Raw genomic sequence first — 61,749 nt, forward strand, 5'->3', positions numbered from 1 at the left:
ATCCATCCATCAGCTCATCAGAGCCTTATGACAGCGCTAGGAAGGCATTTCACAGACAAGAGCACTGAGGATCAGAAAGGGTAAGCCCAGGCCTCCCAGCCAGGCCTCGGGGGCGTTTACAGTTGCCTGGAAGAGAGGAGCTGTGCACACGGCCAGCTGAAGACAGGGCGAGATGATGGGACTTAGTGCGGCTCTGCCAGGAGGTCTCCTGTCATCTCAGTTTTACAGGTGGGGAAACTGAGTCCCAGAGCTCTTCTTACTGTGTTAGGATTGCACTATCTGATGCACAAACTCATGCTCTTTCTGAGGCATAAGGAGCCCATTTTCAGGAAGGGGTGCAGAGATTCCAGCACAGTATGTGTTCTCTCTGGGTTGGGGTGAGAGGCTGGTGGCAAGTGGAGGCAGTTGGACCCAGGGCCAGGCTGCTGTTGGGGCCAAAGGGCTTCCTGAGGAGGAACCTCTGGGAGGGGTTTGAGCTGTAGAAGGAGCACGCGGCCTGAGCTGTGCAGGGCTGGGGTGCTGAGCCAAGGTGGTGGGGCTGAGGGGCCAGGCCAGACGCCTGTTGGCCCGCCAACCCGAGCTTCTGCTCACAGGGTTGGGAAATCTCCTGTGTTCTGATCCAAAAGGCATGCCAACAAAGAGGGGGAAAGTCCTGAAGTCTTGGCACGATGGGGTCTGTTTCTCACTCACCAGAGAGGAAACTGAAACCTAAGGAAATACAGGCACGACACACAGAGCAGAGCCTGCCTCTCTTCAGGCCTCAGTCTCCCAATCTAAAAAAAGGGATCTTTTTTTAAAAAAGGGAGTTTCAAGTTCCTTCCTGCTCTGACTTTCTGAATGTCATGTGTCATCCTTGGTCTCTTTAACTCAGATCCCAGTCTCTGCTGTACTTCTGACAGGTAGTCCCGGACAAGTCACATGCCCTCTATGATGGATTCCTCATGGGTGAAGTAACTATGACATTGCCTCAATGAGCCAAGCATGGGAGAACGTCTGTACAACTTGGGGTCTGAGCCCCAGGCAGCACTTGCGGTTGGGGAGGCTGAGGCTCTGAGCCTCTCGCTTGTCTGCCAGGATGAGGGCTCATTTATAGATATCCGCTCCCCGGCTGCCAGGCCAGGGGGAAGTGGGAGCAAAGGTGCTGAGGTGGCAGTCTGGAACCCTTCTCAGGAAGGAGCCTCTGGCCACTCTTCCTCCCCCGCCCCCAAACCCCTACCTCCCGGGCATCCTCACAGTGATCCTTATAACAGTCCAGAAGGTGGGTTGTTTGACGGCACAATGTCCATTAAACAGATAAGACTGAGACCCAGAGAGGACAAAGGACTTGCTCAAAGTCCCACTGCAAGGCAGTGACAGAGCTGGCACCAGAATTGAGGTCTCGTGTCTGGAGCCCAGGATTCTTCCCTTGTACCCAAACTTAGAGAGTTCTTTAAAATAAAGTCTCCTATTTTGCCTGGTGTGCAAAAAGGCATTTCCCTAAGTGGGTTCATGTGAAGAGGGGAAGGGCTTGAGCTTCGCAAACAAATAGCCTCAGGCTCGGCAGGAGGACACAGGACTGTGAGAACATCACGGGGCCCTGGAAGCTGCAAACTGCCACACTTTGCCAACAGCAACACATTAAAAAATGTCATCAAGTTTGCAAACTGGGGAGTACACAGATGGTATTGTGATCCACACACGTTGTGGGGCTCTGTGACGTGCACGAGGCTCAGCAAACACTATGCATGCTGGCACATGGCAAAGCTGGGGTGTAAACAGGTTGGTCAAACCTCAGCCTGGGCCAAAAACAGTGGCACCTCACTGCGGGATTAGCCCATGAGCCATCTAAAGGCCTGTTAGCTTTGCTCCCAGAGGCTCATGGGTACCCGATCCTTGCTCCAAATCCACAAGTGAGTTCAGGAATATTCTTGGACCAGCTGTGTCAGCCTGGGGAGGCTGAGGTGATAAATGAAGATAGTTCCTTTATTTTCCATGCCCTGCAGGGCGCTGTGCATCGAGGAGATGAACTTCGCAGGGCAAGCCAGTCTTGGCACATACCCAGACCAATACATGTGCATTGTTTCTTCATCCCCCAGGGCCAAGGTAGGGGCAACAGGACTTCCAGAAGTTTAAAAGGGAACTTCCCTCTTTCAACTGTTCACCTTCAATGTGGAATCAGGAAGGTCGTATCTCCGCCAGTCTCAGTGTGGACTCGCCGTGCTGACTTTGGTCTGAAAGATTTAAAGACATACCCAATTTGGTTTCCTCAGGGAGGGACAGGGTCTGGTCCTCCTATCAATCCAACTATTGCCCTTTTGCAGTGCAGTGGTCATGTGCTCACATTTCTGGTTTCCCAGTCTCATTCACACAAGTATCTATTGAGTGCCTACTGTGTGCCAGGCCAATCTGTGATTATTTCAAATACTCCTACTTCCTCCTAACATTCTCATACGGCCACAAAGAGCCAAGTGGCACTGATGATATTTCTTAATCATTGCACCCCAAAAGCTGGTCTCTAAACCCACATCCTTGTTTCATACAAAGACTTTATTCCTGGAACTGAGTCAGGTTCACTTACTAGCTTGGTGACCGGTGGACAGATCCGGGGACTCGGTGCCTCATCTATAACATGAGGGAATAAACTCCTGGCCAACAGTTCAATAGGAGGGTCCGTGGGGCTGCAAGTGTGGGTGTGCTGAGGAGGCAGGAATAGGCAGTGTGGGTTTGCTTCCCCTCTTGCCGCCTTGTTCTGAATTCCCTCTGCCGCTCCCTTCTCTGAGCTCCAGGCATTCAGACTTGGCTTATTTCTTGTTCACCAAACTTTCACGGCAGCCCTGAAAGTGAGGAATATTGTCCCTTCTTTACAGATGAGGGAACTGATGCTCAGAGAGTTGCAGAGACTTGCCTGAGGCCACTCAACCAGCAAATGACAGGGCTGAGATGGGACCCAGGTCTGTCTGGCTCCAAGGCCTCCATCCTTAGCTTCAGTCCAGGAAACTCTGGAGATTTCATATTTGCCCTTCTGCTCCACCCCTCCCGCCCCCCACCATTCCGCCCCATCTAGATGGCCACGCTTTAGGGAACTGCTACTGTGAGTCCCTACCTGGCGGGCTGGCAACTGTAACTCCTAGTAGACAGAATCTCTCCTTGCTCTAAATCTTTGGAGCTCAGAGAGGAGATGGGGGTTCAGTGAGAGGGAACCAGAGCTGGAGGAGGACAGGGTTCAGTGAAGGAGGACAGTAGGGCGACAGGGACTCTCTATGGGATTCTTGGGTAGTAATATAAGTTCAGTGAGGGAGACAAGAGCTTGGTGGATCTGGGCTCAGAGAAGAAAGGGGAACACAGTGAAGAGAGAAGAATCAGGACTGAATGACCCCAGGGCTTGGAGACATTCCCTTTAGCCCCACCTCTTCACTGCTAATTGAGGAGAACATCCTAGGGAAGTGTAAGGCCAGAGACTGGGAAGGAACTGGCCAGGGGGAGGTGAGGCAGCAGCCTCCTCCCATCAGCAGGGCTGGATCTATACAAACCCAGCCTCCTACACAACTGACTCTGAGTTGCTCCAGGCAGGGATTAGAGGAATTGAGAGAGAGAGACAGAAAGAGAGACAGAGATTTTGAGTTAGTAAACCAGGGCACAGATAGGGGACTAGGGCAGAGAAAGACAGAAGAAACAAATGATCAAGGTAGACAGGCACTTGGAGAGTGGGGGCAAGTTTGAACGAGACTTCCTAACACATACCTAGAAAAGCTGCTGTGTAGTGTGAAGAAACTTCAGCCCAGTACCTGGAGTCCTCTGGTGAGCGCATCCCCGCTGTGGCTTGAGTCTGCTGTCTCTGGGAATCCCTGATAAGGGCTCATTCCCTCTTTCTCCTAAACTCCGGTCCTGGGATTAAAATAGGGGTTGGAACTCTCTGCACTGCAGCAGTCATGGGACCCAGGATAGGTAAGTCTGGACAAAGTAAGTAGGGTCACTGGGAGGGAGTCTGGAGGCCACATTCTCAATGTGGAGTGTATGGTGTGTGGGCTGGGGGGGTCGGTGAGGTGAGGGTTTGCGGTTTCTTGCACAGAACGAGGAACATGGCTAGACCTAGTGTGTCAAAATAAATGAGTGAATTGCCAGAGGGGCAGGAAGGGATGCTGTTTACTCAGCTGGAGGCAGGGAACTCATCCAAACCTCCCTGAGGAGACCAAGACCCGGAGTGAGACCAGGAGCTATGAACAAGGCAATGAAAAGGCAGCCCCACTGAGCACTTTGCTGAACCCCGTTTCCCCTCTCTGAAGCAGACAAAGGTAGAGACAAACACAGCAGAGAAAAACAGAGAGAGGGAGAAGTGTAGTCAGAGATGGAGCAAGTCCAGAGATATGCACAGTCAGACCAAGGCCAAGACAGGAGGACAGAGACAGAGGGAAAAGAGGTAGATCAGCAGGTGTTTGCCGGAACAGGCAGAGACCAGCCCCTGGAGAGAGGGCTGCGGAAGAGACCAGGGGAAATAAAGGGAAGCCTAGACAGTGAGGAGAGAGAACCAGAAAGAGACAGATATGAAACCAGAGGCAACCAAGTCCGGGGCTGGTGCTGCCTGTCACTTCTCAGCCAAAAAGCAGAGGCAGGGATTGGATTATAACTGTGCTTTTATTAATATCAGAGGCCAGCAATCTGAGAAGGTGGAGAGTAACAGCCCTAACATCCACCTTCCCTTGAGCTTTCAGAAGCAAGTTTCTATAGGGGGAACCTGAGAATGCGGGAGGGGGCGGTTCCTAGGGGGGAGCGCAGACAGGCTGTTTCTCTTGCGAGTGAGGGGAGGGGCCGCTGAAAGGGGAGTCATGCAGCCTCTTCCCAAACTCTTCCCTTTGCTCTGGTGGTATCTCTCCATTTGCCTTAGCACTTCTCTCTTCCCAGGCACCTGTGGTTTATGGCCAGCAAAGCTCTGTATTCTCCCATTAGGGAGGGGAGCTATAAACCATTTGCTCTCAAGTGTCCTTGGTTAAGGGAGATAAGGTCTTGCTATTCACCAGCTGCCTGTAAGTTACTTAAACTGTTGGGCCTCATTTAATTTTCTTGTGTCCATTTCCCTATTCCACTTGCCCAGGAATGTTCCTAGCTTCTTCCTATCCCGTCTTATTCCCTGCTCAGAAACTTCTATCCCTAAAATATTTTAGGGGTGTTGAGGGAGGAGATTCTCTCTTTTTTTAGATTACTTATTTATTTATTTTTAGAGAGAGGGAAAGAGAGGGGAGAAACATCGATGTGTGAGAGAAACATTGATCGGTTGCCTCTTACACACCCCTAACCAGACACCTGATACGAAACCCAGGTGTGGACCCTGACTGGGAGTCAAACTGGAGATCTCTTGGTTTGCAGGACGACACCCAACCCACTGAGCAACACCAGTCAGGGTGAGGGATGAGATTCTATTATCAGTATCTGCTTCCTGCTGATGAGGGTCATCGTCCCTGCCTGCATAGGGTACAAAAGTTCCTTCCAGCCTGATCTAAAGGAGACAAGGGAATGGAACCTGAAACTGGAACAGAGAGACTATGAGCTGATTCTTCCAAAGTAGGGACAGGCTAGATCCTCCAAAGCATCATCGTCTTGATATAGAATTGTTGTATCCAATTCAACCATCTAGTCCTGACGACAAGTCCATTCAGCCAAACTACTGAGTCTCATTTCAGGAGGTGGTGAGGCAGATGGGCTTCTAAAGTGAGGGCTGCACTGTGTAAACAAGCAACCATCTAAAGAAGGTTATTGTATACACTCTATGAAAACAGGAAGAATACAAATGTTAATGAACACAGCACATCATAAACTAGTTTCTCAGTCTGCAATGAGAAGGTCTTTCAAACGCAAGGATTTTGCTGGAATAAAATTAAGCAGTGACGATCCGATAGATCCTCTTTATCCGTAGTTTAAATGTCTCGAGTGATATCATCAGGTTCTCAGGTAAATTCTGTATGGTTGACACTTCATCAGTGGTTCTCAGTAATTCCCAATCAAAGGATGAAAGAAAAATGAAACATTAATTTGAAAGAAAACTAAAAAAAATTCAAGATCCAATTCAGTTTGTAGGTACAGAATAAAACTTTAACTAGAATCTAATATTTATAACTGTGTATTATAGATTTTATTGAATACAATGTTTCCCCCTAAATTATCCTTATATTAAAATTATATAAATTATATAAATTATCCTTCATTAAAGAGACAGCATTAAGTCTAATTTCGGTTTGACCTGATTGTTTGTATAAATGCAACAAGAATACCAATTGATCATACAGGCTTTCTTAAATCTGCTTTGCTGGAACCTTACAAGGAATTTTCAGACTGAACTTTAATTTGCCCCTCAGGGCAAAGAAGCCAAGCTAACAGTTGTCATCAGGCTTTATCCACACCGCCTACAGATCAGGGTGAGTTCCTCAAGTTCTCAAGGTCCCCAAAATGTTTTTGAAATTCTTTCCTTGACATCTTTCAGGAAAGTAACCTTCATTCCTTACCTGGAGAGACTGCCATGAACCTTCTGAATAAGCAAGGCACCAGGCCATTTCTCCAAGGGGCTTTTATTGGCTTCGAGGTCAATCTTTAGTCTTCAAAGTTTCTTGCTGACACCCAGAGTCCAGGCATGCTTCTTTTAATTATGACATTCCAGACAAAGACTTGGCAAATAAAACCACAGTTGGAAACTGGCTTTACCTGTCCTTTTATGAAGAAATCAGAATCCTACTGGATTTATGCAAACAGATCACCATGGAAATAATAATTCCATGATTCCATAATAATTCAATAATGAGAGTGGAAACTCTCATTAAGAGTTTCCAAATTCCATAGGGATCAGGTTGGGAGAAAAATGTAAATGTCTCAATATTGCCTATGAAAGTATAATTAACCAAATTGCTTTAAGGAAAAAATGTATTCTTATGTCTGAGAAACAAAAGATTAAAAATTAGCAATTTTTTTTAATAAACAGTTCTAAAAGCCACAATTATCTTCAGTTTGGTATGTTCCATAATTAATTTTTGTTTATCCTGATTATTTGTAAGTATTTCTATAAGTCCAGTTATTTCATAGAGCTCTAGTAATCTTCATTCAGTTCAAAGATATGATCTGAAAATTTATTATCAGAAATATGTAATTTAAAATGTCAGAGTCCTTTCTATGAACCTTTTCAAAGAAGTAATATATTTTTGCAAATACATTAGAGTAAAACAATGGCTATCTCCAAGTGACCAAAATACCCCTTAAAATGGCATGGTTACAGATTTGATTATAATGCAATTAACAAACAAATTTGCTTTCCCTGCAACAACATTTTAAGGTAACAACTAAAATTGCAAATGAAATATATCAGAACTGTGTAGAATCTTGGAGATTTTTATATCTCTATTATACCTACTTTAACAATAAAAATATGTGCATACAAATAGAACATACTTATTATTGCTTTATTTGACAAAGCTTCCCATGTACTTTAAGCATATTAAATAGGCCTACTTAGTTCAAAACTGCTTCTTAATAAGGAGAAAAAACAAATCCCCTAAGCATCCCTGGGACCCACTGAGGGCTGACCGGTCAGCTATAATGCGACCTGATGGACTCTGCTGGGATCGAGACCAAGCCACTCCTTTTCAAAACAGAAACAAAAAATAAATTCTAAAGCAGAAGAGAAAGTTTGAGTAAATGAATACTTATCTAAAAGGAGGGGCTGGGACTAGACTTGGAATCTTATGTCATACTACCTTTCACTTCAGACAGAGGAGAGAAGTGAAGGAGAGCTCTCAAACAGAAACTGACCTCTTCCCATGGAGGAACAGAGAAACAAAACCGACAGACAAGTAAAAAGCAGTACGTGCCAAGAAAAGCAAATAATACCCAAAAATCCATATACCAAAGTCAGAAGGGTCCAACCAAATCCCTCACTGGGGAACTGGGATTTTTCTTGTCACTAAGCCATGCCTACCCCACTGCTTAGCGGTGCCTATTGGTTCTCACTGAATCCCAGACAGTTCAAAGAGCCCAAGTGACAGGGCGGGGATCCTGCCGTGCACACCAGGGACTTACCCAGCTTGGAGTCCACAGACTCCCCAGAGAAACCAGATACTAGATATTTGTTACAGAAAGCCCAATGCGACAGTGGATTTATCAAGATTTGGTCCGTAGACCATCAGATGGCCAAGACCAGAACCCAGGTGGGCTTTCTGAGTGCAAATCCAATCTCTTACTGAAAGGTGAGGTGATGGGAAGCACTGGGGTCCTGGGACCAAAGATCCCCCTTGGCAAAGTCGCCAGGCAGCTACTGAACATCTTGGCTGGGAATCTGGGCTTCCATGTCCAGGCAGCCCCTGGGACCCCCCTGACCAGAGGGGACTGAAGCTGCCCCGGCAGGCTTGGCCAGGTGGCCCCCAGGCTGGGCACCCTGCAGCAAGCACCTCTGGCCTCCTCCTGCTGTCTGTCCTCTGCTGTGTTAGCCTCACACCCACTCGGCAAGGCCAGACTTGTTGCCCAGAGCGTGGTATCTAGGGCTGTGTGAGCCCCGCAGACTCACCAGAAAGTGAATTGAAGGGCAACAGAGTCCAGGGCTGGTGCTGCCTGTCACTGCTCAGCCAAAAAGCAGAGGCAGGGATTGGATTATAACTGTGCTTTTATTAATATCAGAGGCCAGCAATCTGAGAAGGTGGAGAGTAACAGCCCTAACATCCACCTTCCCTTGAGCTTTCAGAAGCAAGTTTCTATAGGGGGAACCTGAGAATGCGGGAGGGGGCGGTTCCTAGGGGGAGCGCAGACAGGCTGTTTCTCTTGCGAGTGAGGGGAGGGGCCGCTGAAAGGGGAGTCATGCAGCCTCTTCCCAAACTCTTCCCTTTGCTCTGGTGGTATCTCTCCATTTGCCTTAGCACTTTTCTCTTCCCAGGCACCTGTGGTTTATGGCCAGCAAAGCTCTGTATTCTCCCATTAGGGAGGGGAGCTATAAACCATTTGCTCTCAAGTGTCCTTGGTTAGGGGAGATAAGGTCTTGCTATTCACCAGCTGCCTGTAAGTTACTTAAACTGTTGGGCCTCGTTTAATTTTCTTGTGTCCATTTCCCCATTCCACTTGCCCAGGAATGTTCCTAGCTTCTTCCTATCCTGTCTCAGATACAGAACAGACATACAAATCTGCAGACAGAGCATCAGAAAGATCATCAGCAGAGACATGTGTGCATTGGTCATGGGTTGGGGAGGAGGCCAGAGGGTAAATGTGTTGAAGCCTTGAGAAGCCAGGCCTGGAGAGCAGCCGGAGCACCACGTGGAGAGGGTGGTGGTTCGGAACAGAGCGCCCAACTGAACATTTCTTAGGCAGGCAGAGGGAGGTGGAAGAAACAAAGGGTCTTTGGACAGGGTGGCCCCCCACGGCTGCACACCCTGCAGCAAACACTGCTGGCCTCCTCCAGCTGTGTCCTCTCCTGTGTTAGCCTCACATACATTCAGGCAAGGCTAGACTTGCTCCCCAGAGCATGGCATTTAAGGGCTTTGTGAGCCTAGCAGGAAGGGTGGGGATGGATACTTCCTTTGTGGGCCTCACAGGAGAGATGACAATGAGGTCAAATTTGGGTAGGTTATTTTGAAGGTGGGCCACTGACAAACCAATTTCCCAATCAGCCTTGGCAAGCTATGAATAGGGGTGGGAAGGGAGTTGGTGATCCTATGGGTATGGGAAGAAACGAAAGGCTGTGCTGTGCCTGCCCCTAGCCCTGCCCCACCCCTGACTGTTATTCTGACCCCTGCAAGGCTCAGTTCTAGAATATTCTCTAGCTGCCCACCCTTCTTCCGCCCCTCCCTACACACACCACCACCATCACCACTTATATACATACAGCAGGAGGCCAACCCTTGTGTCTGACCACCAGAAGCCACGCCTGGCCTATCTTCCTGAGCCCCAGCCCGACCCATGGCCAGGCTTCTTCCAGGCTCTCTCTCTTCCAGGCCTCTGAAGTATGTGGGGATGCAGGCGGGCAGATACAGAGCCTAGAGCCTGGAGAGGAGACTCAGCCCAGCTTGCCCGAGGGAGAGTTGCTGGCCCTCCCAGCCAGGGACAGACAGAAGGGAGAGAGGGGCCAGGGTCAGATCTGGCTCTCTCAGCTGAGCCTCACCGGCAGCTCACCGCATGGGAGAGGGGCTGGAGGAAATTATCTTCTAAGGCCAGTCCCATTTGCAATTAAAAGAAGCTGCTGTCCCACCTCTAGACCTTTGTTCAGCTTCAATGTCACCTGGAAGTTCCCCACCCTGTCTCAGCCACATCCCATGCTGGTGAAATTTGCCCTATTTTCCAATTCCTCTAAACACCGACTCTTCCAGGAAACCTTCCAGACTGATTCTCCCAGCTGGCAGCAACCTTTCTCCCATTTGCTCTTTGACCCTTTCTTTGTGGTTCTTCCTTCTTTGTTCCTGGTGTTGTTTTAATTGCTTCCACCTGCCCTTCTGCGTTCCCACGTGAGCCAACCCAGGGCAGATAGGTGGGGCAAGGGAAAAAAAAAACCCTACAGCCCTAGGTTCAGATTTCGGCTCTGCATCACTGGCTTTATGAGAACGCAGTAACATGCGCTCGCCCTTTTTAATAGGTGAGGAAACAGATGCTCAGAGAGGGCAAGTGACTTGCCTAAGGTCGCCCTGCAGACTGGGGCCAGAGCCCAGCTGTGCCTAATGCCAGAGCCCTTTCCTCTCGGTGTCAGAGCCCTTGTGGCTTCCTATGCCCTTCCACAGACCCCACACTGGTGAGCCCCACACACCTGGGGCGCTCCTCCTCTGGCTCCAGACAAAGCGAGCTGTGCTCGGGGTGCGAGGGACTGAGAGCAGGCAGTGCACGCGGTGGGAGTTATTTCCTCCCAGGCTGGGCCTTGCCTGTTGGGCCAGACCTCAGGCAGCTGTAAACCAAAAGGAGCGCTCGCTTAGGCCCCACATCGGGCGACAGACATCCAGTACCCAGTCTGCTTCTGTCCCTTTCTGGGACTCACTTTCTGCATCAGTACAGCATTGGCCAAGGTGGTCACTGGGTTCCTTCTTATGCAGAGAAGCTCAGTCTTCTGTCTCTGGAGGCAGCACCAGAGCGGAGGCCCCCACCCAGGGGCAGGGCCGGGCATCCCCATCAGCATTAGTGGGGCTGGCTCTCTGCAGTCTAGAACCCTAAGCCCTGAAAGGGGAAAAGTCATTGTTCTTGCCTCTTGTCACCACCAGAACCAAGAAGCAGAGATAGGGACTGAATCTTCATGGGCACTTTATTCAGTTGGCCGGCAACCTGAGAATATGGTGGGTTATATACCCTAAAAGATCATCTTACATTTCCTTTCAAGCCAGCCTTTTTTATAAGGGGGGGTGGGGAATCCAGATGTGATCTGAATGAGTTGCTGTCCCTTCTGGGACGCTGAGGTCAAATTGCTTGCGGTCTCCTGGAGTCAGGGTGGGCCATATCGTCAGTCCCTGAAATAAGAGCATTTTACAGGCATTCATAACTAAGCTAATTAACTATTACTTAAAAGTAAAATTTTCCCCCATCAGCACTATGCTTGAAATTGTGGAGAACATCATCCACCTCACCAGACTGGGAGCCGCCTGGAGTGGGGCCTGATTCGATCTATTCCTAAGGCCCAGCTCTCAGCACAGGCTGGCAGAAGTGATGTTGGGGGAGTGCTAAGTTCCTTCCTCTTTGTGCCTCCCCTCCTCGAAGACAGCCCTTTCCCTCTCTCCGACCTTTTTTTAAAAGCCTATTCCCATTGAGGACTGGAGACTCCTGATGTGGGGTGAGGTGGGCTACAACGGGGCCCTTCGGGGGTAAATGTAAGCGCAGAGATGGGGCGGGAGGAGGCAGCAGTGGGAGGAGGCCGTGCGGCCTGGGCCAATGACACGCATCTCTGAGCCTCCCTCTCCAAGTGCGTTTTAGGCCTAAGGAAACTGGTCTGGCTTCCCTGGGGGCTCAGGGCTCACCCTCCCGCCCTTAGCCCACACCACTTTTTAGGGTCATCTTAGGTCTAGATGGGTAGCTGGAGCCAAAACTGGGAACAGAAAGTCCCAGCACAGGGTCTCTGACCTGGCTTGGAAACCACCAGAAAGTGCTTAGCCCCTTCTCCGACCCTGCACGGATCTCCCTCAAGAAGCAGCAACTGGGAGGCCTGCAACAGCTGGACCTCAAGCACACCATTGTCCTCACAGCTGACCCCCCACAAGGGTCTTGCTGGGAGGAGGAATTTCCCAAAGATGACAGCCAAGATCTATCCCTAGAGACTCCCCTCCCTGCCTTTAACGCTTCCCCCTTCAGGAGCCCAGCCCTGCCACACGGGGCCCCCACAGAGCGCCCACCCCAGCCTAGGCTCTCCTGCAGCCCCCGCGCCCACCCGACTGTTTCCCCCCTCATTCAGTTTGCCTCAATTCAACAATCATGTTTTTAAGCTGGGTCAGGCCTTGAAAGATGAGAAGTGGTTTGTCAGGCGGAAGGACACTCAGGCTGAGCAGAGCACGTGCAAATGCTGAGAGGAGGAAAAAAACAGAATGAACTTGGTGAATGACCATTTACTGGGGGCTGGAGAGTAATATTTACTAAGGGTGGGAAGATGAGGCCGAGTGGCTCCCAGTGGCCTTGACCTTGCGGCTGAGGCTCCTGCGCTCAGGCTTTGCAGATGGTGAGGGGGGCGGGCTGACTGCTGTTGAGGACTGGAGGGTAACCGGCAGGGCATTTTCATGTGAGACATTTCTCTCACCGCCAGAAAAGGAAACCAAGGCTTAGAGAGAGACGCTAGATAAGCGGCTCAAGATCACACAGCTACAAGGGGACAAAACAAATATTTGAATCCAAAGTCTCTGACCCAGAGGGTTTTGGCAGGGACCTGACATGGTCTTTAGGGGCCTCTGCCCACTTCGATTGGTCACTGCCTAATCAGATAAGAGGGGGCATAAGAAATGCTAGGGAGCGACCAGCTCTGCAGCCCTGAAAAAGGGCTGAGAAAACGGGCCCAGAAGGTAGGTTTTATGAATGGAGAGTTAGCTGGCCTGGGCTGCAGGGGCAGCAGGCAGAGGGGTCCCAAGCACCCGGGCGAGAGGAAGGGCTCCAGCAGGCGCTGGCCATGATGAGGCCGCCGCCTTCCAGCCCAGCACCTCCAGAGGGAGGAATGTGCCATCACGATGAGGGATGGGATGACCAATATCTGCTTCTGGGAACATTCCCTGCAGGCGTGGGCCACGGTGTGTCGGTGCTGGAGGCTGGTAGCTTTCACAGAAGCATCTTGGCTCCTTTGTGACACTGTACCCCTCCCTCTGCCCTTTGGCACCTAAACAAGGTTTCAGGATGACTCCTCATTTTGCTCTGCTCTCCTCAACTGGGGCACAAGATAGGGGCTCCTCTGCTTCACTGGGCAACTTTGCCCACGTGTGACTTCTGTTCCCTTTCCTCCACACACTCCTCCCAGGCTTCCAGAGGCCTGGCTCGAGGCTATATTCATTCTTTTGTGGGCTCTCCTGGAGCCCACATCCTTAGCGGGTCTCCCGTGCACCACCCTGAACTCGCCACATCTGAGGCTGCGCTTACCGCCACCTTGCAGCCCTGGCCCTCAGTGCTGGCTCTGCCCGGTGGGAAGCTGCGCCTCTCCCGCCTCCAGGATCTGAAGCCTCTTGTGCGCCCCACTGCTGCTTCCCACCAAGCCTTGTCCATTCCACCTCCCCACTGGGGTGCGTCCACTCATCGCTCTCCCTCTGTCACTCCCTGGCCCCGTCCTATTACCACTCTCTCCCCTAGACCCCACCCCTGTCCTCTCGGTTTCTGTTTGCATCCTAACTTCTCCACTCTCCACCCAAGGGCCCGTACCAAGGTCTTCCTAGGAGGCCCAGCCGGACCTTATCTCTGGGTTCAGAATAAAGCCCAGCCCTTGTTCCGGGTCCCTCCAGCCGCTCCAGCCTCACCCCCTACCTTGGCCCAAGTCTTGCCAGACTACTTGTTTTCTAAGGTGACTTTGCACTTCCTTACTTCTCTCCTTCTCTCTGATGTTCCTTCCTCCAGAAGAGCTTCCAGTACCTTCCAATCTAGGCTGGGGCCTCTACGCTGTTTCCATAGTCTTGAAACTCCTTGTATCACATCAGTGAGCACACGTCATTGTGATTCTGTTAAATGTCTGCCCACCCCCCCCCACCACATGCACACTGGGATCTCCCCAAGGCCAGGGACTGGGGCTGCTTGCCTCCAGGTCCCCAGCAACCTACTTTGGGAAACTTTCGGTGTGTGTGGAAAGAATTTTCACTCTCACTCTTAAACCAGCAGAGACCAGCTTTGTCCCTGCCATGGTGACCCTGGGCAAGTCATGGTCCTACCTGGCTCTACGTCCTTACTCCGTAAAAGGTTAACGCAGCCCTGGCTTCCTGTCCGATACACTCCAGGCCCAGTGTTGTTGTGGGGTCACAGACAGGGAGTCCTCCAGGCAGGTGAAGAGGGCCCATGAAGCCGGCCAGGCAGGCTCCCACAAAGAGGTTCCAATAGGGCAAATTGCCAGGTGCAGGCCCGATAGCTTGGACCCGCTGAGGGTTGCCATATGGGAATGAGGACCCATTGTTGCCAGATTTGCTAATATTCCAAGGAAAAAAAAAATCTGGAGTTTTATGTGACATTTCCCAATTTTAAAATTCTGGCAATTAACTTAAAAACACTCAACATGTCAAGCATTGTGCAAGCCCTCAAACAATGTCCAGGAGTCAGACGTACCCCCAGACAGGCCTGCTAAGCGTTGCGCAACTCCAGGGGGCACTGTTTACTCATGGGCACAGCTCACGCAGCTGCGCGTGGGCCAGGACCTCCCAGCTGAAATCTCGGCCTTATTGTTCCTTCGATGGCTCTGGCAAGCGTGTGCAGTGGAGAGTGGAGAGGAGAGACCTGTCCTTTTCTTGCACAGGAAAATTATTAGGGAAAGAAAAAATAGGTCTTGGAATGTAGCTGGTGGGGATGGGTGGGGAGGGAGGAGAAGGGACAGCAAAGGCGCAGAGAGAAGCACCCAGAGCAGTTGGTGTTACTTCAGGGATCAGAAGGAGGTGAGAGAGTAACGCTGGGGCTGAGCCCCCCACAGGAAGGAAAATAAGCTATCGTGAGGCCGGGTGGCTAAACCTGGAAATAGACTCTCTGGTGAGTTTGAGGCAAAGGCTGACAAAACTGGCATTTATGAGCCATCTTGGAGTTGACAGAAGGCGTTATCCTGTGTGACCTCCACACAGGCCTGAGAGGCAAGGCTATTCTATTTCAGAGGCTCAGAGAGGTCTCATTGTTGGCCCAAGGCCATACTGGGTCTAAGTGACCCTGGGTCTTGCTCTCTCTGCAGAGGGGCAGGCTGGAACATTCTAGAAAGTGTCATTGCTTAGTCCCTGCTTGACCCAAGACCTCCTCCTTCATCCTCAGAATGTGAGAACTCTCCACGTTTCTCAGCATGTCCCTCCTGAAAGTTCAAATCTGGGCCTCAGTTATGAGCCCTGAACTCCCACCATACTCAGGTCCACCGTACTCAGGGGCCACACGTCCTTCTCACCACTCTTCTCTCTCCAGCCTTGCCCTGACCGTGCTCTCTGAGGCCATCAGAAGGGGGCATTTAACTGACCAGTGCCCTGACTGACTAACTGAATATCTGTGTCTTGTGTCTTGTGTCCTGGGCGATTTTCTTTATCTGCGACCTGGGCGGTGGACTGTCTCTCCCTGGAACACAGTGGCTCAGACACCACCTTGGCTGCTTATGGTCTCTTCTGGAGCACGGAGGTCAATCGCTTATGGTCTCCTGGAGTCAGGGTGGGCCATACCTTCAGGTCCTAGAACAATAGCTTTTTACGTGCATTAAATACTAGGCTTATTAATTATTACCTTAAACTGAAAATTTCCAACTCTTGAGTCCCCCATCATTAGAATGACAGACTGTGCCCATGCAACCACCTTTGACAATTCCCAGGAGGGAAGCCAGGCCGGAATAAGAAATGGCTACATGGGGATTATTTTTGCATTTGTTCTAAGGCCATCAATACAGCCACCATTTTATAGTTGTTGCTGGGGACCAGGAATCAGGCAGATCTGGGATCCAGGCCAGGCTTTTCCATTTACCAGTCCTGGGACCCTGAAGTCCCCTCCCCTCTCTGTGCCTCCATATCCTCATCTGTATTATGAGGTCAGAGCAGCCATCTGTAGCTGAATTGCGAGGAGGGTGGGTGGATGTGCCCAGCCCAGCCCCACACACAGAGTTGCTCGACTATGGTCGCCCTTAGGACAAGCCCCTCCATCCAGGCTACTTCCTCTAAAGGGTGAGGGGAGCCAGAGAGCTGGGTCTCCAGCCCCCCACCTTCTCAGCACTCAGGTGGAACTTTTTCCAGTTCTCAGGTTCTAGAAATGACAGTGCCCCTTGCTGTCACACAGGAGGCAGGGGGGATGTTTGTGGCAGGACAGAGAGCTGATCAAAAGACTTGTGGCCTGACTAAAGAAAACAGTTTACTGAACATTAACCTGCTATGCACATTACTAACACAGCCCATTGATAAGCCAGTCTGTTTATCACCACAATGAGGGACAAAGCTGCTTCCCAAAGCTTTGGCTGAGTCTCAGAGTGGGAGGAAAGGTCAGTAACTGCTGAGAGTGGGAAGTTTGCATTAAGGTGGAGAGGGAGGGGGTGAGGGGAACCTGACTAGGACTGGGTGAGAATAGTGATCCAACAGCACAGGATCTGTGGGTGGAAACAACAAGGTAAGGATTTGTGGGAGGAGAGATTCCGAGAATTTGCAGGTATACGTTTTGTTCATAGTTTCCCTGGAAAAGTGGATCAGTCTTTTGGGAAGTTCCTGTAATAAACAGTCAAGCCATTTGCTTGGTCTGGCCAATCGGGGTGAGTAAGAAGGAAACATACTAATGAAAACAATGGGAAATCAAAGGCAAGTAAATGTGGACCGTAAGGAGTGGTTTTTGGCTTTGAGTGTCCCTTCTGAGTGTGGAGTGGAAGGGCCTGGTTCCCAGTGGATGCTCTCTGCGCTGGAAAGTGGGGATAATCGTTCCTGCATTGCGGATGAAAGGCCAAAGGGCCACTGGTCCAAGGCCCTGCGGCAGTGTTGCAGCTCAGGGATTCAAACCTAGACAGTTGCCTCCAAAGATGGCGAATGTGCGTGGAGGGAAGACGTCCAGTTCCTCGGATGCTATGGTTGACTGGGACTTGGATGAGAGGGAGAGAGAGAATCCAGAGATGGTGTTAATTTGGGTGTGTGCGGAGGGGAATGGGATCGGTTGGGCCTTGTGGTCTCGGAGGTGCTTGAAGTTTATCGAGAGTGGAGAGGGCAGTGGTCCTCAGCGGGGCCTGCGTTGCGCCAGGCCTGCGCCAGGCCCCCTGCATGCCTTATCTCCTTGGGGTGGATGCTGCATCCTCACCTTACAGATGAGGAAACGGGCTCAGAAAAATGAAGGGCCTTGTCCAGGCTCACACAGTGCGCCCGGTGGTGGTGGGGCTGGCGTTCAGACCCAGGTCAGAGGACTTGGGAAGCTGCCATCTGCATGGGATTTGCTGTTGGCAGCTGGGAGGGATGGAAGAAACAGGTCCCCAAGACTTTCTAGCAAAGAGCAGGTGGGAAAGGCACCTCTCCCTCTCTGACTGCTCTCCGAAACCTTGGCCCTCATCACCCCGGACTCAGCTGGTGTGAAGAAAGCTGATCCCTGCCCATGGTGGGGGTAGCTAGAGTCACACTCTCTGCCTTGTGGACCCACCTCCGCAGTCTGACCGAACTGGTAAACCAGGTCTCAGGGTGACTGTCTGACCAGCTTGCCAAGCAGTTGCAGGCAGGTGGTCAAATGACAGAGCAAAGAGACAAGTCTCCTGAAAGACCAGCCAGACTATGACTTGCTAGCTGATGGGCGTGAGAGGGCCCTGTATGAACGACCAGCATGCACCCGCTGACAGGCTCATGGACCCCCTGCCCACCAGCTCTGGGGCTGTGGGTTCTAGCTCCTGGCACCACCTGGCCTGCCTGGGGACCCAAAACTTGTTTGCCTTCCTGAGAGAGAAAGGGGCTGGGATTTTTTTCCTGGGGTCTGGTTCCCTGCCTCTCCCTTCATCCCTACAGGCCACCCCTGCCCAGGCCAGATTCACGGCCATGGCTGCTCCCCTCCTGTTCAGCACTGGCCCCTGACCATCTCCACAGCACGGGAAGGGCCTCAAGGATGCCACAGGAGGACACACAGCCCTGGACACAAAAACCTGAGGGGACTCCTGTTCTCTATCAGGGATTTGGACTGTTTGCTGCCGATCCCTCAGTAGAGGCCTCAGCCCCCAGGAAGGGCTCAGAGGGGACTGGAAACCTGCCTGATCAGCCCCACTCAGTGACCAGCTGACCACTCAGTGCACTGACTGATGGTTGCTCTCGGAACCCAGGGGGTTGGAGCCAGTGCTTCCCTCTTCTGCTCAGAGGCTCGGGCTGTGGAGTGGGCTGTAGGGAAGTGGAAGGTCCTGAGCTGGTTCACTGACCTTCTGTTCCTCTCCCTCATCCATCCCTTGGGTCTCTTTCAGAGTTGGGGCTCCAGGTCAGTGACTTCTGCCCTCCTAGCCTCAGCTCCAGCCCCATTTTCTGGCTGGCCTGGCCCTCGGTTGGCGGGCACGGCTGCCCTCCGTGTGGCTAGGTTTGGTTGGGCTGGAGCACGCGCGCTTCTTCCCCTCCTCAAACCTGCGTGAGGACCATCGAGTGATGCTGATGTAAAGACCTGAGCTTGAGTCCCTGCACCAATGTCAACCAGCAGAGCTAGTTACCTCTGAGCTTCAGCGTCTTCGCCTGAAGCATAGAGACAATGAAAGCACCAGAGGCATGGAGCAGCGGAGCTCCTCCACGAGCAGGGGTATGGTGCAGCACCAGTGCTAGAGCGCGTGCTCCAGCCCAACCAAACCTAGCCACACGGAGGGCAGCCGTGCCCGCCAACAGAGGGCCAGGCCAGCCAGAAAATGGGGCTGGAGCTGAGGCTAGGAGGGCAGAAGTCACTGACCTGGAGGGCAGAAGTCACTGACCTGGAGGGCAGAAGTCACTGACCTGGAGCTCATCCGCCTCTGCGGGTGAGGGGATCTGGGGCTTAGAAGTGGCTCTGTCAATATCCCCTGAGTGAGAACATTTGGAAGCCCTTCTGTGAGCTTTGCAGGGATTTCCTCCCTCCCCTTCACTAAGCCTACCCCTTATCTCCTCCCTGTCAGGTGTCACTTTAGTTTCACTATCTCCTCTGAGTGTTTATGGCCCCAAAAGGGACTCCTCCCCAGCCACACACACTTTCAATTCCTCAGTAAGGCACCTCTAGCTATTTGAACAGATGTTTCTCCAAAGAAGATATACAATGGTCAACAAGCACCTGAAAAGTTGCTCAACATCATTAGCACTTGGGAGAATGCAAATCAAACCCACAGGAGATGCCTCTTCACACTAGGAGCCGGAGGGGTGGGGAGCGACTGCTAATGGGTATGGGTATGGGGGTTTCTTATTAGGGTGATGAGAACATCGTGGAATTCGTGGTCATGGCATTTAACTTTTTGGCTATACTAAACCCCACCAAATCGTGTACTTTGAAAGGATGGGTTTTATGGTGTGTGAATTATATCTCAACTAAAAAAAATTGCTCAGGCTCCCAGTACCTCGTGCAAGGAGCCCAAAAGCTCCGCTTGCAGCAGTTCCAAGCCTCTGCGTCCTCGTCCCTGGGTTTGCCTTCTAAGTCTGGACAAGGAGAGTACCCAGCCCCCTTCCTGGTCAGAGGTGTCCTCAGGTCAGTTTTCAGGCTCCAGAAGCAGCTCCTTGAATGAGAGGAAACTCCCACCAGGTCGAGAGGCATGTGAAACAATGGAGAAGGCTTCCGAAGGAAGCGGGGCGCCAGCAGGGGAGGAAGGCCAAGGAGGCCTGGGCTGCCAGAAGGTGTAGGTGGTTTCTATCCAAGCGGTGGGGTAAAGTCTCCCGAGGCCGAACTTCTGGCTCCTCACCGAGATTAAACGTCTGGAGACCCTAGGAGACGCCTCTGAAGGGGCTCAGCTTCCGTCTTGCTGCAGTGAGTGTGGTGCTGACATGCCTGCTGTGGCTCCCAAGGGGGAAACTGACATGTGTATCGGGCCCAAGCATCCAGTTCAACCACAGCTCTGCCTCCTTCTGAGTCAGCACCCGACTTGGGGCCACAGTTTGGGGAGGTGGGTTACCTAGGATGACCTCTGAGGAGGGCCCTCTCTGCACCGATCAACAACATGGTTTGATGTATGGTTTGGGGATTGGGTTGGTTAGCTCTGTGATTAGCCTTGTAGTGGGGTTGGCATCTGTTCCAAACTGCCCTCAGGAAAAGTTTTATACCCTGACTATGGACCACGCCTTGACCACCGCGCCTGACCCCAGACACCTGATCCGAGACTAACCCAGCCAGACCCAGACCCAGACTCGGCCTCCAGGAGCACCAATATCTCACCGCGCTAGGCCTAAGGCGGCTGGGACTCAGCGTTCCCTGCCACTGGGGTCACTGCTCAAAGTTGTGTGATGGGTCAGCAGCTTCTCCCTAGAAGGCAAGTCTGTGCTAGGAATGGATTGAAACTGTGAAACAGGTGGTCCAGGAAGCATCTGGCCAACGAGGGCACAAGGAGTACACACCCTCTTAGGACGGACCCTTTCAGCACCTGGGGCTCAGGAAGTCTGAAGGTGCTTTGAGTCTCTGAGCCTCACCAATCGCTGAAATACCTTGGTCCAACGGGTCAGGGCCGTTCTCTGGGATTCTATCTTCTTTCTCAACCCCTGGCTGTGTGTCTCATAGGGCCAGTAGGTGTGGAGCCCCAGGTGACAGACAAGGACACCAAGGCCACGATGGGCACAGAAGACACATGTGGAGACAAAGCCAACCCAGAATCTCAGGACTCGCGGCCAAGTGTGTTCCACAGCATCAAGGTACCTCTCGGGGCCCGGCAGCAGCAGGGCCATCCCAGCTGGGCAAAGCAAGCGCTGCCACTGACTGGCTGTGTAACGCCAAGCAAGTTGCTGCCTTCCTGAGCCTCGGTTTCCTCATCTGTAGAATGGGTGACTCTGAGGATCAAAGGGATGATCTGTGAAAGCATTTAGCTTGATTTTGGGCATGAGGAAAATGCGCAGTTCATGTGCACTCCTTTCAGAAATGAAAAAGGGGCTGCTTTGCGGCAGAGGGAGATGAGTCTCCATACCTCTCATTTCTTTAAAAGGAAAAGAAGGGCCCCGGGGATCCCGAACCTGTGTCAGGGGAGGTTCTGGCTCCAGGAGGGGCAGCCCTCAACGCCCAAGCATCCACTGGCACCCATAGGGCGCCTGGCCCTGTGCCAAGTGCCGCTCCCCCATCGTCTTACTTAGTTTTCACAGTAACCCTGCAGGGTCAGGACTTTGTCCTCATTGCACATGAGGAAATGAGACTCAGACAGAGTGAATGTTATTAAGCTCTGGCATAAAAACTCTATTTTTTAATTCTTTGAGGCTAGCTTTTCTTCGCTTAGGAATTCTGCCTTTTTTTCTTTTTCTTTCTTTTTGTTTTTGTTTTTTTTGGAAGCAGGAGGGAATGCTTGTGGTGGGGCTGGGCAGGGTGGGGTGGGCAGCTGGGGGATTTGGTGCATACGGGTTGTCTCCCAGGGGAGCCCCAGGGGACAGTGGGTGGGGAGTGAGGGAGGGGTGGGGAAGGATCTGGGATCACTCCCTGGAGAAAAGCAAGGGAGCTGGAACAAGGAGGTGGTCCAGGCCAGCCCCAGGAGCCCTGAGGGGCTGAGGGGACTCCACTATTCTAGGTCTATGAAGACCCTACTCTCAGCCATGTGGGTCTCATAGGTCCCCACCCGGGGGCCCTGGGAGACACCCAGGAAAGCTTTGCTCATTTGTGCGAGAGGCTGTGGTCACTCCAATAACTTTCTCATTCTCCCCCCCCTCCCCGCCTTGTTCTTGATTTGCCCTTACTCTCTCTCTTCCTTGTGTCTGTCTCCCCTGTTTCTTCATCTCTATTCTTTGCTCCACTCACGGCCCTATGCTCCCCCTTTCCCCAACTACACCTCTGTCTCGCCACCTCTGATTCTCTCCCTGTCCCTCTGCCATCACTGTGGCCCCTGCCTGCGGCAGTTCTTCGTCCTGTGCCACAGCCTGCTGCAGCTGGCACAGCTCATGATCTCCGGCTACCTCAAGAGCTCCATTTCAACGGTGGAGAAGCGCTTCGGCCTCTCCAGCCAGACCTCCGGGCTGCTGGCTGCCTTCAATGAGGTAGTGGCCCTGCCCAGCACAGGGTGGGGACGTGAGGTAGACCCGCCCCCAGCTCCCTCCCTCCTCCCTCACAACCCAACAGAAACCCTTCCCCTCCCTCCCGAAATCTCCTTAGTCAGTTCCTTCTTCATTATCCTGGCCAATAAAGGGGCGAACGATGGATTAGGACAAGGCCAAATGAGAAGACCTCCCCCACCATGTAAAGTTACAGTATTGGTAGTCCTGTCCTTGGGGGCACTTTAGTGAGGGGTGTGAGGTATGTTAGAGCTAGCCAGTGTCCCCACATCCAGGTCCCCTCCCTTTGGTTCGTTTTTCTTTATTGCCTGTCCCTGGATAGAATCAGAGGAAGTTACTTCAACAGTAGGGAGGGGGATTAAACTAGGTCAAAGGCAGAACTTTGGGACGTGGGGTGGGTCGGGAGGGAATGATGCCAAGGCAGGAAGTATTGTCCTCAGAGTTGTCCCAGGATCCACGGCCTCTGCCTCAGGGGCCCGCAGCCAGAGGGGAGCCCATAAACTGCTTTGGGTGGATTTGGAGACCACAGTCCAGCTGTGCCCAGCCCCTCCCCCACCAGATGTGGGGACAAAGCCCTCTGTCCAGAGATCACTCTCTTTCTTCCCTACACCCAGCGGATTTCTGTGAAATTCTCTCCCCTGGGGCTAATGTGTCACATTCCTCCCAACCCAAATTTTGCCAGCTATGCAGAGTTCCCAGATGTCCTTTAGACCCCACTTCCAGATCCCAGAGGTTGGAAGGGAATGTCATTACTGAGTTCTGGGACCTTGGTCAAGCCACTCTCTGTCCCTGGACCTCAGGGTCAGTCCTCCTACCAACCCTCTGCTGGCGCTGCCCCAACCCACCAGCAAGGAGCCTGGGGCTCCAGGGGTGAGGACGTCACCCTTGGTCACCAGCCAGTGAGCAGCGGAGTGGGGTGGTCGTCCCAGCTTCTGACGGAAGAGCCTGCTTCTTACCTGCAAGCTCTTGAGGCCCCTCCAGGGCCCGCATCCTAGGGTTTTGATTCCCAGGCTCAAAATTCCAAGCCTTAGCCATCTGGCACTAAACTTTCTTTGTTTCTCTCATTCGTGACATCCCAGAAACTCAAAACCCTTTTCCTGGATGGCCCCCCTTCATGTTCTAATATGGGATCCACCCCATGTTCCAGAATGAAATTGAACTTCCAGTCTTGTCCCCTCTGCTGTCATTTCTGCCCTTCCTAAGAGGACCCACAATCTGATTCTTATTTAGCCAGCTAGTCCACTGTACAGAGGGGAACACTGAAGTTGGCTATATAGGCAAGGATGGCGTAGCCTCTAGCTCTGGGTTCTGCTCCACCTCAGTGGGTCTCCTTATCCTTTTGCAGGTGGGGAACACGACCCTGATTGTGTTTGTGAGCTATTTTGGCAGCAGGGTACACCGACCCCGAATGATCGGCTATGGGGCTATCCTTGTGGCCCTGGCGGGCCTGCTCATGACCCTTCCACACTTCATCTCGGAGCCATACCGCTACGACAGCACCAGCCCCGGTAAGAGCCGGAGGGGCTGGGCGGGAAGTGAACCCGAGGAGCAGCGTCCTGTGCACTGGGCCCAACCCCAGGCCTTCACTGTGCAGGGCGGGCTCAGCTTCCCAGGACACCTGCTAGTCCTCCCCAGCCCACCCCCACTGTCTCGCTCGACCTCACTTACTGAGTTCTGGGACCTTGGTCAAGCCACTCTCTGTCCCTGGACCTCAGGGTCAGTCCTCCTACCAACCTTCTGCTTGGCGCTGACACCATCTACCCACCAGCAGTAGGAGTCCTGGGGCTCAGTGGATGAGGACGTATTGCCCACCACTTGGTATGCACAAGACAGTGTTCTAAGCACTTTGCTGGATTAATGCAATCGTCACAAGAAGCCTCCGACCCCAATGAGTGGATGAACAAATTTAAAAATGGAAGAATTTTAGACAGGAATAGTGAAGCCCCTATTCAGCCCAGTGGGGTTTTTGTCACAGGCCTACTTGACAGATGGATACCTGCCCCTTACAGAATGACCCAGGCATCCTGAGCATTTGCTTCATTCCTTCCTTCCCCCATCCACCTGTTTACGCACCCACCCATCCACATGCCACTTACCACTCTTCCTGTTTACAGCCCCGTGTGCTCGTGTTATTATTGTCCTACTTTACAAAGAGGAAAGGGAGGCTCAGAGAGGCTGGGACTTCCCCAAGGCACACGGCTGGTGGAGCTCTGACTCGCCCTGGCCACCTGGCCCTAGAACCTGTGCTCTGAACTCGTGAATTATTCTGTTTCTGAATTCCATATTTCTGGAGAACTCCCACTCTGGAGGACCCAGAAGGGGGAAGAGTGTCACAGTCTTTAGCCCAGGCAGGCTTGGTTGAAGGTCCAGGTTTTTAACCTTGGTTCACCCAGCTTTTGCTCAAAGTCGCAGCTGCTGGAAAGGGCTGGGCAGACCGCAGAGGGAAGGCTACTTCTGGACCCACATTTGGGATAATAATAGCATGAGAGTCTCCTTAAGTTTGCTCACCAAATATTGGTGAGCTATAAGGAACAAATGAGTGGTACTAAATTAAGAAATGCCCCTCTACTGAACTTTGCATCGGTGTCCCGAGCTCAGACTGAGCCCACCCCAGAATGAAGGCCAAGAACACCAGGGCCCCCCGCAATCCAGCCCTAGCACCCCTCCCCTGCCCGGCCCTGCTTCCAGCCCCGGCCTTGCCCTCACACTCTGGGGCCAGCAGTGCTGAGCTGCTTAAGCCCTCAGGTTTGCAATGTACTGTGACTACTTCCCAGAATAGTCCTCCCCGCCTTCTTTTTCTGGAAAATCATATTTGTTTTTCTCAACCCAGTTCAAACTCGATCACCTTTAATGCCCTGCCCCACCCAAGAGTACACCCTCTTCGCCCAGAAAGGTAGCACAGGGTGTTTTAAGAGCATGGGCTCAAAACCAGGCCGCCTGGATTCAGTTCTGACCCTACCCTTGCTAGTTGCTGCCTGAGCATCAGTTTCCTCATCTTGTGAAATAAGAATAATGAGAGCACCCATCCCCGAGGTTTGTTGTAGGGGAAGCGGGGAGGTGGGGCGGGGCGGAGAGGGAGGGATCAAATCATTGAAATACACAAACACTTAGAGCACTACCTTTCATCCAAGAAGTGCTGTATAAAAGTCTTGGCTATTGCCATAATATTTTTTTTTATCACCTCTCAGTGGACACTCCGCAGGACTCCGAGGCTTCCCTGTGCCAGCCTGCAACCTTGGCCCCGCCCCCAGCCCCCTCCAATGGCAGCAGCTGTTCAAGCTACACAGAGGCCAAGCATCTGGCTTTGGTGGCAATAATGTTCATGGCGCAGACCCTGCTTGGTGTGGGCAGCGTGCCCATCCAGCCCTTCGGCATCTCCTATATCGATGATTTTGCCCACAACAACAATTCGCCCCTTTACCTCGGTGAGGACGGGTTCTGCCTCTCTTGGGCACTGTGGGAGGGCCGGGCTCAGGCAGGAGGAACAGGGTCCTTGAGTGAGGGGGAGGTGGTGTGGCTGGCCTCTCTCCGTGTGGCCAGTAAAGGGCCAGAGAAGCCCTAGAAAGTTTTCTGGGCACAAGCCGGAGAGATAGGCTGCTTTTTCCCAGAGGGCAGGCCCTGACCTGCTGAGGGCAGCCAGGGTTAGAACGGCTTAACTTAGGATTTTGTGTTGCAGGGATGCTGTTTGCAGTGACGATGATGGGGCCAGGCATGGCCTACGGGCTGGGTGGCCTCATGCTGAGCCTTTATGTGGACATTAACCGCATGCCAGAAGGTGAGCACCAAGAGCACACAATTGTCCCCAGGGGCACACAGATACTAGGCAACTGACTGCTGGTCTCATGGGAGACACTGAGCCAGCGGGTCCAGGTTCAAATCCCACAATCCCACCGACCTTGGACAAGCCTCTTAACCTCTCCTCTTCCCCATCTTTGAGGTAATCTTTTTCCTATCTATCTCCCAAGGGTGCAACCAGAATCCAGTGACATGATGGAGACAAGTTGAAAGCACTCTCAGATGAGGAGCTGTGGTTGTTGTCATTGTTATTATGGCTTCACCTTGTTCCATCACTGAGTCACCCAGGCTCCCAGCCCCATGCTCAGATGTGCTGCGGGCAGACAGGGGCACATACTCTCTTAGCCTGTAGGGAGCTCCCATCTTTAGGGGGAAAAGAACCAGGAGAAAAGGAGAGGACATTGGCATGCCAGGGACAACGTTCAGAGCAGGACTCAGTTCCCTGGGGCCTCTCTCCAATGGGAATGTATTGGGTGACCTCTAAGGACCTTTCCAGTTCTGACCACCTCAGAGTTTGGGAACCTGTGCCAAGGGCATCACTGGGGGAACAGTGGTCTCTTGATCCAGGTAGTGGTCAGAGGGGGCCAGGGAGTGGGACCAAAGCTTGGTATGAAGGCAGCCAAGAGGGAGGGAGGAGTTGGGGGCCCTGGCGCCGTGGCACCCTGCGGGCAGTGGGAGAGGGTTCCACTTAGAATGGGTCACTGTGCCATCTTGGCTGCCTGCTCATCACACCACGCAGCCCTGAGCCCCCAACTCTGCCTTCTGCTGCTCAGAAGTTCTATCCCTCACATGGGGATTTTCCAGAGAGCCCTAGAAACCTCAGGTGGTAAGGTACAAATAGGTAGACATATAGATTCTGTTTCTTATTCCAGTTTTGCTCACTAGTACCTCCTGCCAGGACAGGTCTAGGCAGCTCTGAACAAGAATCACTAGAAACAGCAACACAGCACTTCCACCTCCCCTTCTCCTTGAAAGCTGGGCCTAGGAGCCAATGCAACTTTTCTCTCCCTTGGGAACCAAGACTTCCTTAGATTCCTAGACACACCCCAGCTCAGGGCAAGAGGGTGTGTTTTCTGGCTTTCGTGGCACCGTCCTACACATGTGGCACCTCCACAGACTGACATGACATTCCTGTGAAGCTAGTCCTTTCTCTCTGGGGGCTTTCATGAGTGGGCGGATTGTGTCCATGGCAGGCACAGACAGGTATGTGAGAAGCAGAGGAGTTGGGGAGATGCAAGTGTGAGCTCTCCCCTGGGACAGAAGCGGGGGGAATAATAACTGGAGGAGGGAATCCATGCTAAAGCCAACCGCTGCCCAACTTATAGCTACAGTTGCTGGGTGCTAACTGTGTACATGGGTCTCTGAGCTCCGGGAGGAGCTCAGGATCAGCTACTTGGGAACCAGTCTGACTCATGGGGTGGTGTCATCACACATCCAAATCCTTATAAAGAGTTTGTGGATTGAAGGAGGAGGTACCCAAGACGCCTTAGGGTCAAGAGGTTTGATGGGGAATGGGGGCGCTCCAGACAGGAGCTACATCTGGAGTGATCTGGTTCTAATTACACCTGGTAGGAGATCAGAATCTCCTGGGGGACTTGTTAAAGGTGCAGATTCCTTGGTCACCATCCCACCCCACCCCATGGTAGTTCTAAGTTGGTCTTAGGTGAGATCAGGCATTTTTGATAGATGCCTCTGGTGATTTTGCTCATCCTGCAGGTCTGAGAGCCACAAGAGTAGTCCTAACCATCAGCTTAATAATAATCATCACAATAGTGAGAGTAAAACGAAGAAGAACAAACGCCTTCGCAGAACATACTCTATGCCAGCACTACTCTAAGTGCTTTTTACATGTATTCATTTCTATGATTCTCACAACAACCTCTGATGTGGATACTACTAATGTCCGTATTTTACAGAGGAAGAAACTGAGCCACAAAGAGGTTAAGTAACATGCCCAGAGTTACGTTAGTAATGAAATTCAGACCCAGCAGTCCATTTCCAAAGTCTGTGGCCTTGGTCACCACACACATCGCCTTAGTAGATGGAAAAGCTGAGGCCCAAGGGACTTGCCCACGGTCATGCAGGACATAAATGGCAGGACCCAGATTATCACCGAGGTCTCCTTATGCCCCACCCAGCCTACCTCATGCCTTAAAGGTCAGTCCCAGGGTGGTGGCCAAGAAGTGATGACTCATCCTGAACCTAACATCACTATGGTCTTCTCTTCCAGGTGGTATCAACCTGACCTCGAAGGACCCCCGATGGGTGGGTGCCTGGTGGCTGGGCTTCCTCATCTCTGCTGGCGTGGTGGCCCTGGCTGCCACCCCCTACTTCTTCTTCCCCAGGGCGATGCCCAAGGAGAAACATGAGCTTCACATACAGCGAAGGGTCTTCTCAATTGTCAGAAAAGTAAGCTCCCTTTATGTTCCCACTCTCATCCAGGCTCTAACCCCCACCAAATTTTCCTCCTTTGTAATATTAAACTTCATCCCTCCTGGGCACTGCACTTCACAGCTTACAAAGCCATTCCTGTGGGGCTTCCCTGCATCCCTCCAACAGCCCTGCGCAAGGAGTATTTCCTGCCCCTCCCACAGCTGAGGAGATCAAGGGCCAGAGATGGAAGTGGCCTGCCCGAGATCGCAAGGCCAGCAAGGGCAGCGCCGCGATGAGAGCCCCAGCCTGTCTGTACATATGGCCCTAGTTTTAACCACTACACTATTGCCTCTCCGCTTGTCACGTAAAGTTGTCTCTGTAAAGGCTGGACACGCTATAGCGATGTTGAGAGCTGGGAGGAGGGTGTGTGAGTCTGGGAAGACTTCTCCCAAGAGGAGGGATTGAGCTGGATTTTAAAGGATGTGTGGAAGCCTGGAAAGAGAGGGAGGGGCATTCCTGATGTGGAAACAGCCTGGGCAAAGGACTTGGCAATAACAATGACAAACTTAGAGACAGTGAGGGGACAAACATGCATCGAGTGCCTCCCCTGCACGAGACATCAGGCTGGACTCTGGAGCTCGGTACGTGGTCTCTACCCTTCTAACAGGCACAGCCTAGTCAAGGCAAAGACTCACTGAGAAGTAAAAACGGGTGAGGCGCTGCAGGGGTATCTCACTGAATCCCTCTGCTCAGCTTGTGGGGTGGGTGGTCTTTCTTCAGAGGAGGACACTGAGACCCAGCAGGCGCAGGAAGGGGCATGCCCAGGGTCACAGCTGCTAAGAGAGAGCAAGACCATGTGAGTCACTGGGCAGGAGAGATTATTCTGGGCCAGGAGTCTTCAAATTTTCCAGGGACCCACAAAAATATAAGGCCTGAAAAACAGTAAATTGGCTCCAAAATACAAAAGAAAACGATAAACTAGAAATTTTATACATGCTCAGTTACATGAGTAATGTCAATTTCATTCATTTTTCAAATAGTCTTGCACTTTCTATTATATTCTGAACATTTGTGTTCAATTTTTTTCTTTCTCCAAGCATGGGAGGGTAAAGAACTAGCACCCTCGGGCTTCTCCTCTCCATACACACACGGCACTTCTGTGACCAGATTTTTGGTGACATCCTCTGGGTATCCTGTAATTTAACTCCATTCTGACCCTATCTACCTGGAGACAGTATCAGATCCCCCAGGTTGAGGGCTCCGTCCCACAAGACTGCCCCTGCTTTACAGGCCAATCACAAGTAGGCCCCAGGTTACCCACTTCTGTGCAACTTGGCTATAAATTGGAGGTTCTCACAACACCCTCCTTGGAGTCAGTGACTTGCTAGAACAGCTCACAGAACTCAGGGAACACTTTCCTACGTTCACCAGTGTATCACATAATAAAGGGTATGGGAAAGGATACAGATGAACAGCTGGGTGAGGAGAGACACGGGTGGGAGGGTCCCGAGTGCAGCAGCTTCACTCACCAGCACGTGGATGTGTCCACTGACAGGACCTGGAAGCTGCCAAACCCCCTATTATTGGGATGTTTCATCACGTAGGCATGATGTCTTTTCCCAGCCACTGTCCCCTCTCTGAAGTATGAAGGACTGGGGCTGAAAGTTTAAACTTCTAGTCATAACTTGGTCTTTCTGCTGACCAGCTCTTACCCAGGAGCCCACCAAAATCTCCTATTTAAAACAAAAGATACTCCTGTCACTCAGGAAATTCCAAAGACCTTAGGACCTCTGTATCAGGAACCAGGGTCAAAGACTAAATGTTAGAACAAAAAATTCTAGCATCCCCATTTACAAGAGTTTTAGGTGCTCTCTGTCAGGAACTGGGGCAGGAACCTGCATATGTATAATATACAACATATAATATACAATATATAATTATTTCACAGGAAAGTCATTGTTGAGCAATCACAAACAGATTAAGTTAGTTGTTGCTAAGTAGTTCTAATTTCCAAGGGACATTTATAGAAATCATGTTGAATGTTTTGTAGCAAGAATAATTCTATTTAATGTGGCTGGTTGGTGCATTGAATGTTTGCTGTAATATATGATATGGTCTCCTTAGAGCAAGAAAGTCTGGGCCTAGGAGCACGGGCTGAAATGTCTCTGCCTAGAGAAGCTGGGACTTGAGCCCCGGTCTGACTGACCGCGAACCAGGCTGCTTTAGGAGCCTCACCACCTCGTCCTCCTGCTGGAGCACAGGTGTGTGGGGGGACCAAAGAAAAATGAGGTTGGAACAGCCAGCAGGGGCCCGAACAGGACAAGCTTTGCCTGTCATCTTTAACAGCAGCAGGTGGCTGGAGGGAGGGTACGCAGGGGGCCCTGCGGTTCTATCAACAGGCAGAGACAGGGGAGTGTGCGGAGAGTGGCTGGAGGCAGGGAGACGTCATTGGTCCTGGGAGGCACCAGCGCACCCTCAGTGAGCTGGGGCATGGGAATGAGTCCAGGAGCCATGCAGGACGGGGCCTGCACAGAGCTGGGGGCTGCTGTGCTACGCGACATCCCAGAGACAGTGGAGGGCTGGGCTGATGCTGGATCAGAGGCAGGGGGAGGCAGGCGCTGGAGGGGAAGCAGTTTCAGAGGAAGAAGAAAGCTTGGAACCACAGATGGTTCGTCCTGGTTTAGCCTAGCTCAGGACAAAATTTTGAAGAGCTAGAATTCTTAGAACTTGGAGAAGAGTTCTTAGAAGCCGGGGGCGATCATAGAGGAAAGGGAGTGCCTGGAGTGCTGTTGATGAATAACTTCCAAGCTGGTCCTAAATTTGAACAGAAAGAACAACCACTTGGGCCTCAGGATGGAATAGCGGGGGAACAGATTGGTCTGTCCTGAGCTCAGTCACATGTCAGTCATGTGACCTTGAGCCAGTCAGTTCCCTATTCTGCTCTGTCCTGTAAGATGCTGAGGTTAGATTCATGGGGCACAATCTGAACACCTTGGACTCTGAGAATGTGTGATTCCTTGAATTGAAGCTGCTGTGATGCAGAGATTCAGATATTAAGAGCTGTGTCCCTGTGATGCCTTGAAACCCTGGTTCCCAGGCTGCAAACTTGTCTGGCTGTCTGCATTCACTCTGTCAGCACATCGGGGATGTGGAGTGGGGCGGGAAGGGGGTGAGAGGTTCTTAAAAAAGAACCAAAGGCTGAGAACATGATGATCTCCCAGCAGCTCTCAGGTAATAAATATTGATGTGGGAGGAATTGTTCCCCTGCCTCCTGAGGCCGCCGTGACTGTGTCTGCTTACAGTTATGCCGGCTGGCCCAGCCACTCGGGCTGCTGACAGAGAGGTGGATGGACCAGGAGGAAGGGCCCAATTAGGTGGAATCAGCTGTCAGAAAGTCCAGATGCCTAGATATGGGACATGGGACATGGGACATGGGACATGGGATGTGTTATCTCCTGCAGGGAGTGGGACCAGGCAGGGGGACAAAGTGAAGAAGGGACTACTTCTGAAATCCCTGCGAGCATCCCCTCCCAGGCTCAGGGGTGCCTTAAATACCCTCCTAGAAGCAAATGCTGTTTCTAATGGTATCCAGGAGATGGTGGTATGTAATACAAGGATTGTGTGACCCAGAGGAGGTCTCTGGCCTCACTCTCCTTGTCTGTACAATGGGCAGAAGATTGGACAAGGTCTTCCAGGTTTAGTGGGGCCTCCTCTAAGTGGCCCCCTGTTTCTAGAGCACCTGCACAGTGGGGCCGAGATGCATCCACAGCCCCTGCCCCGAAGAGCCCTTGGGCAGTGAAGGAAGGCCAGGGGCAGACAACGGGGCTTGATGGAATGGCAGCTCAGGCTCTCTGCCTGGCGGAAGGGGAGCATTAACAGTTTCCACAGAGGAGACAATGAGGTGAGGGATGGGAGCAGTCGTATGGAGCACGGGAGGGGACAGCAGCTCTGCTTTCCTGCCTTTGGATCTGTCCCTGTATCTGTTACCTCAGAGTCCTGGTGGGCAGCCAGGCACCTTTCTAGGAGTGACCTGAGACAGGTCGTACCTCTCTCTGGGCCTCAGTCTCCTTATCCACAAGCAACCAGCCTCTAAGGTCCTGTCAAGCCCCAGGACTCCTGGCAGGTGGTTCTGCAGAACTTGTGGCATAAAGATGGTCTCTCAGGGCCGCCCTAGGAGGTCATCTGGACCCACCTGTCCTGGTGGTGGCAGGGCCCTGTTCAGCCGGCCACCCTCCTGTGCCTTCACACCCTCAGGCCGTTCTGAGCGCCTCGGGGCTGGGTCAGGGGCTGGTTCAGGGGCTGCAAAGGGCCTCCTCTGTTGGGATTCCCTGCCACTGCCCTGCCTCTAAGCACCACTATTATTCTGCAGTATCTCCTAGAATCTGGCATTCTATAATTATCTGGTTTTATTTTATTTCTATTTTTAAAAAGATGTATGTATGTATGTATGTATGTATTGTAGAGAGAGGGGAAGGGAGAAAGAGACAGTGAGAAACATCAATGTGAGAGAGAGACATCAATAGGTTGCCCCTCGCATGTGCCCCTTCTGGGGACCAAACATGCAACCCAGGCTTGTGCCCTGGCCAGCAATCGCTTCGTGGGATGACGCTCTAACCAGCTGTGTCACTCTAGGCAGGTTTTAAAGTTCTGTGTTTCTAGTAGTTGGAGATTCTCAAGTACTTGTGTTCTATTTTTCTGACTCAAATGATGTGTGATTTCCAAAATTCACGTTTCTAAATGACTAGGATTTTGGCCAAAGAATTTATGAAATCCATTGTCTCCCAGTCGTTAACCCTGATGTGCTTCTTTGGGAGTGTGGTCAGTGATGGGGACAGGAGTGGGCTGTGGCAATGGCCCCTAAAACCCAAGACTTAAGACGGGGCTGTTGCGCTCTGCCCAGCCGGGACAGCCCTCTTCCCCGGGGACTTTGTGCTCCCTCGGCAGGCCCTGTGAGGTCCGAGGTGACTTGGGTCTTCCTTGTGCCCAGTATCACTCCCTCCAGACCCCTTTCCACTGGCGTGAGAGCCCTCTGGGTCCGTCTCCATGCCTGGCCCTCCGGGCCTGCGACTCCACCCTCACCCCATCTCGACTCTCTGAAATAAAGGGTCTTGTGTGACCGTTCAGTTCAACCCCCCTCCAGCTTACAGATGAAGGGACTGAGGCCCAGAGATGGTGAAGGCTGTGCCCAGAGCTTGGCCAGCACCGCCTCCTCTGTACCAGTATGTACAAGGCTGCGTCTTGGCCCCAAAGACCTAAGGAGAGGCTCGCCCTCCCCAGCCTGGTGTATATCAGAGCTTCCTGGGGGGCCATAGGGCCCTTTGGGGTGACATGCTCCCTAAAGAATCCAAGTGGTTTTCAACCCTCCCCACAGCACCCCAAGCCCGTCACCATAGGGAGGCTGAGTAGAGGTGGCCCCCAGCAAAGCTAAGGGCGTTCTATCCCCCTAGACATATGCGGCGCGCGCACACACACACACTTCAGTCAGACAAGTTCTACTTTTTGGTGTTTTTATTCCAGTCTTCTGAGTGAGATTTTAATTAGAAAAAGGGTTCTGTTACTAAAAACCCATTTTAAAAACACTTATCTAGTTCAATACCCCCATTTGACAGAGGAGGAGACTGAGGCTGAAGAAGAGAGGTGATTGGTAGCTGACCTGGCCCACAGGCACCACGTGGGAGCCTCCTGGGTGCCTGAGGCCCCTCTGCGGCAGGGAGGGAGGCCAGCTGGGCGGAAGCAGGCGGGGCCTGCACCACACTGGCCCGAGTGCAAATCCTGGCTCCGCCGCTTACTAATTCTTGTATCCGTAAAATGGGTATAGCTATCAAAGCTACATCTTGAGTTTTTTGTAAGAATGAAATGAGACAAACTGGTGAGGTAGGTGGTGTAATGCCTGACATGCAGGTTCAATGAGCAGGCGTGCTTGTTCTTAGCTTCTTTCTCTGATCAGGCCAACTCTTAAGGGGAAAAATGGTGGGAAAAGTACCTTTTTTCCCCCTAATTTTCTTTCTATATGCTTTTCTATATTCTACTTTCTCTATATTCTGTAAAAGGTTTCAGGCAGCTCACACCAAACATAGGCACAGTACTAGTTAACAAGTGGGAAACTAGGCTGACATGCATTGCTTACTCTTTACCGTGTGCTGCTCTAAGCCCTTTATGGACTCTCTCACTTAATCTCTGTAAGCCCCCTATGAAGTAGATTTAGTTACTACCTCCACTGTGCACCTGAGGGACTGGGTCACAGAGGGGTTATTGGGTTAGGTAACCTGATCGCATGGCTATACTGAAGCTGGGATGCAGACCTAGGAAGAGCATGGCCAGAGCTGTGCCGAGCCACTCAGTCAAGATCAAGAAGCAGGAAAAAGAAATAACAGCAAAAGTTTATCAGAATCAGATAGAGGAACCTCAAAGTGTGGACCATAAAAGTACCTTCAGTTGATGTAATTGAACCTCTTACTTGGTTTTGAGCTTTCTGGCAGCCAAAGGAAAAGAGAGGCATGGCCAGTTGAATGAATCTCATTATGAGAAAGCCAGAGCCTGTTGAACTCCTTGCAGAAGTTCAGATCGCCAGGCACTCTGTAAGAGATAGTAAGTTTAGTGGATAACCCCACCCTTGTGGCTGCTTTCTGTAGCCACATGTAATGGAAACTGAGGGCTGGCAGAGTGTTCCATGTCACTCGCCAGGGTCAGCCCTGGTTCCTTGCGGCTGTGGACACAGCTCCGGGTCAGAGCCTTCTAGGAATCCTGGTGACCTGACAAACAGTGGGATCTTCCGTGCCACAGAGTGTGGGACCTTCCATGCATCAGACCACACAGCGTCCCATGTCCTTCAGGCTTGCAGCAGTCAGCACATTGGCCGAAGAGGGGAAATTCTAACCAGCCCTCTCAGCCCAGCCTGCTGACCTTGGAAAACCACAGCCAGATGGATCGTACTCCAAGCCCTCTGAGCAAAGGCACATTTCCTGTTTCTGGAGCCTGCTATTAGTTAGAAGTCCTCAAAACAGATCTGGGAGGGACAGGCAGAAACTGTGGAGAGCGCAGACACAGGAGCTAGGGACAGTCAGTGTCCCAGGTATTTGTGGGATAAAGCCCATGTCCTCTTGCCTGGTCGCCCAAACCACCCCAGCTCCTGCCCCAGCTCCTGCCCCAGAGACTCTGGGATGTAGTCAGATGGGTTTACATATGACCTGCTGCACACTTTTGCTGCACTATTGTTCCGGGTGGTGTTGGCGGTGCAACTGGACCTTGGTTCTTGAGTTTGGCAAGGAAAGATTTCAGAGCCAAGAACTCAAATTATAAGAGAAAGTCTATTTAGAAAGTTACAGAGGCAGTAGAAACGAGCCAGTTGGGCTGCGGAGGCTCAGGAAGCAAGTTACAGGGGCAGAAGAAGGGCTCTAGGAGGGAGAAAGGCCAAGGTAGCATGCCTGGTGGGAAGAAGGTGAATGGAAAGGCACGGGTGTGCTCCCCAGAGGGAGAGCGCTCACGGGGTGCTTTGTCTTCAGGGTCTTAAAGGCTGGGAGTTGAGGGGAGGTCTTAGGGGAGGATCTTAATAGAATAGCCTAGTCCAAAATGAGATGTCCCAAAATGAGATTTATTCTTCTGACTTCGTCCATCCTTGGCTGTGGTTAGGCACAAATGGCACTCATTGGATTTTTGTTTTTTACCTCCCTGAGTAGGGTGATTTAAGCTGTTTTACCCTCTAGTTGGGAAAAGAAGTGTAAACCATTCATTCTTAAGTGTCGTAGGTCAGGGAAGATAGGATTTCGCAATTTGCTAGATGGCTGTAAACTGCTTGGCCATTTAACTATCTCTCCCAGTTTCCCTGTCCCACTTGTTCTGGCTTAACTGGCCTGTCTCACTATGCCCCTGCCTCAAATAACCTCCCCCTTCCTGTCTCTCCAAACCTCAAACCTCGCTTCTCCCTCGATGCCTCCCTGAACCCGGGCCCCTGAGAGCCTGTCCCCCCACCTCCAGTTCCATGCTCTTCTTCACAGCAGGAGACACGGGTGAGACGGGGCTACCAAAGGGCCTGGGTCCAAGAGCCCATTCTGCCAAGTATTCCCTGCGTGACATGTCCCCTTTTTGGTCCTCAGCTGCTTCTTCTGTGAAATAGGTATAGTAATAGCCCCTGCACCAGACTGTTGTGGGAATTCATTGACACAGTGGAAGTGAAAGTGCAGCGTGGAACTTACAGGGCTGGCTGTACATGCTGAAGCAGATGGCATTCTGTTCTTTTTCTCGGGGGTTTTTTTTTGGTTTGTTTTTGTTTTTTTTTTATTTTTAACTGTTTACTTGAGGACAAGGAGCCTCAGGGTAGAACTCACAAGACTCTGCCTGTCTGAAGGGAAAGCCAGGCCCTGTGAGATAAGAAAGGCTGGAAAGCTATCACAGCCCTTCCTACTTCCATTCCTGGGGCAGCACCTCACCCCTAGCACCGCTGTCCCTCAGGTACCCAGGATCCTGCCGCCAGGCTGGGGTGGCCCTCCCATACTGCCCCCTCATAGCTCGTCTGAGACTGGGACAGGACAAGAAGGCTCTCGTTCTCTTTAGGCAGCATGTCCAAAAGAAATATGTGGGCCACGTGTGTTAAATCTAAATGTTCTCGTAGTCACGTGCAAAACTAAAAGACATTAATTTCAATAACATATTTTATTTAACCCACTATATCTAAAATATCCTCATTTTAGTATATCATAAATGTAAACACATTAGAGCATTTTTATGTGTTTATTTGAAGCAAACTGATGACAATGCCAAGAAGCAAGATCTCAAATGCGCTGGAGAATGACAGTTTTACAGTTTCTTTTTCTTTTTCTTCTTTTTTTAGGATTATTTATTTATTTATTTTTAGAGAGGGGAAGGGAGGGAGAAAGAGAAGGAGAGAAACATCTATGTGTGGTTGCCTCCCCTTCCCCTTCCCCTCCCCTCGCCGGGGACCTGGCCCACAACCCAGGCATGTGGCTCGGCTGGGAATCGAACTGATGGTCCTTCAGGCCGGCACTCAATCCACTGAGTCACACCAGCCAGGGCTGCGGTTTCTTTTATACACTCGGAATTAAGGAGGGACTGTAAGGAAGATTACAGAAAGGTGGGAGAAAGCGAGGCAGGGGTTTGATTACAGGGCAGTTAACAAGATGATGTGCTTCCTTAAGGGTGATGATGCTTCCCAGGGGTGTGAGAACGATGGCTTTTCAAAGGCGTGTTAACCTAGAAGAACGGAAACAATGGACAGGGCTTACATAAGGCAAAGGTAAATTCTTACCAAAGAGGTCATTGCCCTGGCTGGTGTGGCTCAGCGGTTTGAGCACTGGCCTGCAAACCAACGGGTCACCAGTTCCTGGTCAGGGCACATTTCTAGGTTGCTGGCCAGGTCCCTAGGAGGGGGCCTGAGGGAGACAACCAATCAGGGTTATTCTTTCTTCCTTACTTCCCCTCTCTCTAAAAATAAAAAAATAAAATCTTAAAAACAAACAGAAGTTATCAGGACCTGTCCAGTCATCGATTTATGATCAGATCACCCTATGAGGTTACTTGGTCGGACTTGTCAGATTTATGATAGAGCCCTCTTTTGGTCCACGTTAAAAATGAGATATTATCCATTCTTTTTTCCCCCCATACTATATCTGTAACATTCAATGTGTATTTTATACTTAGGGCACATCCCAATTGGAACTAGCCAACCGTATTTCCATTGCTAAGTGGCCACGTGTGGCTGGTGGCTGCTGGCTCAGACAGCATAGCTCTTAGATATAAATAAGTAATAGACTCACAGGACCTCGCCAGGAGGAATAACACCGAATGGTGGGATTTCAGGCCCCTTCACATTGTACCACAAAGGGCCTCCTAATTCTGCCAGTCCTGCGGCAGGGCCGCTGACTCACAGGGTTTAGCGGATAAAACATCCGTTTTTTACTCAGGCAGGCTTGAGCTCAGGTCTTAGTTCTGCCACTTTCTAGTTGTGTGATGTTGAACAAGTTACCTAACCTCTCAGCTTGTGTGCTTGTGTGTGGAGTGTGTAAGTCCACTTCCTTTGCACGTCCCAGTGAGGATGGCGCAGAGGCACGCATGCAGAGCCAGTGGCCGCGCGTGGGCTCCCCCATCTGCTAGGCCCCTGGGGTGCTCAGTGTGGACCCTCCACCCGCCTCTGAACTAGCAGCAGTCTAAGAGCTTCCTTGCAGCATGATGGTATCTCCTGTTGATGTTCTCGTTTTTCTTCCAAGAGCCTGGCATCGGCTGCATCCACCGCCTGTTGGAGCCAGCTCTGGCCTTTCTCCTTTCCATAGATAAGTATCAGGTATCTGCTTTTGTTGCCCCAGGACCTGGACTAGGCCCCAGAATTTTGGCAGAGAACAAGGTAAACATGGTCCCTGCGCTTGCAGATCTCAGAGACCAGAGGAAGGACAATGAACAAGGTTTAACGCAGACTCACGTGTGTGTAAGATAAACAGTTCTTTATTTTCTCTGAAAATCCATTTCACTTTCACTGTGAATACCTATGCTGCCAGATCAGCAAGAAATTCAACCTTGGCCTTACTCAGGGCTCCTCCCCCATGGTGAAGCAAAGGTCCTGGGGTCTTACATGATGCCCAGGTACCAGGGAGGACATGCCCCTCCCCAGAAGGCATCAGCCTAAATCCATCCTGGCCCATGTGGTCCCCCTCAGCATGCTGGGAGCATGGGAGTTTTGTGTAGCTGAGGACAAGGGATCCCAGCCTTCCTAGGTCAGCCTGTAGCCTGCCCCTCCAGGGTGAACTGCTTCCTTTGGCGGTCTCAGAGGCTACGTGGCTCTCTGCTGCTCATGGAACCCACGGACTACTCAGTCCCCACCCCTCTGCACCCCCCGTTCTTAGAGGTCTCCCTCTCCGCCCCCCCGCCCCCATACCCAGCTTATTTCAAAGGACTCAAGCTTTGGGAACAAATGCAGAGAAGGAAGTTCTGGCAGCTGAGGAACGCTTTCCACCGCTGTTACCGAACAGCAGTTGGGGTCCTGCTGCCCGCTGCCACTCTCTAGGCAAAATGCCAGAGGCAAAGTGTTGGTGATAAAGGAGTCTTTATTCAAAAGCTTCACAATTTTGGAATAACCGCTTTCCACATGAATTAGTCACTTAGGCCTATCAATTAAGGCTACACTATTTAACACCTGAGTTCTCCTAGCTTTCCCCCTGTTAGTTTTAATTATCTTATTTCTACAGAATTAGTTTACAAACTAAAACAACGTAAGATATAAAAGCTATACAATTTTGGAAGAAAGGCAGGCTCTGCCTCAGAGCCTGTTCCATCTAGAACACCCAAAGAGAAATCCTGCCACCCTCTGCCAGGCCAGCCAGATCCTAGGCTGTGCCCGGAGTTCCTTCCCATCCAAAATTAGTGTCTGTTGGGAAATGCAGGCAGCTGCAGCACGATCATTCAGGCATCCTGGAGGAAGGGCGTCAGAGAGCCAGAGGGAGCCCACTCCCGCTGAGAGCTCTTCTTTTATTCTAAATCTTCTCGCCCATAATTCGATTGGCTTTGGAGGCCTTCAGCTTCTCAGACAATCCCATCCTCGGCTGTTAACCATTGCCTTGGGCAACCTCCACCTAGGGTCCCTTCCTACTTCTCCCCAGTGATCTGATCAGACCTCTCTGTACTAGTGCCACAGAACCTCCCCTGAAGCCCGCTTGCTACCTGCTGAAATAAAAAAAAAGGAAGGAGGAAGGGGAAACCCCAAGAGGGAAAAGTACACAAGAATTGCTGTTTGAATGAATTTCCCTGCTGGGTGAGGCCAGCCTTGAGCCAACCAGCACCAGGGAGCCAGGTGGAAGAAGGTCAGAGGAGTGTACCCCTAGGGTGGGGGCGGGCATGAGGTTCTGAATGTGGGAAAGTCCAGTATTTGCCTCCAGGGTTCCCTTAAAAATAAAAATGGTGAAAAAGGAAAGAAGAAGAGTTAGACACAGACCAGGAGAGGCTGGTAGGGACAGAGACTCCAGGAGAAGAGAAGAGTGTCAACAGAAGAAACATCTAAACTTGTAAGGAGTTATAAAATTTATTTGAGCCAACCTGATGACAATTGCTGAAAAGCAAGATCTCAGATGCTCTGGAAAATAACCGTTCTGAGATTTTAAAAATAAATTTGGAATTAGGGAGCAATGTAAGGAAGATGACATGAAGGTGGGAGAAAACAAGGCACAGGAAAGTTAACAAGGTTACCTGTTCTCTTGAGGATGTCTCTGAGGTGTCTGAAAAAGGATTATTCTGGCATTTGAAAGGTGTGCTAACCTAGATGCACAAGAACAGTGGACAGGGTTTGCTTAAGGCAAATATCTTTTGCCTTAAAAAAAAAAAATCTTTTGCTCTAAATCCTGGCTGGTGTGGCTCAGTAGCTTAAGCGCTGGCCTGTGAACCAAAGAGTAGCTGATTCGATTCCTAGTCAGGGCACGTGCCTAGGTTACGGGCCAAGTCCCCAGCAGGGACATGTGAGAGACAACCACACACTGAGGTTTCTCTCCTCTTTCTCCCTCCCTACCCCTCTCTAAAAAAATAAAATAAATAAAATCTTAAAAAAAAAAATCTTTTACCATAAAAGTTATAGGTCTAGGCATGACTAACCACATGACCTGCCCAATTTGGAATTTATGATCAGATCACCCTGTGAGGTTACTTTTCATCATTGGACTTGTCAGTTTTATTACAGAACCCTCTTTTATTTTGTCCACGAGAAGCAGAACCAGAGGGCCCCCAGATAAGTTTTCCAGCTCAGCCTGCCCTCCCCCATGACCAGGGAGAAGCCAGCCTCTGCTTACATGCTCGTAGAAGTGGGGAACTCCCTTCGTCTCAGGACAGCCTCTTCCAAAGTGCTCTGTACATTGGGGCTATAGTCTTCCTCCATAGAACTTACTGCTTCTAATTCTGGTCTTAGGCTGCATAGAAAAATGTAGTCAGATCAGACCCACTCAATCACTTAATATTCAAATGACCCTGTGCCAGTTGCCACTTCTCCAAGATTTAGTTTCCTCATTTAAAAAATGTGCACAATAATATCTAGATGAAAATGTTGTATTAGAACAAGGCAGGTAGAATAGCTAGGCCTCAGTGACCTTCGTTCCCCACTTCCCTCAGGGTGAACCAGCCAAGTGCTAGAGGCTCTGGAATAAAACTGAGTTCAAATCATAGCCAGACCACTTATAAGCTGTGGGACCAAACAAGTTACCTCATTTCTCTGTGTCTCAATTTTATCCTCTGAAAATAGAGAGAACCATAATATCTCCTTCAGAAGGTTGCTGTGACGTTTCAATGAATTAATGCAGTGGGCTTGTAATAGGTGCTTAGTGCACACTAACCGTTATCATTATTTCCTCCTTTCCGACAGTCAGGAGATGGTGATCGTGTCCCCAAAGTCTTTTACTTCCTAGGAGAAAAGACCTCTCCCTCAATATTTGCATGTAGGCCATCCTCATGCAGACGGAAGGTCACACTCCAGGGTGTCCATGAGTTTCTGCGTAGCGTGGTGGCAGCCTGAACAATCCTGAGTGTGGCCTGACTCATCCAGAAGGAGGACAGGGGCGGTTGCCTCGCCTCCGCCAACACAGTTCTCTTCCTGTCATAGCAGACAGTAGAGAACAGATACGCCTGTAGGCTCAAACCACCCCAACCTCTAGGAAGGCATAGCTCATTGGAGGCTCTTACTTATGGTGACTCCAAGTGACGATAGCCATGAGTGACAGTAACTGAAGATAGCGAAGTGGCATTAACCTCCGATGGAGGCTGGTGATGCTGAAGATAAAAAGACAGTGGCGGGAATGATGATGATGTTAGGGGCAGTGACAATGATGCTGGTGATTCTTATAGTTATAATAGTATCAGTGGTTCTGAATTGTCAGGTGACAATGACAATCATAATGATTATGCTGGTAGTGGGTAACTATGACAGACACAATGATAATAGTAAGGACAATATTGGTCATTTATTCATGATGATATTGGTGATGTGAATGGGGTGATATTGAAGGTGATGGGAATAATGACGATGATGATAGTTACGGTGGCAATTTTCATGATAATGCTGGTGATTGTATGACATTAATGGTGGTGAGGACAAAATTGAACCACTGGAATTTTATCCATTCTTTCAAAACTGTTGTCATGATGAATGTTTTCCAAAAACTTATCCTAGGGGATAACTAAACCACTAGGGACACAATTGCATGTAAGAAGCATAAAGATAACAGCAGATGAATGAATGTTCAAGTTCTTAGCTGTGGTGTTTAAAGATTCTTCATCTCCTGAGAGGTGTGGCATGCAACATTTTAGAAGGAAAAACAAAGAATTGATCAAGAAGATATGAACTGAAGCAAATGATGAAAATTAATATTTTATTTAACATTAATCACCTTGCAATAAATTATGTAGAAAATATGTGTTTGAATACTTTTAATTGCTGGGCAATACAATCTGTTTTCTTAAAAAAGGAAGTCCACTTGTTAAGTACCTTCAGGCCATGAACAAATGGAACACTGCTGACCCCTATTGCCCCTGAGGAGGTGACAGACCCCCAGCCTCTCCTCTCCCAGGGTTCCTTTCCCCAGTCCACAGACATCCCTGAGCGGAACTTTTCATCCAGCTGACTGTCCTTGGTTGTGTCTTCCCAGAGTGAAGACTCCTCCCCAGAGCAGAGCCCAGAGTCCTCAAAGAAGAAGGAAGGCCTAGCACAGATTGCGCCAGACCTGACCGTGATCCAGTTCATCAAAGGTAGGTGAGCTGAGGCCAGACTACAGGGAAGTGGAGGTAGAGGGCAAATGAGACTGTACAGGATCTAGCCCATCCCTACCTTCCTTGATTCATCTTCCGTACCTCTAAGTCCTTTATGAGCACCATAGACTCCTTGTGAGTCTTTGCTCATATGACCCCTCTGCCTGGAATATCATTTCTTATTGCTATCCATCAAAATCTTCCTTGTCACCCTGGCCAGGTGGCTCATCTAGTTGGAGCATCATCTCGTACACCAAAGGATTATAGTTTCTCCCAGTAAAGGCTCATAACCTAGGTTGCAGGCTTGATCCCTGGTCAGGGCACATATGGAAGGCAACCAAGGGATGTTCCTCTCTCTCTCTCTCTCCCCCTCCTTCCTCTCTCTAAAATCAATAAACATATCCTCAGGTGAGGATTAAAAAAAGAAATCTTCCTTGTCCCGCTAGGTCAAGATCAAGAGCTACTTCTCTCCTTTGCCCACCTAGCCTGGTTCTCCCTCCTCTCAGCTCTCTGAATGCTTAGGGCTGCTAGATCAGCTGAGATCTGTGCTGCATACTTGTCCAGTCCTCGCAAGCAGGGAACTCCTTAAGGCCAGGGCCTATTCTGGCTCATCTGGGACCCTTCTCCCAGCTACCAGTGAGCCTGCAGACAGAAGGCTCTCAGTAAATATTTATTAAATTTCTAAGCTGTAGTATGTGTAGAGGGAGCTCTGGGCTAAAGTGCAGAAACCTGAACTTTTGACCTGGGTGATTGCTTTTCTCTGGGTTTTGTTTTCTCCATCTGGGCAATGCAGGGTAGACTCGATGATCAAAGATCTATGTCATTCTGATCCTGAGATTATGAACTCAATTGATCAGTAACCAGGGTCTGTGTTGTGACCAGGCCATCCTTTCCAAAGATTCTGATTCCATGACCATTGGTTGCCTGCTTATGAGCCAGGCTCTTATACAGCCCTGGACAACAAGGCAGAGACCTGGGTTAGAGGCCCGCTCCCAATACTGACAAGTGTATAACCTTACGGAAGTTTCTTTCATCCCCTAACCTGAGTTTCCTCACCTGAAAGACTGAGTCTATAATCTTTGATCTGCCCCTCTCAAGGACTATTGGAAAAATCAAATGGGATGGTGAATGGAAAGCCCTCTGTATATTACTTTAAAAATTTGTACTTACATGAGGTATAATTACTTCAGTTATCACTCCTGCCGTACTATTGTTATTCTGACTGTACCCTGGGACAGTGAGCTGAACTGCCTGTGGTTTAAGAGGGTGATAACCGCAGGGTTTGTCAACAGGAAGTTAATCAATTAAGCCCAGTTCTTGGGAAGCATTGCCTAAGATATAATGTTGGGGCACCAGTAACCTAGCTCCCAGTTCTCTAGCATCCCCAGGGAAGGAAGGGGTGGAACACCCACAGAGCTAAGCCTGGAGGTGGGGGTTGGACTCCTTGACCCCCCTCTGCCGCTGGAGGGCACTGGTATGTGGCTCCACGGAAGAGCTGATTAATCATTGCTTTGGTGCCTGCCCAGAGGGAAGCTGGAACCAGTTGTTGAAACTGAATCCTGGAGTGGGTGTCCTGGGCCAGCCGGTCTCTGGTAGTTTCAGTTTCTTCATGAGCCTAGAGAAAACTGAGGCAGGGCTGGCCACAAACCCTGTGGCCAGAGTCAGCCAACCTCACTGCTGAGCTTTCTGCTGTGCTCCAGAAGGACCGGTCTGATCCCGAGGCTTGGTCTTGACCACTGGAACCGTGGTCCTTCAGCTGGAGGAGCCGTAAACCACTGGGGGAAGACAGTCCCTGAACTAAGGAAGGCTCTTGCCTGACAGGGCAGACAGAGTCCCTGAGCTGGACGAGGCTCTGGCTGAGGGGAGAGACAAGTGTCTATGCTGGGGGTAGGTCTCTGTCTAGTGGAAGGCACATAGTCCCTGAATGGAGGGAGAACCTGCCTTGTCTAGCGGACGAGGCCTGGCCTCTGTGCTGGAGGAGGCCCCTGTCTGAGGGGGAGACATAGTCTCTGAGTTGAGAGAGGCCCGGGCTTGTCTGATGGGGAGTCGTCGTGCTAAGCTAAGAGAAGCCCCTGTCTACTGGAGAAGACACACTTCCGAACGAGAGATGGACCCTGAAGTTTCCCTTCAGGTACCTCTATATAAGTGAAAGGCACAGCCCTGCCCTCCACGAGTTTTCCATCTGTTCTAGGGACAGGCTGCAGGCGCTGGAGATAAAGAATGGGTACAAATTGCACTGCAGGGATTGGCACAGGAAAATAGGATGGAAACAATTAATAGCTGGAGTCAGGCAGCCAGAGGCCCGGGAATGTGGGGTGTGAGTTTAGGAGGGGGAATGGCCTTTATAACAAGAGTCAGGAAACCTCTGGAAACTTCTCACCTTGCCCCAGCCTCTCCACGTGAACTTGGGTGAGTCCCTGCCACCGGTACAATGAGGGCATCTGTGCAGCTTGGGCCACACCCAGGTCAGTCTTGGATACCGCAGCTCGTGGGATGAGGGAGGGAGACCGGAGCAGTTCCTGGGGGGAAGGCCTGGTGTCACACTTCCCTGCTTCAAATCCTGGCTGAATGCGCTGTGCATGTGACAAGAGGCTAGGGAGAGGGGGCAGGCCTGGGACAGGAGGGAAGGGGAATTCCACAGCCCCCGCTTCCACCTACCCTGCTGGGACTGTTTGTCCCAAGAAAGCAGCTCCGCCCACGCCCCTCACCCCCTGCTAAGGAATCAGCTGGCTTGGCTCCTGCCGTGCTCTGAGGACAGGCAGAAATCTCTCAAAACAGAGGCCCTGGCCCTGCTGCTGCAGGAGCAGAAGGGAACTCGGCCCAGAGAAGGCCCGCAGCCATTTTCCCTGACCAGCCCAGCCCGGCAAGCGGCTGTCTCCTCTGATGCCCCTTCTTAGAAAGGTCCGTCCTCCCCTCTCCTACGCGCCTTCTGTGTCACTTCCCCCTCACATCTTTCTCTTTTGTTGCTGGTGGAGAGCATCACAGATGTCAGAACAGAAGCATTCCTGGCTCTTACCTTGGCTGCCCCAGCTGATGAAGGCCCGGAAGCCCAGAGTGTGGGGCTTACCCAGCGTTATGCGCCCTTGAGTTTAGCAGACTTGCTCAGGTTTAGGAGCCAGAAAGAGACTGGCGAGGTCATCACTCCTACCCTCCTCTCCATGCATTTGCGCCTCCTGGGCCCCATTAGGAATTCCTTTCCTTCCCGATCAGCTCAGCCTCGGCAGGCCTTCCCATTCCTCAGACCCCACCTCTGCCTGCCTCTGAGGCCGCCCGGCACCCAGCCTGCTCAGGTTTTGCCTTATCTGGAGGTCTTAGATTGTGCCTCGGCATTTTGGTATTTGATCACACATTAGTCTGTATGTCCGTTCATTCAGTCCCTCATTCATTCCATAGATTTTTGTTGAGTGTTTACTGTGCCCCAGGCTCTGGAAATCCAGCAAGTAACACAACAGACAAAATCCCTGCTCTCAGTGAAGCTGGTGTTGTGGTGGGGGGGCAAAAAATGGCCACATGTGTAGTATGTTAGGCAAAGTGCTATGGAGAACCATGAACTAAGGATGGGGAGAGCAGGGGAGGGGGTGTTGCCCCGTGTTGGGGACACAGAAGGGAAGACAAAGGCAGGGCTGCTTGGAAAGAGCTCTAGCAGGACAGGACGGGAAAGGCCAAGTGGAAAAAAAAGAAGAGATGAATAAGTAGAACAGAAGACACAAAATGAGATAGGATGGCACGAATCTAATAGAATCGGAGAGGATGGTATGGGATAGAAGTATATGGAACAGAACTTTGAACAGAATTGAAGGGAAAGAAACACAGCTGAATAAAATGCAATCTAACTCAATGGAATAGAATGAAACAGAATTTCAAAAATAAAATAGAATTCAATGGAAAGAAGTCAGATGTAATAAGATAGAATTGAATGTAACAGAATGAGATGGGATGGAAGGAATGGAACAGTTTAAACTGCACAGGGCACGATGGAGCCGACGTGAATGACGTGGCTGCCCACTCTGCCCTTCTCCCCATTTACCCCCCCAGTCTTCCCCAGCGTGCTGCTGCGAACCCTGCGCCACCCCATCTTCCTGCTGGTGGTCCTGTCCCAGGTTTGCTTGTCATCCATGGCGGCGGGCATGGCCACCTTCCTGCCCAAGTTCCTGGAGCGCCAGTTTTCCATCACAGCGTCCTACGCCAACGTACTCATTGGCTGCCTCTCCTTCCCCTCGGCCATTATGGGCATCGTAGTCGGGGGCATCCTGGTCAAGCGCCTCCACCTGGGCCCCATGCGCTGCAGCGTCCTTTGCCTGCTGGGGGCGCTGTCCTGCCTGTTTCTCAGCCTGCCCCTCTTCTTCATGGGCTGCCCTACCCACCAGATCGCAGGCATCATCCACCAGCCTGGGTGAGTATGCTCGAGAGCATGTGAGCAAAAGCATGGAAGAGGGTGGGACAAGGAAGGGGGCGGCCCAGACAAGGCCAGGTCAGCGGGGTACCTTAAACCTCCCCTGCCCCTCCCCTGTCTCCTCGCCTCCCCATTGTGGGCAGTGGGACTTGGCTCTCCAGTGAAGATGTCAGGCAGCATGGGAAGGGGCAGGGATGGAAGGAACTTCAGGACAGCTCAGGCTTGGGGAGGGATGGAGGCTCGGTCAGGGTGAAGCCACTTGCGGGCATGGCATCTCCAGAGCGAGTGAGCCCCGTGTGCGGTGGAGGTGGGCGCTGCACAGGGGGAGGCCCCGCTCAGCCTAAGGAAGGCCGGGGGAGGGCCCACCCAGGAGGGAGCAGGCTCTCCATCCCTGGGGGGCAAGCAGGGACTGGGAGGCCCTCCTCAGGGACTTGTGCTCTGGGGGGGGATTGGCCTGGACACCTCGGAGATTCTTGGTGTGTAGAGCCTGGGAGCTAAATTCTGTTGTTCCCTAGCCCTAAGATTCCAGAATTATTTTTCCACCTATGTGGGGCAGCACCTGCCTCCACCCTCAGGAGAAAAGCCTCTGGTGCCGCCTCCCACGCCCCCCACCCCCACACATACCTTTTCCCCTTGGGAGCATCTTGGAAAGGACGTGGGAAGTTACGCTGAGGCCTCTTTTCTAGAATGATTTCATTTTTCCTGGGAACTGCTCCAGGCTTAAGCTGGCCCAGCACTCAGCTAGAATTCCCCAACTTTCTGTGTTCCTGCCTCTCCCCGGGCATCTCAGGTGCCAGCTTTCTGCACCTGGGGCTCCTCCTGTGTGACAGGGGTGGGGGTGGGGGCTTGGCTCAGGCTCCAGAAATGCCCAGCTCTGGCCCTCTCTGTCCCAGGTCCCACCTCAGGGACCTCTCCCCATCTCCTTTCCCCCTTCCTCCTTCCTTTCCTTCTCCTTTTCCCAAACAGTGAGGCACCTCTGCTGGCCAGGGCAGGGCCTCCTGTGTGCAGAGCTCTGTTCTAGGCTTCAGCCAGGCCCTAGGTCTGAGGATGAAGCCAGGGCCTTAAGTTGATTTTTGGAATAAAAAAGTAAATGGCTATGTTGCCACAATTTTTTAAAAAGTCAGCCTATGCACTACATGCCCTATTTCTCTTTTCTTCTCCCTTCTCACCTTGACTCTGAGATCTCGTTTCACCTGTGTTCTCATCTGTATTCTTGCAGTCTACTCACTAAACTTTGGTTCCAATGCATTGAAGAAGCTTTTCAGGACCAACTGAACAAACTGAGCAGAACCTCTCATACTCTGCCCCAGCTAATAATACCAATACCGACAGCGACAGCGGCCGAGAACAGAGGTCTGCCCCTTGCCCGTGCCCCACCCAGCCCTTCTCGTATTCCTCATTGGACCCTCTCAGGATCTCTGAGATGGGTCCTGCCCTCATCCCCATTTCACGGATGAGGACAGCGTGGCTCAGGAAGGCGACGTCACACAGCCAGCGTTGCCTGGAGCCAGGGCTCTTCCTGCAGGAGCAAGGGCTCAAGGAAGAGCCCCAGCGCTCGCCCACTCAGCCTTCCAGCTGCAGGCAGGTGGGCTCTGAGAAGTGCCTCACCCTGCGCAGAGGTCCCCGGTGCCGCCTCCTGATGGGCCCTCAGCTCAGACAGTGCCAGCCTCTTCTCCCTCCTGTGGGACACAGTGTCAGACACACTGCCTGGCAGGGCGAAGGGAGGTGGGGACTGCGCTGGCCCATGGTCTCCCTCCCCGCTCAGATGGACACCCCGCCTCAGGGAGGGAGCAAGCTCACCTGTGTTCCACCGCCCCAGCCCCAGCTCAGGCTACAGGCCGTTTCAACTGTTGTCCCAGCCGCCTCCCTAGCCCCTGCTAAGTCTCCTCTCCAAGGGACTGATTTCTCTGAGCTGGCCAGGGCTGCCACTCTGCGGGACCCCTGCCTGCACCCATCCCAAGCCCGTAGCGGCTCCAGCCGCCCCCTCTGGCCTCCTTCCCTGCAGCTGGGCCAATGGCTCCTTGGCAGGTTTCCTCCCTTCCAGCTGTGAAGCCAGGTCACACTCTGAGTCCCAGGGCACCTCTGCCCCCTCCCAGGGTGACCTGCCCCTGGGGCTCAGCCTCTCTTCCGATCTCCTGTCCCCGCTTGTCCTAGCTGACTGGAGTGGGGGCTCTCCCGGGATGTGGGGGGCAGACTCTCAGAAGGAAGGCAGGCAGGACAAAAGCACGCCCTAGACACAGCGAGCGGGGTAGTGAGAGTGAGCGAGAGGCCACGAGACTGAAAGAGGCTGGTGGGACGGGGTCCCCAGCTGAGGTGGCAGAGAAACTGAGACCCAGAGAGAGGCAGGAGCCAGTCAGAGATCCCACAGCTAGTCAGGCATCCTGAGTTCCGCACACGTAGCTCAAATTTCCCAAGAAAAAGAAGTCACCCAGCTATATGGAGAAAACAGGCACTTTTCATGTGAGACTAGTTTCTGGGAGGAATTTATCTCGTGTTTCTTCAAGAAGGGCCACCGAGGAGCAGAGATGGTCACAGAGGCAGTTCAAACACTCACAGGCTCGTGGAGCCCAAGAGGTCTCAGAGGCCCCTGTCCAGACTCCACGCCCCACCTCTCCCATCGGGAGGGAGGTCCCCTGGAGCTCCCAGCCCACCTTCCTGCTTGCGCACCTCCCTTGCAAGGGGCTCACCCCCTTCATGTCATGGAGCAGCCCAGACAGTGAAAAACCTGTTTGGGGTGGAAATCGCTGGCCGCTGCTCTCTCCGGTGGGGAGCCAGGCTGACGGCTGGGGTGCGTCTGGCTGGTGGCCTGAGGGAGGGAGAGCCAGGCCAACCCTTCTGGGCTTCTCTTCCCCCAGTGCGCAGCCGGAGCTGGAGCTCCTTCCGGACTGCATGGAGCGCTGCAACTGCCCATCAGATGACTTTAACCCCCTCTGCGACCCCAGCGCCCGTGTAGAGTACCTCACACCATGCCACGCAGGCTGCACCAGCCGGGTGGTCCAGGAGGCTCCGGGCAAAAGCCAGGTGGGTCAGGCCTCTGGATGCTCCCTCTGCCTGTCACAGGCCCTGCCCTTCCCTGTCACCGTGTGCCTGTCACGCTCTCCAACGCGGAACATTCGCGCTCTCTGGCTCTCTGTCTCCTCCTGTTGGCAGATGCAGAGTGTCATTCTCTCAACGAGCTTTCATTGCCAGCTTGGGCCCAGCCACGTGCCAGTGCCCAGAACACAGAGGTGAACCAGATCTGGCCCTAGCTGTCTATGCAGGAGAGATGTAAAGGGAAGGAGCTCAGGATTTCCAGGGGAGCTCCTAGGCAGGAGAAGTGGTCCCCACAAATACAGACAAAGGTGGAAGGAGGTACAGCCCACCTGGGAGGGCCCCAGAGGCTTCAAAGGTGAGTAGGCAAACTAGGGAAGGGCTTTCCAGGCACGGGGAGGAGCAGAAGCAGAGTCTGGAAGCAAGCGCATTCATGTGGTGTGCGCGCGCATGCGCACACACACACACACAAATACAGTGTTTCATGAAACTGCAAAGAACTGGCTGGAGACGAAGCTCAGGTTCATGGAGGGAAAGCAAGGCCCAGACCAAGAAGGGCCTGGAGTGCGAGGCCACGAGGGGGAGCTTTATGCAGCCGGCAGGGAGAGGCTTGGATGAGTTTTAGGCAGGGAGGTGACAGAGACAGAGTCACACCTGGCTGATCGCTGAGGCCATGGTGTGGTGCAAGGCGAGCAGAGTGCAGGCTAGAAGACAGGGAGGCCAGAGGTGCAGCTGCACAGTGAGCCCAAGCAGCCAGCCATCCTCTGCGCCCGGGGCCCAGAGCCCAGGGGCCCTGCCCACGCGGCACTCTCAGGGTGGGAAAGGGGCGGCATCGCCAGCAGTCCTGCCTTCTGGTGAACCTAGAAGGGCGGCCGAGACCAGCGGGCTCCTCCTCTCCTTTCTCCTTAGTTCCACCCAATGACAAATGGGGACGATATCCAGCCCCCAGGTTGTAAAGTATGTGTGTGACAGGTTGCAGTGTCAGGCTTGTTGTTATGACAACACCTCCCTCTCTCCAGAGTTGCCCACCTGCTGTTGTGTCCTACTTGGCTTCAGCATCTAAGCCTGCAGCTCTTCCAGGGGGAGACCTGGTCCCCACTGGCTGCTGCAGAGCGAAGCACTTGGCTGATTGTGCTTCAGAAGTCAGCCAGGCGGCATCTGGGCTGTGTAAACTGTTTATGTTTAGAATAATTGCAACCCAGCCTTTGGAGCCTCCTATCACTCACTGTCCTGACCTGGTTTGACCTCCCTGAGCCCATACCAGAAGCCTCCAGGCCCTAGTGTCTGGGGCAGAATCCCCAAGGAAACAGTCCTGTGAATATGGGCTCCTTGGCACTGAGGCCAGGCCACATGGTTCAAATCCCTGTTCTGCCTCTGACTGACTCTGCCCCCCTTAGGCAAATTAACCTGTGCCTCCGTTTCCTGGTCTGTAAAATGGAGGTGATAGGAGTGAGTGCCTGCTAAATGCTTTCCCCAGACGACTTCATTAAATACGTAGTGAAGAGCCACATGAACTAATCCATGAAAAACACTTAGTGCCTGGGGAATGTTAAGCACTCAGTAATGGCCACTCCTGTTTATGCCCATTATACAGATGGGAAATGGAGGCCCAGGAAAGTGCCAGGCATTGCCCAAAGTTTTAATGCCAGAGCTGGGACGAGAAGTCAGGGCTCCGACCTCCTAGCCCAGCCCCCTTCCCGGAGCATCCTCAGAGTTGGTGTTTTTTTGGTATAGTACTTGGAGGAGAGCGCAGCCAAGCCCAGGGCAGCACTCAGGACTTGTCACCCTGGCCTGGAATTGTCTCTTGGTGAGCCTGTCTCCTTGGCCGACTGTGAGCTCTGGGACCCAGGGATTAATTGGTCTGTGTCCAGCCCAGCTGTGCTAAGTAACCTTTTATGAATGAGTAAGTAACCAGGGGAAAGATGGGAAAAGGTGGGTGGGTGACTGGCAGATCTAGGGCTCAGGGGATAGGGCTGAAGCGGAAGCAGATGGAGAGATTGAAATTATTTACAAGAAGGACTTTCTGCCATAGAATCAGAGCTGGAAAAGTCCCTCTGAGAAAGGTTCAGCTTTTGTGTCCATCCCAGCCTCTCAGAAAAGGAACAGGCAGGGCATTTCTCTTCCAGCAACCTTGTCTGGGTTTATTTCTCCACCTTCTGTTCCTCTGTTGTACCTGCAACCCAGGGAGCGGCTCAGCCTGAAGGTGAAGGTCCGAATGGTGTGTGCTCAGGAGGTCACACGTGTGGTACCACAGCCTTGTCACACACGGGAGCTCTGCAGAGCAGTTGGGAAGGATGGGAAAGAGCACCCACTCACCCAAGCCTGAATCCTAGGTGTCCTCTTTCTCTCTCTCGAATCAATACGCTTTCCTCCATCCTGCCCCCCATTGCAGCTGCCAAGGCAGCTTTTGTGCTATTAGGTCTTCCCGCTCCCATGCTTAGAGTCTTTCCCAGGCTCCCAGCAATCCAACTCCGGGCTCCCCGACCCTTTTCACCTTGGGAAGTGTCTGAGGCTGCCAGGGCTGAAGGTGGGGGGCCCAGAGGGTCCCAGCTGCCCCGGGCCAGCCAGCCAGGCCACATTGGGACCCATCCCTGCACATCTGACTCCCCGCTGAAGCCCCAGGGTCCTAGGCACACTGGTCTGGGGCCCACTGGTCAGGAAAGTCTGATACAGGGGGACCAAAAGAAAAACCTACCCTGGCTGGTGTGGCTCAGTGGATTGAGTGCTGGCCTGAGAATCAAAGGGTCACTGTTTCGATTCCCAGTTGGGGCACATGCCTGCGTTGCTGGCCAGGTCCCCAGTTGGTGGCATGCGAGAGGCAACCACACATTGATGTTCCTGTTCCTCTCTTTCTCCCTCCCTTCCCCTCTGTGAAAATAAGTAAATAAAATCTTTAAAAAAAAGAAAAGAAAAAAGAAAAAGCCGGGCTTCCTGGCTCGGTTTTGCTTTTCTCGGGCACCTGAGGGCACTGTCAGTCTAAACCACTTCAGCAAGAATCTTCGGCTGGAGGTTTCCCAGGCCACCTAGAGGGCGGGAATGCAATCAAACACACCCTTAGCCAGCCTGGGGCCTTCCCTGGCAGTTTAGAAAGGTCAGTTTTTATTCATACTTCAGCCTGTCAAGGGGTCTCAGTTTTCTGGGGGCCTCCTATTAGATTTTTCATCCTGGCAGGGAGGGAGGCTGCGACTCGTCCTCTGGCCCTGTAGCCCCCAAACCTCAGAGAGCTATACCCCATTGCACAAGGTTCTGGGGCCAAGCTAGTTTCAGGACTCTGCTTGTCTTTCTGTGTTCTGGCCTGAGTGCTCAATATTTTTTACTTTCTGCCCGCTTGTGGGTGCATTCAGGACCATACGTCCAATGTCTCATCCAGTATTTTAAGTTGTTGCCAGCAAGATAATTGGCAGGGCACCTGGTCCACTGTGTCTCTGGCAACAGCAGTCCAGGTTCCTCTTCACGATGTCACCCCGGCGCGCCCTCGAGCCCTTCCCCGCTGTCCTCTGCTGCACACACTCCCAGCCCCAGGCAGAAGGAAAGAGTGGCTGGGTCTTTGTTCCACTGTGATTTTTCCACTCATTCTCTCTTCCTCTCGGTAAACCTTTCTTCCTTCCTCGAGACCCAAATCCAACACCCCTCTTCGGTAAAGCCTCCCCTGCCTCTCACCTGCTGAACCGGGGCTGCCGCAGCGCAGGCGTCCCTCTGTCCTGGGCTTCAGCCTCTCCCTGGGGGTCCACTGTGGAACCCGGCGGCGAAGCGGCACGCGGGGAACACAGCCGGAAAATCTGAGTTCCTTCCCCAAAACTCTTTTTTTCTTTGATTCCTTGTACATATGGTCAGGAATTTGAAACATCTGACATCACCAGGTAAAAGAATGAGTTTGTGTGTGGTGTGTGTATGTGGTGTGTGCGCAGTGTATGTGTCATGGTGTGTGACGTGTGTGAATGTGTATGTGTGAGTGGTGTACGTGTGGTGTTTGTGGGTTAGTGTGTACGTGTATAGACAGGGTAGGGCAAAAGTAGGTATATAGTTGTGAGTATACAAAGCACAGAGTCTATTCTTATATTTTTATCAATTATTGTACCCATACGAACTGTAAACCTACTTTTGCCTCGCTCTGTATGGTATGTGTATGTGTGTTTATGGTGTGTGAATGTGCATGTGGCATATGTGTGCGAATGTGTGTGGTGTATGTATGGTGTGTGTGACTGTCTTTGTAAGTGTGTGTGTGTGTGAGTACATATGTGTGCTGTGTTGGGGATGATGCCCTTCTAGGCCCCTCTCCCTTTTCTCCTTTCCACTTCCCTCTCTCCCAGCAGCCTCAGCGCAGGCTCAGCCCATTTGTGGGCAGACAGCCTGAGTCCAGGTAGCTGCCTGGCTGCTCAAGCCATCCTGACTCAGCCAGCGGGTCAGAAATCCCAGCCCCTGTCAGCTCTGACTCAGCCGGTTTGTGCCCTTGGGTTTCTCACAAGCCTCCTGGGGCGTCATGCCCTTGGCCAGCTGCTTGCCCCTGGAGGTTCCTGAAAGCTCTTTTCCCCTCTTCCCTCCCCCAGGTTTTGTATACCAACTGCAGCTGCGTGATGAGGGGCAACACTGTGTCAGCGGGCTCCTGCGAATCAGCCTGCAGCCACCTGGTGCTGCCGTTCATGGTCCTGATTGGCCTGAGCGCAGCCATGGCCTGTGTCACCCACACACCCTCCTTCATGCTCATCCTAAGGTGAGAGCAGGGGCGGACCAGAGCTGGCGGATACCGAGAGGTCCTCAACCACAGGCAGGACAAGGAATCCTGAGGGAGGGCGTTGAAGAAGGAGGGTTATGGGTGGGCTCCCACCACAGGCCCGGCTCCCAGTGTTCTGTCTGCCACCTCATGGCCAGCTGCTGAGATGGAGTTTTCTTCCCATCTTGCAGATAAGGAAACTGAGGCTCAGAGCAATTCAGGAGCTAGCCCCAGGCCACGTAGCAGGTGCTGGGTAGCAAGTGGAATAGTACTGGTGCTAGAGCCAGAGCCCAGGCCCTTACTGGCTCCAGGGGAGGGGAGGTCACACTTAAGGCCTCCCAAACACAGGGTCACCTGACTCCCAGCCCCTACCCTATCTGCCAAGGGCAGGCCACAGAGGTTCTTCCAGAGAACCAAATCCTATCAGTGTGGTCCACGGTATGAATGCCACTTCAAATCCACGAGCACTTACTAAGTGCCCACTGTGGGCCCAGCCCATGCTGCACACTGCCTCTTGGCTGAGCAATAGCCAAGGAACCTTGGCAGAGCCATAGCCAAGATCTTTCTGGCTATTGTCCTGAGGGTGTCTGCTGGGACTGACAAATTGTCATCTGAGGCCAAGTCAGCAGCTCTCAGGGTAGGGGCTGAATAAGGGGACCTTCTTGAAGGGATAATTCCACTTTTTCATTATTCTGGGATTATTTTATTCCCTGTTTTCTAGAAAATTAGAATGGGGATGGAGCCCCTCACAAATACTAGAAGACAAGTAGATCCATAAAATAGCCTGGCTGCAAGAGAGAAGGTAGAGTGAGCAGATGCCCCAGCAGGCAGCCTGCTTAAGAGGAGCGAAGGCAGGCAATAATGCTGCACAAATTCTAACTCCTGACACCCATCAGCCTTGGGATCTTGGCCAAGTCACTTAACCTGTCCAAGAATCTGTCAGTCTCCTAATTGGTAAAATGGGGCTAATGATATACCTACTTCACGGGAGTGAGGGGGGTGGCAGCGAGAATGACTGAGCCCGTCGTCCGTGCTCCATAACTGCCAGCCGCCAGTCTGGCCTAGGAGAGGCGCCAGTGACTGCCAGGGCCCCCGGAGCTGTGGCATGACAGTGGATGAGGAAGTTACAAGGCACGTCTGGCTGTCCAGCTCCAGGGTTTTGTCAAGTGTAGGAGGGAGGGGAGACGTTGGCGGAGCCAGGGGCTGGAGAGAGAGGCGAGGTATCTGTGACCAGGAACACAAGGAGCTCAGCACAGGGCCCTGGTGGTCAGTGGTGGTGCCTGGTACGAGGGGACCGGGCTCTGCAGGTTGATCGCAAGTTGAGTGTGGAGCCTGTGACCCTGGCCCCATCCCACCCAAGGCCCTTGAGGTGGGGGAAGGCTGGTGGGTGAGGGCAGGAAGGGAATGGTGAGAGGCCCTTGAGGGCTGGAGCCCTCTTGATCCTCATGTCACTCATGTTCCTGCTTGTTAGGGGAGTGAAGAAGGAAGACAAGACTTTGGCTGTGGGAATCCAGTTCATGCTCCTGAGAGTTCTGGGTAAAGGACCTGCTGCTTGGGACCACTGGTCCAGACACCCACTGTGTTCTGGGCGTGGGGGGCACAGGGATGAGTGAGACCCGGGTCCTGACCTTGGGGTTCACCAGCCCATAGGGAAGCAGATCCGACTCAGGTGCCTGGAGGCGGGTGTATAAGCAGCTAGATGGCCCCTCAGGGAGGCAGCCTCTGATACCTGGGTGCGGGTTGGGCTTGAGGGCCAAAGGCATATGGACCAATAGGTCTCCAGTGGCTCAGAGCCCCCGAGGGGTTGTGTATGCCAGGGAGGAAGGCGGTGGGTGCGGGAGTGCCAGACCCACTGTACGCTGAGCCTCTCCTCCTCCAGCCTGGATGCCCAGCCCCGTGATCCACGGCAGTGCCATCGACACCACCTGCGTGTACTGGGCCCAGAGCTGTGGCCGTCGGGCCGTCTGCCGCTACTATGACCATGACCTGCTCCGAAACCGGTGAGACCTGGGGTGGGCCCTGCCAGGGGGCTGTGGGAAGGGTGCTGGAAGTACTGGGGGGGGGGTCCCAGGCAGGACACCAGCTGGGAAGGAAGTCCTGCTTGTGACAGGTGCTATATCCAGTGCTAAGCGTATGGAAGAGAAAAGTGAGAGTTAATGTGGCCCAAAGACACAGCTGATAACTGGAGAAGCTGGGCCTTGAACCCAAGCTGTCTGACAGCAGTCTGTGCAGGAACAGGCATTATCATGGCTGAGTGTAGGGCAAAGAGAGAGGCAGGAAATTGGGGTGGGGTAGGGAGAAGGCCCTATCTATCACACTGGAGGCCTGGGATCTAGGCCCAGCTCTTCCTCCCTCTTTGTAAGGCCTGCCTTTTTGGGATTCAATCTTCCCCCCTGTACAATGGGGAGGCCCAAGGAACCTGCAGGCAGAGAGGCTGCTGGCCCTGGGATGGGTTGGGGGTTGGGGCGGGGGGGCGAGTGCTTGCCAGCAGGGTCGGAAGCATGGAGCCGGTCACATCCAGCTCTGAGGGCGGCACGGTTCCTGTGCGCCAGGACTGTTCAGGGATGTCCTGGGGAGAAAAAGCTAAACAAGATGCTTGGTGAGTTAGGCCAGCAATTTTCAACGTTTTTCATCTCATGGCACACATAAACTAATGAAAATTTTGTAGAACACCAAAAAATATATGTATTTTTTGCCAATCTGACCAAAAAAAAAAGGAATAACTGTGATGCATTCACATTGGATGGCTATTGTGTTGGCTTTTGTCTTTTTTTTTTTTATTTTGACAGTCTAAGAAAAAAGAGGTCAGTGCCTCTGACTAAATAGTCACGTATTGCTTGTTTTGAAAATTCTTGTGGTACATTGGTTGAAAATCTCCGAGACAAACAGGGGAGAAAGAATCCCCTTTTCCCTTTGGCAGAGGGAGTACAATCCAAAGTTGCAATTGTCAGGCCCCCTGAGCCCTTAGGGAGACCTAGGCAGAGGCAGGGCTGGCCCAGGCCGTAGGGCAGTCAGGCACGGGCGGGGAGGGCGCCCTGGCGTCTGCTCCCCACGCAGGGCTCCCACTGCACAGGGCAGCCCCCTCTTCCAACTCCAGGGGCTCCCTCAGCTCCCCAAACGAGGCTATGGTGACACAGAGTCCACTGCGCTGGGGCTGGGGGCCTTTCCTCCCCTCAGGGCCTCAGTATCCCCGACTTTACCAGGGGTGGTGATTGCTGACCCCGTTCTGCCCCTAGCCCAATGACAGCCAAGCCCTAGATGGGCAGGTCTTGAGCCAAAGGGTCCCTTGCTTTTTCCCAGGTTTATTGGAATCCAGTTCTTTTTCAAGACGGGCTCCCTGGTTTGCTTCGCCTTGATTTTGGCTATCCTAAGGAAGCAGGACAAAGAAGAGGGGACGAAGGTGGTGGCATGCCATGACCTACAGCAGCAGTTGTTAGCGTCGGGACCAGAGAAGAAGCCTGAAGAATTCAGAGTGTGAGCTGCCCCAGGGCCCTGCCCTGGCCAACAGTGGTGGCCACAGCCAGTACCTCTCAGCAGCTACCTTAGCTTTGAGATTGTTGGTCAGGAGCTTTGTTTTTCAGTTCTGACTCCTCCACTAACTTGCTGTGTGACTTGGGGCAAGTTGCTGACCCCCTCTGGTCTCTGTTTGCTCATCTGAACCAAGGAGATACTTGGAGCTTTGCTGTGTGTGATCACCTCTGAAGCAAGAGGGTCTCCCCTCTTTCTTCCCCAGCCAGAGAGGCTGACCTGAAACCAGGCTTTCCAGGGCAGAGGGGCTGCATATCTTTCCCTCTGGGACCTTAGGGTAGAGAAGTGGATGACAGTAAGCCAGGCTCCCCTGCATACCAGATCCTAGCCCTGCTCTGCCACTTGCCTGGGGCATCTTCTCTGAGCCTCAGCCACCATCTCTGCCAGGCGGAAATGGGTTAACCAGCTTTCAGGCCTCTTCCAGCTGTGACCAACTGTGTAGTCAGGATGTTCTCACTTCTCCCCAGCCCCACTCAGCCTGGAGGTGGGGCTGGGACAACCTCTGTTAAGAAGTGTCCATTTGGCGCCCCCTGGAGGCAGACACCTGAGCTGTGAGGGGAGATCCACTGGGGATGGAAGTGGCCTCACACTCAGGACATCCAGGCGGGGCGGGGCCTTTAGGAAATCTGGTGTGAGGACTTCACACGGGGAGACTCACTTTCTGGACTCAGGAAGTCCCAGACCTTGCCTTTGGGGAGCCACAGTCTGGGTGAGGGACTCCGGGGGAGCGGGGGACCCAGGCACCTCACTTGAGCGTTTTCCAACTTCAAAGAGCAAACACACCCAACACACACTCACTGGTACTCTATGCATTGCCAAGACTTCACACATTTGCCTATGACCCCCACCTAAGTCACTGTGACTTTTGTAACTAGAATCCTAATTTCAGTTTCCTCCTGGGTGCTTAAATCTGAGTCGCCTGGGGCTATGTAGATAGTGTTTTAGTTCTGTGATACCCACGTTTTGGAGGTAGCATCTGGTTCTCTGTGATGCCTGGGTTGGCATAAGGACCTACCCTTTGTCCTGCCCAGACTGGTAATGCTGGAAGCAGTACCACCCAGCTGTTTAAGGAGTCAGTCTGCGGAATGCTCAAGTCTGAAACAAGGTCGGCCTGTGCATGTCAGGCCACATCTGACTTTATGGCCGGGCCTGGTTACCTCCCTGATCTGCTCCCAGCCCATTCTGTTGCCCTCACCTCTCCAACCCAGCTGGGACCTGCTGCTCCAGAGGCAGGAGACAGGGAGCCGTCAGCAGCCACTCCCCAAGCCCCGTGTCCGGCTGTGTGCCACCGGCCGGGGAGAAGCTGAGGGCATAGAGGGCACAACTGGCCATGGCCCTCCGAGCAGCTCCCAGCTGCAGGCTTTGACGCTATCTCACGTGAAGGAAAAGGGAATTGCAGATGTTCTCATTCCCGCTGTATTCCACTATTTTTGATAACTTTCCATGTTTAACAAATATCTGAGCCTGTATTTATCAATGCCAAGAACTTCAAAGTCCACAAGAAGATGAAGCTTTTTGTATGTTTATATTCCTTCTCCTTCCCTCCTGTTTCCAGATGTTGCAGAAATAATCTGGAATTATAGCTACAACTTGTTATTAAATTTGTTATTGCATAATGTCTCTCCTATTACAAAAATCCTTTCTTACAAACTGCATTAGAATTTGCAACAACCGCATTATTTCCAATTATTTAGATTTAAGTTTTACTGGATTCATTGCTCGCCATTATTTCTCGTCCATTACATCTTCCCCTATCTGTATATTCTGGTCTAATTTTCATTCGGCTGAGCTACTTCCTCTAGTAATGGTTTCAGAACTGGAATAAGTGAATGAGGCTGAGTCCTCACCTGTCCAAACTGTCATTTATGTTTCACTGAAGAGGAGACGGCTCAGATGGGATAAATAACTTGCCTAAGATCACGTAGAAAATAAATGGTGTCACTACGGTTAGATCCAGATTTTGTGGGAACTGAAGCTTATACAATTTGGGGAGCCCTCCAAGAAAAAGAACACAAAAGGAGGTAAGGAAGTAAATATTTACTTAGAATGAGAAAAGTAGTCAAAGCAACTACATCACACAATTTAGAAAAATATCACAGTATTTTTTTACTAGCGGTCATGCACACCTCTAAAATACATTTCCCCCCAGACAATGAGAAGGATTTCTCACAGACTAGCTTCTGTTTCTGTACATTCCAAACCTGTTTCTCCCATTTCTCCTCCATTGTCTGTACGCTTCCAGGGCCAGGTGGCATAAAACACATTCATGTCATGAGTTGACATCTGGGTATGACGCCTTGATGTCACAATTCTGAATGAGTTGGACGGTAGGTAGGAAGAGTCCCAGAAGCTGCTCTGTACATGGAGGTGGCTGACAATGATCGAACTACATGCAGAGATGACGGAGAACCACATAAATATATCTGAATGAACCCAAATTAAATTGATCCTCAACTCAACCCCACCTTAGCCAGATCCTAGATGTGCCCGTGGCCCCTCCAACCATCTCACATAAAGGGAAGCTGGGACATAAGGGAAGTTGGAGTGGAAAGAACCAGCACATGGTTAAAGCATATTACCTTAGCAAATTTCACAAGAACATGGCAACATAAACACATGCGGAGGCCCTGATGCTCAAGCAGCATTAGCTTCATGCTGAATCCACCTCTGGGTTGAGCTGAGATTTGAAGAAGAAGATGAGATCCTTGCACTTTAAACCTCTCAGGCTGGTCAGGGCAAGGAGACTCCAGGGCAAGAGAGACATGGAGCTGAGAGCCAGGAGTGGAGCAGGTAAGGGCTGAAGGGGTGGAAGGGCCCAGAAAGCAGTCCTCCTCCCTAATATTGGCCTCTGGCCAACGAGGAGCCACAAGCAATTGTACCTGTGTGTTCACTGTCTTCCCGCCCGGTACTCAGGAGCTGGGAAGATCAGGTGCGAAATCTCCCTGCTAGATTCTACCGGTGATAGAATCCAGCAGAGGACAGGACTG

General features: G+C 52.0%; 1 protein-coding gene across 5 annotated transcripts; it reads left to right on the forward strand.

Moving 5' to 3' along the window:
* Positions 1 to 3,483: 3,483 nt before the first annotated feature.
* Positions 3,484 to 60,370, forward strand: SLCO2B1 (solute carrier organic anion transporter family member 2B1). Of its 5 annotated transcripts, none has more exons than XM_054576275.1 (14): positions 3,484 to 3,924; positions 20,743 to 20,873; positions 22,056 to 22,193; positions 23,554 to 23,716; positions 25,397 to 25,633; positions 25,885 to 25,983; positions 28,234 to 28,412; positions 43,001 to 43,100; positions 47,136 to 47,493; positions 50,349 to 50,514; positions 55,071 to 55,234; positions 56,706 to 56,770; positions 57,114 to 57,234; positions 58,535 to 60,370. In XM_054576275.1, exons 1-14 carry the CDS (start codon positions 3,909 to 3,911, stop codon positions 58,710 to 58,712), a joined length of 2,115 nt encoding a protein of 704 aa, XP_054432250.1. In that variant the 5' UTR covers positions 3,484 to 3,908; the 3' UTR covers positions 58,713 to 60,370. The 5 variants fall into 5 exon arrangements, with proteins under 5 accessions (XP_054432250.1, XP_054432252.1, XP_054432251.1 ...); XM_054576277.1 differs by having other exon boundaries at positions 3,484 to 3,777; XM_054576276.1 differs by lacking the exon at positions 3,484 to 3,924 and adding an exon at positions 16,478 to 16,564.
* The last annotated feature ends 1,379 nt before the right edge of the window (positions 60,371 to 61,749 follow it).

Source organism: Pteronotus mesoamericanus, unplaced genomic scaffold, assembly GCF_021234165.1.
Source record: "Pteronotus mesoamericanus isolate MK-2021 breed Mesoamerican mustached bat unplaced genomic scaffold, CSHL_Meso_final contig_33, whole genome shotgun sequence".
In the NCBI taxonomy this organism is placed as follows: domain Eukaryota; kingdom Metazoa; phylum Chordata; class Mammalia; order Chiroptera; family Mormoopidae; genus Pteronotus; species Pteronotus mesoamericanus.

What these genes read in the sequence shown, in the direction of transcription:
- SLCO2B1 (XM_054576275.1), top strand. An exon ending in CTACGACAGCACCAGCCCCG is followed by an intron (nt 23,717 to 25,396) that starts GTAAGAGCCGGA and finishes ATCACCTCTCAG; the next exon opens with TGGACACTCCGCAGGACTCC. An exon ending in GGCATCATCCACCAGCCTGG is followed by an intron (nt 47,494 to 50,348) that starts GTGAGTATGCTC and finishes CTCTTCCCCCAG; the next exon opens with TGCGCAGCCGGAGCTGGAGC.